Source organism: Carassius carassius, chromosome 42, assembly GCF_963082965.1.
Source record: "Carassius carassius chromosome 42, fCarCar2.1, whole genome shotgun sequence".
Lineage (NCBI taxonomy): Eukaryota > Metazoa > Chordata > Actinopteri > Cypriniformes > Cyprinidae > Carassius > Carassius carassius.
This window is the reverse complement of record NC_081796.1, coordinates 19,841,638-19,913,726: the sequence shown is the minus strand read 5'-3', so window position 1 is coordinate 19,913,726 and position 72,089 is coordinate 19,841,638. Positions and strand designations below refer to the sequence as shown.

Here is a 72,089-nt window from a genome sequence, read left to right as displayed (position 1 = left end):
GGGGCCCCTGCCCAACACCAATGGTCCAGCCAAACTTTGAATTAAACAAGGTATGCAAATATAATGAATCTTAAATATGCAATTCAGCCCACAAAATTGTTATCATTTATTCAACGTCTTGTCTTTCTAAATCCAAATGCTGTTATTTTGTTTGGTTCGGAATGGCGTGAGGGTGAAAAATAATAATGACGGAATTAAAATTTTTGGGTGAAGTGTGCCTTTAATTATGTACAGTGCACTTATATGAGATTTACCTTTCACTCCAAGTACCTTGGAAAGTGGTATGAAATTGAAAAGCTACCAGCATCCTTTGCGAAAGGCAAGTGCATTGAGGCAAACTACATGCTAAGACCTGACAACACTGTCCAAGTTGTCAATGTTCAGACATAGTGAGTAATTCAATCTTTTCAGTTAAATAGAATTAATGTTTTGTCACTATCATTTAATCATAACTAAATTGTGTGTTTATATAAAACAGCAAAGGAAAAATTAGAAAAGCAGAGGGCACAGCGATCATTCAGGACCTGAGGGAGCCAGCAAAGCTTGGACTCAGTTTCTCTTACTGTGAGTCCATGAATGTGCTGTGTTTGTGTGCAAACAACACATTCCTAGAACACCGTAGAATCTTCTCTGCCACTCTTTTTGAAGAGTTCTTTTGTTAATTCACCATCTGCTTGTTTTTTATATATATTCAGTCACTCCCTACACCCCATACTGGGTCCTGTCTACTGACTACAGCAGCATAGCACTTGTTTATTCATGCACTGATGTTCTCCGGCTCTTCCATGTGGACTATGCTTGGATCCTGTCCCGCTCACGCATTCTGCCCCCAGAGGCCATCTATCATGCCAAAGAGACCTTCTCACGTGACAAAATCGATGTGAGCAAAATGATTCCCACAGATCAGCACGGATGCGACGGTCCTATTTAACCAGTAAAAACTGAAATATAGATATATTTTTTGGTGCCTCACTATTACTATTATGATTGAAAAGGGTTTGAATTATCATAAAGCTACTCATATTATATTGTACTCTGTTATAAATGTTTGGTATTTGTCTTTGTTACTCTTAACTAATTTTCTAAAGCAATCTCTGGCTTTGATAATGTGCTATAAAATAATATTCATTATTAGCCTATTATTCATATGACATAAACCATCTGAACCCAGCTGGCACATATTTTGCTCTATATACATATTTTTGCACCTCTTCAAATAAATAAATTAAAGCATTACCGTTTGTTTATGAAGTTTTTGTTTATGGCGTTCTCTGTCATGTCATTCCTGAGTGCTTTTATTCATTGGGTGTGAATAGAGTCCCATCTGTTTTGCATAATTTGAGATGTGCATTGAAATGTCCTCAAAATGTTACACTCTATGCCTTTATGGATACTTCATATTGCTAAAAGTGTTTAGATTTCTATTGGAATATTAATGAATTGAAAAAAACTGAATAAACGTATTTATTTATTATATATTTTTTATTTTATGTTTATAATGGAATGATGCATTAACCAGCTTGATTTGAAATACATTTCATATATGGTCTTGAGGTGGGTTTCGATGATGTAGATCTAGTTTGGGAGGGGACAAATATTTTCTGAACTTGGGGTTCAGTCTGCACAGAACCTGTGACACACAAAATCTTTTTAGCTCTCAGAAACGGACAGACCTCATACAACCACTGCTGCAAAGAAGGTAATGTTATTCATATCCAAAACAATTAGCAATATACATGCATGAACATAATATAGCAAACTATTACCTTTTTTCAGGCTTGTTTATAATGACCACACATTTTAATTAAAGTAATTTTATTTTTAGCAAAAGATGAAGTGGAGTATTGTTTTGGGGGTTTTCTTGCTATGCTTTCTTGCAAATAATCTAAGCGGTAAGCAGTGTACATTACTCACATTACTATGGGCACTTTAGATATTTACTTTAAAAGCTATACATCAAGATTTTCAGAATATGAATATATTTTATGTATTTTATGGTAAATATTTCTGTATTAAAGGATGCTGATGTTTCTCAAATAAATTAACTGGAACATTTGTTTAAAGAAAAACAGTGAAATATCCCATGTTAATATTATAAACATTAAAACCTTGAGCGGTGTTCATCAGGACAAGTGTGCACATAGTTAGGAATAACATTTGTGAAGGAAACTCACACATTTCTTGAATCCCTTGGGATATCCTCAGTTCTCATGTATGAATCAGCTCTTTGTAAGGGAGGATTTCAGATTTCATCCACTCTTCCTCTACTCTCTCTTTCCACAGGTGCCAGATTCATTCCTGAAGGGGGTAAACAGACTATTTACCATTTTGTTTGCTAGTATATATATTAACATTTAAAAATCCTAACTGCACAATGAACCCTTGGTGCTGGTTGTAAAATTATATTCACTATGTTAACTATATTGTTATGTTTGCCCGAGGACACAAAGAGGCACATTTAGACAACTAGATAACTTATGCAGTTACACATCAGCAATTCTGGAATGCAAGAACTCAGCAGGAATACACAAGCTCTATTTTTCTCTCTCACACGTAGTGCCTTATGAACAGCCCCCAGCTCTGCCCTACTGGTCTTATTCCACCTCAGATTTCTGGAACTACGTGGAATACTTCCGCAGCATTGGGGCCTACAACCAGATCAATGAAATGGCCAGAACATTCTTTGCCCATCAGCATCTTGGAGACACGCTGGGTTATGAAGTGGCAGAGCAACATGGACACTAAATTGATGTTATTAGTTCATCACTCATAGTTTAGTTTGTTGCATTAGAAACTAATGATAATTTACTAAATAGAACTAAACACCATTTATAGCCCTACAATAATGAGTGATGTGTTATATGCTTAAATGTATAAAAAGCATACAGGAATAAGTTCATTTTTCATTTTCATTGTATTGTGATTAACAGCTTCAGGGTGAATGGTTGTGATGTATTATACGACTATTGCAGGTGCAAACATAGGAACTGTAAGAAATAAAACAATAAAGTGTCATACTTATGCACATAAATCATTTTATTAGCATCAATGCAAAAAAACGTGAGGACCAGTTCTCCAACCGAGCCAGTGGGACCCGTTTCCCTCCCGGTTACATTTTGACGTAACACCACTAGTGGATGCGAAGCCTAAGCGAATCGCTTCTTTCAAACAGATCATCGTAAAGAACCGGTTCGTAACGGCTTACTACTTTACGTGGTCATAAACATTTAAATAAACCCATATGGCTGTCGAATACTGCTTTATTATTATTAATATTGTTATTATACTCTTTATTTTCGACTCCTTAATTATGAATTAATTCAGAAACACAGCTTGCATTCATGCACTTTTTGGATGAACACGTATTTGAAGTACGATTTATTTATTTTTCTGCGGTTATTAAACTAACTTAAGTTTTCGCCCTTCTGTCAAGTATCCGGTTCGACAGGAAGTCGCGCATTTAAAAAGATCCGACTCAGAAGAACCGTTCTTCCACGAATCGGACATCGTGAATCTACGCGTAACCGGAAACAGAGGGGAAGCACTGAAGTGTTTATTTGGGTGAATGTAACAGTGAGCTGAAAATACACAATTTAAACGTTTGTTTATCGCTGGTTTTTAAGTTCTCGCTCCGAAGTTATGAAGCCAGCAGTTGATGAAATGTTTCCCGAAGGAGCTGGTCCGTACGTGGACCTGGATGAGGTAAGGGTTTAACACGTTTCTGTAACGTTACAGAAAGCGTTAACGTTAAACCATTTGACACTATATATATTGGTGTCAAGTGTGAAATCGCTACAGTGGAATTTTCTGTACAGTGCTTAACGCATTTTTATGCACATATTATCCAATATGTATTTATTCAATAAATGTATTTATATATAAAAACACCAAAATAAAAATATATTTTAGGAGTATATATATATTTTTTCCTAAATCAGTATAACTTTGTTCGCTGAAATAAAGGAATGAGTAATAATCAGTTTTTATAAAAGTCTATGTTAATGAGTATTAATGCTGTAGTGCTGTGTGTTGACAGGCAGGGGGCAGCAGTGGGCTGCTGATGGATCTGGCCGCCAATGAGAAGGCAGTACATTCAGACTTTTTCAATGGTGAGACTCAGAAACTTTATTATTATGATAAAGTACAGTACGATCAATTACGGTCCTTGACCTTTCCAATTGTTTGCCAGTACTATAATTTTTTTAATTAAAAATAATTTTTATGAAAATTCCTAGGAAAGATTTTAAGTTGTATGTACAGATGACATATTTTAGAATACAGCAAACCAAACAAATTCCAATCCTTTTCACGATTTATTTACTTTTCCAAGCCTGGAAATGTCAATTTTTTAAATTCTATGTTGAAATTACGGGAAAAAATAAATTAAGTGATTAATACTTGGATTATTTAAGGTTTTAAATGTTTTTGAAATATTGTTTGTGCTCAACAATTTATTAAGCTGCATTCAAAAATACAGTAAATCCAGTGATTTTGTGAAATATTATTCCTGTTTTAAACAAGGTTGTTATTGATATATATATATATATATATATATATATATATATATATATATATATATATATATATATATTTTTTAAATTTCTTTACTGTAACTTTTTCTTGTGTTCTCTTTTTTAATTTTTTTTAATTTTTTATCTTTTTTTGCTCCAAACGTTTGAATGGAAATGTATCACAGTTTCCACACAAATATGAAGCAGCACAACTGTTTTCAACCTTGATAATAATAAATGCTTCTTGAGCATTAAATCAGCATATAAGAATGATTTCTGAAGGATCATGTCACACTGAATGACTGCTAAAATTGAAAAACATGAATAATCTTAATTATTCCAAACTCTTGACTGTCTATGTGTGTGTGTGTGTGTGTGTGTGTGTGTGTGTGTGTGTGTGTATATATATATATATATATATATATAGTTCTGTGCAAATTATTTATTAATAACATTCTTTCTATTGTTTTGTTGGCAACAGAATATTGCAAAGTTCTTTAGCATGCTTACTCTACAATTTTCTTTATACTTTTCCGCCTTCTAGTGATAGTAAAGATAGTTTGAGCTTGGCACAGGATGACCTAAAAACAGGCAGTTAAAGAGTAAAGGAGGTATGAAGCTGAGCCCATGTAAAGCTCCAGCGCAGCAGGTCTTCCCTCTTTAGAGGCTCTGTATCCATCTGCAGCGCTTGAAGTAGCTGAACACGTGTCACTCAGGGGCATCTTCATCTGGGTGCCCTTTTGAAAGGTTTACTGAAAATTAACCTAGAGACCCCGATTGAGCTCATACCCTCATTTTACTGAGAACAGCATGTCATAGATGAGGTTTTTGTGCTATTTATTATTTAAAAAAGCTCTTCTACATATTCTGGTTTATTAAGCTTAATTGTAAGTAAAAAAACAATAAAAATAATTGTTTTGTGCTATGAATTTTTACGCTTCTCTTTTCTCCACAGATTTTGAAGATCTGTTTGATGACGATGATATTCAGTGACGAAGAGGACAAATAGAATGGATTCCTCCATTGTATAAAATGTTGTACATTAAAGTGTTTTTTCTTTTTTCACTTTAAGAGCGATGTTGCATTGTTAACTCGGTTCAATAATAAACTTTTGTGTAATACAATGTCTTCCTTTTTCCAGATGTTTCCACATTTAAAAAAAAAAACCCCAGACATTCCGAGTCAAAAGTTGGAATAATTGTAAACGATTTTTCCCAAGGCTGAAATCTGTTTCTAGTCCTGATTGTAGGTTTTTGCACATTCCTGAACACCTGTAAGGGTGCATAATTACACATGCAATCCACTGTTAGCGTAAAACACAGATGTTTTATGCTCTGACATTGACATCAGAATATTTTTTTCTCGCAGATATATCTGAACAGACATCATAATCTGTTATAATTCAAGTCAGATAATATAAAAAAGACATACATTAATTCCTAATCTGTATTGCTGTATTTCAAACAGGGTTTTATTTGTGAATGATCACTTGTTATACAATTCTGCGCAGTGGGAATATGGATTGAGCTGGTGCTTTGCAGATGTTCTTATGACATACTTCTCCATAACGGTTTAGCCCTGTTTGCTGCAGTTGACGGTTCAGTGCAATTAGACACAATATCCACTAGATTAGTTTAATCTCTGTTATTCTGAACATATATTTGCCATGTACTCAGCAATGTAAAGACAAGTATAGTAAATTCCCAACTGTTGATGGCTACCCTGAAGTTATTACATAAAACCCACTCTCAAGTCTCGGGTCATCAAAGATGTAGCTAAGTTTTTGTTTCTTAATTTTGGAACAGATTTGGAAAGATTTAGCATTACATCAATTGATCACCAGTGGATCCTCTGCAGTGAATGGGTGCCATCAGAATGAGAGTCTAAACAGCTGATGAAAACATCTAAATTATATTTTTAATTTTCTCACAAAAAAAAAAAACATCTGTAAAAATTTCTAAACCTTCTAAACAGTAAACACAGTCTATAGTTGCAACTGATAGGCTGTCTTGCTGGGCCAGAGAGGCCCAATCATAGAGTCGGAAGCAGCATCTATTCAGCCCTATGGGATGCACCTTTCTTGTTTTTAATTATCAAGGTTGGGTTTAAATTGTGGCCAGGTTTTCAACGGTGGCCCAGTTGGTGTACGGGGTGTGTTGAGACTGTATTTGCCTACACGAGGGGATTGGCTCACCTTCCTCTTCCAGTCGGTCTGCTGTAGAGCTGAACTTCAACTTCACATCATCACATCCTAACACAGGTAAGACAGAGCTCAAACCCCTTTGTATATCCTTACTTTTGTCTGATTATAAAGCAAATGCACATTTCTATATTTCAAAAACCCATATAGTTACTTTTAACAATATGCAGATGTGCCCCAAATGTTACTAAGTTAACTGTTCTAAAACCTTTTTTTTTGCAGTTAAATGATCATAAAATCATTTTTAAATTGTACTACATTTAAGAAAATATTTCGAACTCTTTGTGTTTGAAAAAGTTGCAAGCTGCACAAGCAAAATACTGACATTGACAGGAACATGGCAAGACCGTGTAAAAAGCATAAAATTACATGTTGAATGTATAAATTATATGTTTCTTTGTAAACAGGCATTTGTAGCAGGTAAAAAACAATAATTTGCAGGTAATCAAACACAGAGTGAAGTTTCTTGTCTATTCTTTCTACATGTAAAATTTACAGTTTTTTCTAATTTGATCAATTCCTCAATTGTCAAATATCAGTTCAGATATCGCTAAATTTAGATGGTCAAATATAAAGGAGCTATAGTACACTCTTATATTGATTCTCATCTCATCTTGATAGAAGTTCATCATGTTAAATTATGAATATTAAAACATATATAATTTCTGTAAATAATTTTGTTTATTCAAAGGAATCAGGAAGATTTAAAATGGCTTGTTTAAGAGGATCTTCTGTCTTCCATGTGTTGCTAGCAACATTATTATTACCAGGTGAGACTTGTATATTATTGTTTTTCTTATCTTCTGAGCTAAATTTCCCAAAAGGCCCTGTAAACAAGGGGGTATCAAGTTTCTGAGTGCCAGGTCTTTGATTTTTGCTCTGCAACTGGTAAAATTATTAACAGTTGTCAGCAAAACTCGAGTGCACCAGGTTTCCAGATGTGGCAGCAGTTTACAAGCTGTAAAAAAAGTAAACCTGCTGATACTCTGAAAGAGCAACATTTTCTTTACCTCCCTCATACAAGACACTGAGATCTTCCGTTCAGTCACCTCACATTAAAGCCAATCCGTGATCCACTCATTCCCATTCCACATCTCCTTCACAGAGATAAAATGGAAAAAGTGTCATATATTTTTCTGACACTAGGATTATTAAGTTCACCTGTAGTTACAGAGGATCCATTCCTTTGTAGATTTTATAGCGTTTGCTTGTAGACGAGCACAGTTCTTGCGGCCCCCTGCTGCCAGGAATCAAAGTGCTGATGTGTGCTGTTGGAAGATTAATTTCCTACAATACCCTCTATATTACCACCTTCCCTTTCCCCCAAAACTTGTAAAACTGCATCCTGCTGCTCTCAGCTCATTGGACCTTTACTGTCTGTAAGCATTTTTTACTCTATCTTTGACAAAATGCAACATCTGGTTGAGACTTGAACCCCCTATTTTTTTCTCTCTTTACTCTTCTTCTCAAACAGATTTTCTCTTGGCTGGCCCTGTAACCCGGCATTTAAAAAGAGACAGTAAGTATTGCTTGTTTACCTGTTTTGTAAGCTTCCTTATAGAGTCTCAATTCATGAATCTGTTGTATAGCTACCATATAATCAGAATGTTAGACATGCACAATGAAGTAACACATAGTGTTTCTGCCAGAAGGAAGTGATGAAAGGGCAGGCATTGAAGCAGGTCCAAAACTAATCCGCAACAGGAGAAACATCAGCTGGTACAAGCAGCACTCTGACTTCTGGAGCTGGTACAAATACTTCACTGACAATGGGAACCAAGAGGGAGTGAGTACAGCGTATTATGAACTAAACAGGACAACATAGCACACTATAAGAATTATCTATAAGAATCTATAAGAATTGTTAATTTTAGCAAAGGTTAATCTTAAGGATGAACAATATATCAGTAACACGTTGGCCCATAACTTTAATATCAGGAAATCTCTTGTGGATGATTGAGGTTACATATGTGTTTTGTGTTGGTTGTATAACCCAAGTACTTAATCAAAATAATTTGTCATCACTTTTCAGGTTGCAGAGCTGGATCGTGTCTATCTTGCATACTTACAGAACAAGAATCGTGCTGAGGCAGGTCGTTCCTACAAGCTGTACCTGCAGCACCTAAGCGACATCTACAAATCTTGTGCCGAGTCTGATGACCCAAACTGTGTGGCCTCGTACACCAACAGACCCAAACCTAAAGCTGAAGCACCAGTGCCTGCCCCAGTCAAGGCTTGTGACCCTTACAGAGACCCATATTGCTTGTACTCGAAGGGATACTCATATTACCCATACATGGCTCCGGGCCCAGCTTCTGTCAAAGCACCTGCACCTGCCCCAGTTAAAGCCCCAGCCTACATTCACACCCCTGTGGTGAAAGATCCACATTCCGCTTACTACTACAACTCTCCGTTGGTGCAACCCTTCCTGTCAGCTGAGCAAAGGGCTGAGCTGTTGCGCATCTGTGACGCTGAGGATGTCGAGTGTCTTCAGTACCACCTCCGTGCTGCTTACGGATACAAGCCTGCTGTTGCCCCGGCCCCATCCTATGCCCATCTCAGCTGTGACCCTAAGACCGATCCTCACTGCGTCCCCCATTTGGTCCAGAAGGCACCATCTGGTCTGTACCTGCGTTATCCCCATTGTGACCCTAGAGTTGACCCATACTGTGCTTATGCTGCTGCTCTGGCATCCTCACAAAATCTTGAAGCCCCATCTTCTGGCTTGGAGAGACCCTGCAACCCTCTCTACGATGATAACTGCAACCCTCTGACAGCCACAAGGTTCGGCAGCTTGGCTCCTGAAGATCTGAAGAACAAGCCTGCCTCTGTAGCCAGTGCCATGAGGGAACCTCCAAGCCCTCGTCAACACCCTTATGCCATGTACCGAGATGCATATGCTGGGGCTGACCTGCGAAGACACATGCCTACACAATTCCAGCCTCTAAGGCACCAACTGGAGGAATCTCAACATCCTTTGGGACCTCGTGGGAAGACCAAAGAGGGATATGACTGTTTCATCGGGTATGATGAAGAGTGTTTCCCACTTGGTTCCCAAAACGATCACCGTCCGTCTGTGCACAGACAGGCGTCCTACTCAACCGAAGCCTACGAGCCCCACCTGAATGCCGATGGATCCAGAAATGGAGTAATCGAACCTGATCCTGACTGCGACCCGGAGTACGACAGAAACTGCCGTTTACGCCGCTACGAACCTGAGGTGGCTGAAACCGCCAGTCCATCACCTCAAGAGGAGCCAGCCCAGGAGGAATACCACCGTGAGGAGGTCCCTCAGTATAGAGAAGACTCCTACCCTGCAGCCCCAGGCTACAACCAGCAGCAATACGAGCAATACATGAGCGGACAAGAGGATCCATATGCCGGATTTGGCCCCCAGGAAGCAGGAGCGACTAGTTTTCAGGATGTCCTAAGAGGATACGGTGGTCGGTATCCTGGCCAGGATGACCACCGTGCCTACAATAGAGACTACAGAAAGAAAGAAATACCTGCGACAATGTATGCCAAGAATAGTAGGTCAGGACAGAAGGGTTTTTTTGTAGATAAATATTAAAGGCACACTTGAAGAAAAGGTGCACACATCAGTTTCACAGGATTTCACTTGGTTCGCTCAAAATATATATCGAGAGCTGCTGAAAATGTCCTAGCTCTGGAGTTTGACAGCACTTGTATAGGAAAAAAATATTTGATTCCTATCATTTCTTTCTGATTCTTTTAAACAATGTAACCTGATTGTGTGTTGCAGCATCTCTAGGAGGGATAGTCTACTAGAGGAGCACTTGAAATAGCTCTTTGTATTATTGTGGAGGGAAAATTACACAAAACAAAGTATGTAAAAGGTGAAAAGTGTACTTAAATATACTGTAACTACTCCCATTTGGCTTTTTCTTTGTAAATTCACCTAAAAGTTTCCCTTCAAATGAATATTTAATGATCTTCTGGGACTCTTGCTTATTTGTATTGTTTTTTAAATCGCCAAATTGATGCTTTGCGATTTGTTTGCATATTTGTAAGATGTTTTTCTTTGAATGTTGAAAGCTTTAAAGATCTTGAGCTCTTTTTATTTGCAAATGCATAATTACTATTGACAAACTAGCTGATTTAATAAACAGTTTTTCTACTAATTACAATCAAGTAATATTATTTTGAAAAACTGCTAGTAGAAATTGTTGTTGCCCATATTTTATTGGACTATCACAGACAAGTTAATTATTATGCAATAATTATTATTCCATCCTACTGTCATTCACAGAGCAATGCTATACTAAAACAGATTAATTATCTCTCTGTTCAACACACATAAAATAATCTTCACCAAAGCAGCATAAAAATCCATATTTAATGACAAGCACCCATCATGTACTGCTTTCACAGTTGGTAAACATGATCATTTTTAAAAAAAAAATTGTGTCACTAATGTGGCATAATTTGCATAATGTTTCAGTTAACTGTCTTGGGAGTTTAGAGAGATGTTAAAACTCTCCACAATGAAAATTATGTTTCTTCAAAATCTAGGACACAGTCCAAGTTGTGCACACCGATACCTCGATTAGCCTCAGAACACTTTTAATACACATTAATAAATATAAACACTCAACAGCTGTCATGCTATTTTGGTTCATTAAAAACTATGCCATACAAATGGCGATTAAAAAGATTCTGAAAGATCACAAGTCTCTAATCTAAATAAAATATAGCTATAAGGTAATAGGTCAGCACGTATGCTGGTATATACTGTACCTTGAACATTTATTAAAATATCTGCGAGTATGAAGCCAGTGAAGGTGGAGTCGTTGTTGGTATCTGCATAAATCCCTGCATCAAATATGTCCTCATACAACTGTAGCCAAACCTCCTCTCCAGCAGACAGATTTAAAATCACCCCTTCGGAGGCTTGATCCAGATTTCTGTTGTGGAACTGGCCACAGTCCGGCCATTTTTATACCTAACTACCTTGGTGTCCTTCTCATTGATGGTAAGATGATATGTAAAGTAATAGATCCCAGGGATGGCACAGCAAAACTTTCCAGATATGTCGTTGTAGTGGTGCTGGTCATTGTAGAAGGTTTTAGTGAAGCGGATGGGAGCCCAACAGCCAGGCTGGTTTTACCTTTGAGCCCCATGCTAAAAGCAGAGCGGTAAGTAAAGGAACCCTCTCCTCTTTCTCCTTTCAGACCGGGGTTTCCAGGAAATCCTCTTTTTCTTGCAGGTCCCATGTTCCCTGGTTCACCTGGCTCTTCAGTTCTTTGGGGTCTTGACAAGAATAACTGAATTTATTAAGATTTTTGCCGACAAACCATTTATTTTGTTGACTGAGAAGAATCCATAAATCTAAATTCAAGTTTTATTTATTTATTTATTATTTTTTAAAAGAATGTTTCTTCAGGTTCAGCAGGTCGGTTTGACTAATTTAGTTTTTTAGTTGTTGGGAATACTGGTGATGTTTTTCTTGACAATTAAGGGTCACGGACAGGCCTGCAAAAGTGTTGACATGAGTGGAAAATATTTTTACAATTTCCATAACTGCAATATTTGCAGGTCAAATAGAAACATTTTATGATGCATTTTATGTCCGTTTTTCAATTATCCTCTGAGTGAATTTACACTTATACATTTGTCAGCCGCTCTTTGTTATTTTAAGCAGATTTTTTGTTGTTTATCATAGTGTGAATTTTGATCAGCTGTACTGAATCCAATTAGGGTACATTTAGATATTATTATTAGATATTAAAGTGTGGTTTAAATGTCCAAATGCCTTCATTGGGCACTCAATACTCAATAAAAAAAGTCTGTAAATAAATCACCTGAATCTCCAATATCTCCCTTTTCTCCCTCACGCCCATCACGCCCATCCAGCCCGGGGATGCCATCAGAACCTGGGGTGCCAGGAATACCCCTCATCCAGCGGGTACAAGGTTCCCTGGGGCCCTGTTTGCCATTACTACATAAAGCACAACTATCTGTGCAGTCTTCATTGTAAGAGCCATGTGATCAATCTGTTGTGTAAAAACAAAAAAGCTATTAGAAAAAGACATCAGGAAACAATCATGCTTTGTCCTACCTGGTCATCAATAGTGTGTCATTACAGTCTTTTGTGTGTCACACTATCAGACCGAGATAAGAAATTATGAGTTTTTATTTATTGTTGATGATTCATTGCTGCTGCTGCCTGCTAGTCAGTTTAATGCACACTTTGTGTGAATAGCTATGTTATTATCTGATAACTCTAGAAGCTTTCTGAACATTGTTATAGATATCTGCTTATTTAAGGAAGGTAAATGACTAAATTACTGCCTAGTAACCTAGAAAGACCCATTTAATCAGCGCTCTATTCATACAATTTAACAAAATAGAGCTGCTAGCCTAAGAGCAGGAGGAACTTAAATGTTATCATGGGGCGCCACCTTGTGGCTCATATAATGTAGTATCAAGAGCTCAAAGGGCTCAAGACACATAAAGGCAGAGATGAATAAGATAAAATGGGTAAAAAGAAATGGCCTTTAATTCACAAAACATGATTTACATATATAATATAAATATGTAATATATAAATATAATATTACAAAATATTTCAAATAAATGCTAAATGCCACTTTTCTTCACTATTTCTATTCATTGACATATCCATTTTGAATGGTAGTGTATACATCCCTCTATTATTCATGAGAAAGTTCTCTATAGCAAAAAGAGATTTAATGACCTGGCAGATTACATATTATAACTATATTTAAATGTAATTCTGCTGTTTGAACCACAGTCAAGGCAGGCTGGTTTAAAATCATAATGCTCCCTCATGTTTTGATAGGTTTAGCACAATAGAGCTCAGTGGACATGACAATTTCATCATAATAATGCATACTGTTGTTACATACCTATTACTGCAACATTTCTCCAGGTCTTAATAAGGACTCTCAGAGTTAATTAGACGCTTCATTAAAACATGAAACCATTAGATATGAAGGGAGTTCTCTATTCTCTGCTGTAAAAGGTCAGTGTTCATCTCACACAGCTCCCTATGCCGTACCTGACACTTCACTGGAATAATTGTATTACTTGTACTGATAATAAAATGCCAACATATTTTGGTTAAACAATGTTTTGCTGAAATGTCATGACTATGAATTATCGTCCTCCTATTTCACCTTTGAATCAACACCATCGATCTACTATTGTGTTTGTTTAAGCGGATATCATGTGTGAGCACAATGAACACATTAGGTGTTGTGAGAGCAAAAAAAAGACTGTATTAATTTAGAGTCATACATATGCAGGGGGAATATTAACCCATTAAAGGCTTCTAAATTATGAACATAATCAAAACTTTGCTGAGAAACTTGTGCACAATTTACCAGATGTCTTCTGTCATTTCAATGATAGTTCATACTTTTTCAGTAAGTAAATTTATCTATCTAGAAATGTGTAAAAATGTGAGAATCAAATATGATACATTTGGAGACCATTTATTTGTACATTCCCTATTCAACATTGTATTGCATTACATGGCCAAAAAGTAAGTAAAACGTACTATTTGGTCATATAAAATCAGCAAATGCAACAAATTGCATATTTTTGCTCAGTTTCAAATACTCAGCATAAAACATATACTTAATGAGGGAGGTCCTTTGATTTAACCTTTTTTTGTAGTTAATACATTATCATTTTGTACAAAGGATGAGAAAAGCAAATATTTTCATAATTTATTAATGCAACCAAATACAAAATATGCTGATTTGACATCATTTCCAGTTTTAAATAAAACAACCTTCAACCTTTAAACCTTAATGACTATAAACTTAGCGATATAGTTTTAGAAGAGCATTTCAGAGCCATTTATGCTACAGAAGATTAATTTTGTCAAACAAAGAGAGAGAAACTCGAATGTTCTAGAGCATTAAATGTAAGTTAAGTAACATGCCAAGTAATTAACCTATTTTTCATTACAAGAAAACACTGTATTTAGTTCAGAGACCTAAAGGAGATTCATTATTGAACCAGTCAGCTTCTGCAAGCACAAGTAGCAAGCATCTGCAGGGAAAGTCATCAATGAGATCATTCAGGGCACATGCACATTAATCAGTGTCAAAATGTAAACAAGTATGCATCGGTTACCATGGACACAACTGAGGAATCTGGGTTTCAGTCCTATGGTTCAGAAGGTATTCGAAGAAAAAGCCCTGTGAACAACTTGAATGGTAGAAGGCAAACCAAATAGCCTTATCTTACCACTGCAGAGGTTTCCAATATGCGCAGTTAGAGTCATTTCGTGGCTGCTTGTTTGCAGCTCTAATAGGAAACCTCTGGAATTGGATTATAGAAGTAATAGGGAATAATACCGTGAGGGGTTTATTACTATTATGACAGCTTCGTTCAGGAGCGAAAAATATACAGTTACAGTTGAAAATGGGTTTTCATGACGTCTCGTGTTTCAAAATAAATGGTTTGAAAGCATAACTTTGAATGAAAATCATTGGAGGTAGAAAGTTGTCTGGCTGAAGTTTGAGGAAAAGCTCCTATCCAACTCTCTCTCACTGAAGACAGCTCAGCAAAGATGTTAGCTCAAACAGAGTGCACTACTGGATAAACATTATAGTCAAATGACCCCTCAATCCCCTTTTTCCCCTTATATAAATGGGGATGAAATAATGAAAATTAAGGAAATTCATTTTGTGCCAGTGAACTTAACGTTTGATCAAATAACCTGTTCTGTACATTCATCTTCCATACCGCTAATAAGCTTAACGAAAGCCTCTGTAAACAGTCACCTCTGAACTCTATATCTGAGAGGCTTAGGCACAAGATAAGCTGACCAAATTTCAGAAATGAAAACCAGGCATAGGCTATTACTAGTTCAGCACTTAATATATAATTGAACTTATTTTCCTCCCTGTATATAGTATGTTCTGTCTTTACCATGTGCTAGCAGCTTGACAGACAGCTAACAGCCTCAATGAACTTAATAATTTGTCATTTTTTTTTCTGTTAGGATTGCAACTGCACTGGCTTTTAATGAAGATTTATGGCAGCGCAGCTGATCATTTCTCAAAGTCCAGATATTAAGTTTTTGTGAAAAACATTCAGAAGAAACATCATTCAAACCCTGGAGAGCAGAAGAAAATGAATTCACTATGATTCTCTGCATTGTTCCTTGGTATTTAGGGGATATTTATTACAGTTCGTTAGGTGAGAGGTGTCTTGAGTGCAGGTCTTACTAACACATCAGATGACTACACTGTGATGTGGATGCTGCATTAAAAGCACCGCTGGGTCAATAGATTTTATTGCTGGGATATGAGAGGCCATGGGCAGATCTTCCTTTGGCCTTAAAGCACATGAATCATCATAAAGGAGAGTAACTGGGGAAGGTCTGACTGACAAGCCGGAAAATTATTAGATTTTTTTTTTAAGATGACCCATGAACATTTTCAAATACACTTTTACTTTCCTGTCAAACTGCAACCTCAAAACAAGCCACACACACACACACACACACATAGAGATTTTTTTAAAATGTTTTTTTGCATATACAACATTGGGCTGTGTACAGATGGGACAGGTCCAGACAGTCCATGGCACTCCACTGATACCACAGCAGGCCTTCTAAGCAGACTTCGCTTGATGGATGGCTTTTATTTTGCTGTCAGCCTTTAACTATTTTGGTGTTTATCTTATTATCTTCTTCAGATGAACTGTCATTTATCTAAGCTACCACATTTATAATTTCATTAGATAATGATTTGTAATTACCTTTTTTTAAAGAGCTTCCAGTTAAAATGTTTTTTTTTTTTTGTATTAAATTTAAAATCTTTTATGTTTAGGCATGTTTTTGTAGAATAAATTTACATAAATTAATGTTTATTTCATTCTATATTTAGATTTCAGGTCAACACTAGTGAACATTTACTCCGGAATCCAAAATGAATTATATATTTGAGCCATATTTTTTTGCATTTCAAGAACCTTATGGAAAAAAAGGGGAAATGTGTTCATTTTTCTACCTCAGTTTTATAAAACAAAAAGACGACCTCATAAAGATTCTAGTCTTGTTTGGTTATCATTATGCATGTTTTTAATTGGTTTTAAACCATCTTATCCACATAGACACAATTTGCATTGATTTAGTTGGAAATGACATATCTAGGGATTTGTCTTAATCTCTGATCATTCGAATTTGTCAGAAGTTACATAAAATAGTGAGCAGCTGTAATCTTCATAGTCAGTGGAGATGCCTGAGGTCTGAGAGTGTGTGAGAAAGAGAGAGGAAAGCAGCGTCTCAAGAGACTGCTTCCTCTTTGACAGATGAATCAAGTCCCTGCATCCTCTCCTAGGGCAGTGCACACTCTCTTCAGATGATGCTATCAGACTTTCTTGACCTTTGACACACACTCAGTCCATCTGTCATCCCCCCACCATTCTCCTTTGAACACCCATAAGAGTGCACTTTCTTTTATCTTTTTACTGGAGAAAGCAAGAAGCTTGCTGACTGTAAGGCCCTGTAATGCATTTGTGCATTGTGATGATCTGCCAAACAGCACTTCGTTACAGCTGAAACTCAAGAGCTGCCTTCAGGCGCATAGTTTCACCCATATCCCAGGAGTCCTGTCACTTTAACTATTTTCTTTAGTACTGAGCACCAAGGGAAGGAAGTGTTTAACAATTCTTAATACTGATTGCCTACTACATGATTTTGGCTCAGTTAAAAAGTAAACTTTCAAATGAAATCTTTTGGCAACTGACGACAGATGGGTTTGACGCCAGAAGCCGCTCAGGAATCACAGGCTCAAAGTGAAGCATATGAGTGCGTGACATAAATGCAAAGTATCTTTCATTGGACAACCTCCCTTGATAACGTGAACATCTGTGCGCAATACTGTTAGCTGATTCATCATGATCGGATGATCTCCTAGAGGAAATTAACTGCAGGGTAAATATCATAGAGCAGAATGTCCCTTTAAATCTTCTCTCGATGAAGTTCTGCAGTGGAATTACACATCTTATTAAGACAAAAACAAGAACTGTTGAATATGTACAGCACATCTATAATTATCATTTTATGATTGAAGTATTATACTGGAAATCTAATTTTTCAATAGCTTGCATTTTATGTAAGGCAAGGCAAGGCAAGTTTATTTATATAGCACATTTCGTACACAATGGTAATTCAAAGTGCTTTACATAAAAGAAAGTAAAATAGTAATGAAGAAAAATAATAACAAGAATAAAATAAGCAATTTTAAAACTTTTAAAATTATTAAAACTGTACTTATTTAAAATGAATTTAAAACAGTTAGAAAATGATTTTACGTAAAATTTAATAAAAAAAACAGTGAAAATATATATTGCAATCAGTTCGGACATTGCACAGTGCTCATTCAATGTGTATTGAATTCAATTATATAATCAGTGTTACTGTTAAAAAACACTAGTACAAAATCATTTTTGTATGAAATAAAGCTGAAACAAAATAAATGTAAATATTAGAAGAAAAAACATGAACTTAAAAAAGCTTAAATTTTAGTCATTTTGTGACTTTCTATTTAGCACATTTTTAAGTAATTTTAGTACAACTTAAACTTTAAATATATATATATATATATATATATATATATATATATATATATATATATATATATATATATATATATATATTAGACTTTATAAATAAGCTAAATAAAAATAAACCTGTCAGGGCAACATTTCTAATTTTCATTTAAAAACTAAAATGATTAAACTTATTAAAATATGAAAGTATGAATAAATGTGACTAATGAATAAACCTAAATAACAATTTATTTTTACACTTTTTGCATATGTGACCATAATTTGTAATGGTTCACATACCTTTAACTTTTCTAATAAATAAAATACAGTTAAATGAAATTCAGTTGATTTCAATTATAGTTTTTACCATTCAAATTGCAGTTCTGCGTACTCCCTCAGCAAAATTTAAATGTTAATTTAGGAACTTTAAATTCATTTCTGACTGGAGCACAACCCTGTAGTTACAATGACCACTGCAATGACACAGAATGCTTTATTTGGCACTTCTCACAATATGTTAATCACAGTTGCTGCAATCGTAATCTTGATTATTTTTTCGATTGCTTGTGCAGTCCTACATCTGGCTATTTATCAGGTGAAGTTGCTGGTGTTGCGGGAGCTGACAGGTCTTCCCTAGAGCCATGGCCTGCTGCGCTGCTAGCAGCACTACAGAGATTTACCTTTAAAAATATATAAGCAAGAGAGGATAGAGCTGCTCAGAATGGAAGAGCGTGATCCTCCCTTATCTCCATCTTCATGACCATCCCTACAGCAAGGTCAGTGGCTGATTGTGATGAATGGATAAAGAAGCGATGACAAAAAACTATGCTGTCAAGCTCTTAGCAGATGCTGTGATCTATCTATGCCATCTAGGGGACAGTGGACTGCATATAGGATACTGAAGCTGAGCAAATATTCTGCTTCCCTGAATGCTAAAGAAACTTCCTTTAAAAAAAAAAAAGTATTATGACTTTCTCCTCTAAAGAAGACATGACAGTCTGATCTAGGAAGAAAACACACTTTTTAATAGCATAATACAATTTAAACCCAATTTGTCTGACAGGCTCTGTACTTAAACAAGGATGGCAGCTCAATACATTTTTTTTTAAATAAAATCTATGCAAACACCTCTGTGGATTTACAGAACAATGTTGATTGATGACAATAAAATCCATTATTTATTTCAGAAACAGGGCGTCCAGGTGGACAGGCTCACATCTGCCTCGGTCAAAGCATGTGTTCTCCCTTTGGGCAACGTCTGCCATGTCTGACAGCATATGTGGCAGACACTGCCAGGGCTGATGTGTCACTGATGAAATATAAATAAAGTAGAAGCTCAGAATAGATAGAAGAACAGATTTTACCCAGCTGCCAATTAGCACTGGACACCAGAAGCCTGAGATTGTGAGTGTAACAAATAACGGTCTTTAAAAATGAAAAGCCATAGTTTCATTTGAAAATGAAAATTCCGTCATTATTTACTCAGCCTCATGTTGTTCCAAACACATTATTTCTATTGAAAAACTTGAATAATGTGAAAGTCCAACACCACCAGGACTTTTCAAGGTTTGTATCACTTTGTTTGTTTGCATCTGTTCAAATAGACTTTGCATTAGTGGTGGGGACTTTTCAGTGACTCTTTCTGCAAGTTACATCAATACACCAGTAGGTGGCGACAAGCGACTCACTATTTTTATGAGTGAGTCATATGGAACCAGTCAACCAATTAGTTAAAAAAAGGTTGACTTATTCATCATGAAAAAACATTTATTGAGTGAGTCACTGTATCATTCACTCAAATTATTTGTTTAATTTGTTTAAAAAAGCTGATTCATTCAGGAAGAAACTTGACTTTCTTTGTGATTGAATTATTTAATAATTTACAAAACAAAAACCAAAACAAAACACCACTTGTGTTGCTCCGAGAAGAACAGCGGTTTGCTGCTGCGTTGTTTGAAACTATTTTCATTTGTGGAGAAAAAACAAACATGGGCAATATTGTGTCTAAAATGGAAGTTCTGCAATATTAACTAATCAATATTACACAGTAGTTGCACATCTTGCATTTTGAATGTTGCACATCTTCTGCAGTTGTCATGAACAAGACATGGTGTTCTAAAAATGCAGTGCTTAGTTCAACAAGGTCTCTAGACCTTGCTTTTTTTCACAAAACATAAAAATGTGTTCTGAGTGAAAGGCCCCTATGGCTTACGCACATCTTTTGAAGATCCTTACAATGATAACACACTCTTGCTTGTGTGATATTACTTTAATAGCTCTTGCACTGACCACTTTCACTGTGCCCCCCCCCCCCCCCCGGTATCCATGGTAACTACTGTATAAAATATAGTTATACGGAAAACTTGTTTAAAAAAATACAGTTTTGGAATGACTCCTTTTAAGATCAACTTTCCCTTTAAAAGAATGACCAAAATAGAAGTCCTACTCAAGCAAACCACAGAGAACTGAGTATAGTGGACTCTTCTAGAGATTCTGATTACAGAACAACTATTAGAGCCCAGAGCTCACAGCAGCAGGTGCACAATGCAACTACAGTTTATTGTACTAATCAAGCCCTAATATGTTTTGGGAACAATACCATTTACACCATTAAACAGATGATAGCCAAGGGATGGGGTTTGGGACATATCTGGGCCGAGTAAAATAAAATAAAATGGGCGATAAGTATAAAGGGCATGTGTAATGAATCATACAGGACAGGTAATTCATCCTAACTCCATGTGCTAATGAACACAGGGAGGCCATGCATCCCAGTAGACCTCTCTGCTTTTTATGAGCATTCCCACCACCTTCATCTCTCTCTCTCATTTCCTTCCTTTAATGGGATTTGTGGCTCCCTTTCAGAAAAAGAGCTCCCACGCTGAACCTCATACATGCACATAGACCAGAAATATAGTGATCAATAGAGCAATTCAGCAATTTTCAGTCTGAGAGGATTCTGTGTGTGAGTCTTTTGTCTACTAACTCAATCCAATGAAATCTATTTCCATAGATACCTTGAGTCTTAAACTTGAGTTACAGAAAACTGTAGCATTTTTCTCTAACAACATCTAGAGATTTTGAGAAACTGTAGAAATTGCAGCAGCTGACCAAGCACTCGCTCATACAACCAATGACTGTCAGTGCAGATTTACTGTCACGCTGTTATAAAATATACATGACTTTATAAACTGCTTAAAATACTTTATAAAGGGCAAGGCATGCAAACAAGACACTGACGACTGGTGAAAAAAAAGAGAAAAATGCATTTTGTAAATTGCCAGTGAACAGAATTGAGACCCGGTTATGTCATTTCTTCAGTTAGTGACAGCTGGAATAATGAGGTGTTAGCTTTTCTATTTGGTATGCGTTCTAACCTTTCCCTCGCTCTCCATATTTCTCTCTCTCTCTACCCTGGGGCTGTTTTAGGAAAGTAGACACCACTTCACTTTTTCAGGGTCCATTCCAGTGAAATATTGAGCTGTAGAATGGCTTGCACAGGTATACCTGTTTTTATCACTTTTTAATACGCATATTAGCGATTCCCCAACGAGGACTCGACCGAACTGCATGAGGAATATCTAGGCCCATATAGACAGGACATACACAGTGAGGGGTTGACTGACGAACTCCCTGGCCACCGCTTCACTCTGTGGACTTTCTTCATAAATATTTAGTGCAGGATAGATGGAGAGCAAGGAACTGCAGTCTGGTCATATCGATTACATCTAATTCTTGCAGCTGGGTGAGTTTTTCTGCTTTTTCAGGTTGAAATCATGCAAAATCTGAGATAAGTTGGAGCCCCTAGGGTTAGGTCACATTTCCATGCAAGTATTCATTGAATTATGCAAAGACGAAAAAGAATATCATAGAAAAACCATGATCATGAATAAATCATGAATAATATTAATAAGGGATGGTAATGGGTGCAGGTATAAATGAGAAACGACTGACTGTACCATGAGATTTTCAGCAAAAGCAAATCATTCAGAAAAAAGGATATTGTTTGCTAACAGGAAGCAAGTTTATATTCATATATCATATGAAGGCTGAGCAAATGAATATGGTGATGACCCTGCACACATCAGGATGATGTCTTCAGAGATGCAACATCTAGATTGCATTGTGTTCAAATTATGGATGAAGTTATGAAAATGGCCTCTCTTTCTGATGAACATATTTGAAGATTGTGAATTTTAGATGATGCAAACAGTCACCAAGGTTTCCCAAGAACCCAAACTGTGCTTCTTTATTTCAAATCTTCAAATGATTTTTCCATTGAGATTTGCTCCATTTCTGTTGCCAATATTCATAGAAGGTCTCAGCAGACCACAGAGACAATAAGAGTTTATTAACGGCAGGTACTGACATCCAGAAATAGCCTCCATGCCTCATTTGTACCTATGAAAATCTCATTTACCCCTTTTTCCTTGCATACTGTTTTGCTAATTACTTAATGACTCTAATTAATTATTTTTTTCTCTTCCCACAACCATTCACCCCCTCCTTCCTCAACAGACCCCAGATGTTGGACCACTGAGACTCAGCTGCTGCATTCTCTGCCTGAGAAACTTTTTAATGATGAACCCAGGGGCGGATTCCCCAGATGATCTGCTGCTCACTACACTCATGTTAAACATGAACCCAAGGTCATTTGATAGAGAGATGCGAGAGAGACAAGAGAGAAGAGGAATGAGGGAAAGTTTATACATCCATTAGTTGAGTTGAGTCTTGCTAGAACTTCTCCACTTCACACTTCATCTCCATGCAAAGCCACATTTTTGAAATCTGGTTCACAGACTGCACTTTAGGTATAAATTGCTTACTTGGAGAAGAGAAGGCTGTCTAGACAAAATTTAAAGTGACCAACCACAGTTTTATTTTTATGTGCCATTTAGGAGTTGGATTATCTGAAACAAATTACACTCAAGTGATATAATTAGCCATTTATTACTTAATTTATAATTGTTTATCTTTTATTCATGTTTTTAAAACTGACATTTACGTGTAATTATTATTTCTTTAACTTTACTGCTCTTAATTACCACTGTGTGGTGAAATATGCAATTGAATAAATAAAATTCCTTATTAAATTATTATTATTCCTTATTAAAGTTCTTTATAGTTCTCTTTGCATTCATCTTGAATAACACCCCTGAGAGGCTATTTTCTATGAAATACAGCTTCATCTACTGAAATGGGAAAAGAACGAACCGTCCAGAACTGTTTGTCAAGATTTACGTTTTAGGAACATTACAAATTAAAATGTTACAAAAAAATAATAATAATCTAACAGCAATGTTACAATATTTTTTGCTTCTTCAGCTGAAATGATGCTAAAACATACCTCACCATTTGCCTCTTTTTGTCACTCTCCCCTGCTCTTATTGACTGTGTTCGATCAATTAACACAGAAACAGTAATAAGGGGTGTAAATCCTGCTGAATCTGCAGAAATTGTGCTGAGTTCAGTCTAAGAAGTCCAGTTTGGTCACATCAGGTTATGAGTTATGGTCCCAGCTGACCACGCAGTCTACCAGCTTTATCTGGACTCATTATTACTGGACTGCAGCGGAGGGAAAGGACACAGCAAGCGTTGGTCTTTCTGCGACAGCAGAGCATTAAATCCTTTGCTACAGCCATTCTTACAGTATTACTGCATACGTACAAACAAATATTTGTCACATAATGAGAAAACACATACATGGAAAGCAATTATTATTAACAATTGAGAACAAGCAGTTCTAATGCTGTTTCTTTTAAAAAAGGTGCATAGGAAATTTACTTTTTACATTTGCAAATTTGCAGTAGATACATCTAAAAGAACAGTAACCTGGCATCTTTTAGTGATAAAATCACCCTATTGTGTTCGTTTCTAAAGATATTGGGCCTCACAACCTTTCAGAAAACTTGCTCAAAGGTAACTGGAAAGTGATCGATATGTTGGTTTTTGCCCTCCAGCACCCAAAGGGGGTCATCATCTAAAATCATTGAACAGACTCATCTTTACAGTAACTCTCAACATCTCCCCTCAAACCACTGTCTTCTCACTCAATAAATCATGTGACCACAGGACCAGTGGCAACACTGTATGTATTCAATACACATTATTCTTACAAAAAAACAAATACAGAAAACAGACTGACTGACAGGCTGAATGTATATAAAATAGATTTATCAAAGCAGAGTTATTAATCATGTTCTGCCTTTCCTCTGAGTCAGAAGCACGAACAGCCACACAAAGATGGACACTCAGATTAACAGGAAAGCAGCAGTGCACCCACACCAATGTCACATCTCCACTACCAACACCTGCAATTCAAATCAGGCTGCAGTAAATGATCAAATGCGACATGATACATCATTAAATTTCAGAAAGGTAACACACAAAAATTAACCCGTTGTATCGTGTCAGGGTCAAACTAAGTTTGCACAAGGGAGAATTCCATTTCCTACATAGTGTCCATGTAGCTCAATTGGTAGAGCATTGCAATATCAAGCGCAAGGTTGGAGGTTTGATTCCCTGGGAACAAATGATAGGTAAAAATTGATATCCTGAATGCACTGTAAGTCACTTTGGATAAAAGCGTCTGCTAAATGCATTAAGTTAATTTAATTTAATTTAATTTACATGAAGAGAACCAAACACTGAACACTTCTGTATTCTAATACAGCAGTGATTTGGTATTACACAAAAACCCCCACCAAAATATGCTTGTTGACATTAGGTGAACAAAACTACATGCACCGCTACGTTTTTGGAAACTATTTGAAGGTGTGTATTTTTTAAATGATTTATTTTTGAATTTGAAATCTGATTACAGCAGTTAGGAACTGATTCAGTGATCTGATCGGAGCGAATTAATCAATGAATCAGCCTCTCAAAATAGGGCAAGAACAGTTAAGAATATGATCCTCTGAGTTTTTAGTGCATTGACTCATAATTAATAATAATGTCAGACTGGGCAAAAATACCTTCATATGCTGAGCACATTGGTGGTATCTCCACTAATAATATGTCTGTAGAGTCACCCTCTTCTCTGTTCTTGCCTCAAATGTGCATCGCTTTTGCTGGAGCAATTTACATAATAGTGTTCTGTAAAGGGGCTTTCCCATGAGCAAAGACATATATTTTTGATGTTTACAACCACAGAGGGAAGACTTTGTTTGCAAGAGAATAATCCTTTTGATTATTGAAAGCAGCGACAGGGGAATTGCCACCCCTTCATTGTTTTCCTGGTTTTCTCTACAGCAGAACACATGCCAACAAGCAAACAACAGCCAAGCAATGATGCGAGCATGGCACGGATTCATTATCCCGACAAATCAAACCCATCTGACAGTCAGTAAAGGGCCTTTCACACCGCAGGAACCTTTTCATAGTACCAGAACTAATTGTGGAACTACCCACTTTTGGGCATTTTCGCACCGCCGGAACACTGCCTTTTTTGAGAACCAAATTAGCTTCTACTCTGGAGCAGGGTCTAACCAGCACAAGTGAAGTGAAGTGACATTCAGCCAAGTATGGTGACCCATACCCAGAATTTGTGCTCTGCATTTAACCCATCCGAAATGCACACACACAGAGCAGTGAACACACACACGCACACTGTGAGCACACACCCGGAGCAGTGGGCAGCCATTTATGCTGCGGCGCCCGGGGAGCAGTTGGGGGTTCGATGCCTTGCTCAAAGGCACCTAAGTCGTGGTATTGAAGGTGGAGAGAGAACTGTACATGCACTCCCCCCACCCACAATTCCTGCCGGCCCGGGACTCGAACTCACAACCTTTCGATTGGGAGTCTGACTCTCTAACCATTAGGCCACGACTTCCCTCAACTGGTACTAACCGTGATGTAGGTAGACATTGTTTAGCCATATGCGTTCAAAACGCCCTCACCCACCGTGTAAACATACTGTAAACATTGTGTCAACTTATTTCGCAAGTATGATGAACAGCAATAAATATACGGACGCTGAAGTGCAGGCACTTGTAGCAAATGCAGCACTGCCAGTTGTCATTGGAGATTTTTAATCCTCCTTTCTGTTCTTTCAGTCGCTTTATGTATACATCGACATTCCATGTCCATTATTGTGAAACCCACGAGACACAACAAAAACACAGCTCCGATCTCAGCGTCCTACATCCTCCTGTTGTTAACATTGTTCTTCTTTGTTAACGTTGTTGAACGTCGTGCAAAAATGACATCTTTGTCGACCGACTCAAGTCACATCCTAGTACACACTGTCGGTGCGAATGCAACCTTTTAAATGATACTGGGAAATAGTTTGTGCAAAATCGTCCCAGTACTTTAGTACTGTGCATTTAGTTCTGGAACTAAAGCATCCCGAAAGGCCCTTAAGGCACACAGATTGAGTCAATGTGTGAGCAATAGAGGACCTTGGAGAGGTTCTTCCCCCCTGCTTTTCAGCATTCAGAAGTCTGTTTAATATACCCCAACTTTGAGGACACAAATTGAGCCAAAATAACTCTTCAAAAGCCACAATGTTTCTGCCGGGGTCCCTGAGGGCCAGACGGCCATTTGCAGTGTAAACGCAGCTTGTGAAGGGAGAGCTGCGTGTGAATTGATGAGAGGCCGACAGCGAGATCACGCATTCAGAGAGGCCCTGTAGAAGACTCGTCTCTGGATCTGTGCTAGACAACAGCGTCCTTGAGAGCTGCTTAACAGTCAGCTCCCACCATTACCATTTCCTGCTCCTTGCTTGCTGTCTGTATGAATAAATCATGGGTTTAGACTGGAGTACACATTCACAGATTTTAAATTATCAGACTGTTGCATGGGTTTGATGTGCACCTTTTTCTTCACTGCTTCAATTTTTTCCCCCGCCTGGACATTCATCAGACAGCGTCTACATTCTTTAATCACACAGCAGAGCATTTCACTGTCATTTCTCGTCATGCTTGAATAAAAAACTTTTATTTCCTGCAAATATTTTACATTTCTGATTTGTCTTGGCTGTTGCATGATCACATACCTGATATCATCAGTGTGGTCAATTGAGAAAATGTAATTATTTTATCAGGCGAAGATTTTGTATGAATTCTTAACAATTAGTGTTTTATGGAAAAATCACCCTGTAGCAGATCTATACAGGTGGAGCTGGGGAAGGTGGAGGGTTCCTGCTGCAACTGCTACAGTAAACACAAGCCATGTATTTGAATGTTGAGCAGCAAGCTCATTGGCTTCTGAAGTGAAAAGTGAAAATATTTTTGAAAATATTGTGAAAATATTTTTAAAAGCTAAGTTAACTATTCATAGAATGATTCATCTAGACCACCAAGAGTGACCTTTGACACTGCATGCCTATATGCCGTCTTTTATGTTTTTGTCTATGACAACATACATACAACATCAATTACAGTACCTCTGTATGGAATATTTACCATGATCTTCTGTTGCATTGGACACGTAACTCTTTTTGGAAAAAAGAGCAATAAACTAAGCTGAGAATGATTATGTTCTTGTTTTGAAGAAAATTAAAACAGTAAACTTTTTGATTTAAAAATTCATGCATCAGTGGATTAAATGAGAACTTGTGAGAACAGGAAATTTCACACATCTATAATTCACAATGGCTGAAAACAAAAAACAAAACGATGAAGCATCTCTGAGTGCCAAATGAGATTCCTGCATATACAAAATTAGGGTATGAATATTTAAAATACAATTACAGCTTAGTTATGTAATAAAAGCCTAAATAAAAACTACTAAATCTTTTCTCTGACTCCTGAAAACAAAGTTTGAAAAGTCTTAAAATAGAATTATTTCTATAGATTTTACTTCGAGTATTCATATATTTGTAAAAGGAAACATAAAAAGTAAATTTTATCAAAGTTAAAAAAAATACTATTTATAAAAGATGTTAATATTTAAATTATCATGGTTATGTATAAAAATAAAAAACCTACAGAGACTGAACTATGCTTTTCAATTTAGCTAATATTTCACAAATAAGATTAAGCAGAAAAATCCTTCTGGGGAACAAATTAGCATCACAATGATCTTCAAATTATTTTTCCATTCCCACCCCCTGAATTGACAGATGTATTTTAATCACTGTTTGTGCGATTAATGTAATTGAACCTTTTCATATCCCAGAGCCTAGAATACATTCTCAAACATGACATTTAGGCACTATAAAAGAACAGCTGCTGAGGAGAAATGGTGTGCTAACCCAGTTTGACTCGCAATGTTTCAAACCTTATCAACTGAGGAACCTGAGGTCAGACATAATAGAGCCATTTAGGAGCAGTTTTGACTGCTCATTGGAAAATCTCTGAAGAGGTTGTGCTCTGATGCACAGGAAAGGCATTCGATGACAGAAATCTTACAAGAGCACTGCGCTCTGGGAGACTACTGTGCAAATGGCCTGAAAAAGGGCACCAAAGGGCATTGAAGACATAAGCGTGAAAGTTCAAATCCGGGCAGAGAGCTATTTTTTTGTTTTTATTTGGTTCTATTTTGCTATTTTTTATGTGGGTTTTATTTTTGTGGATAAATATTTAAGCATATACTGTATATAACTCAAAGTCAACACACCACAATGTTTGCTATCATTTTGCTTCAGTGTGGTGTATTTTTGAGAGAAACAAGATACTGAGACATAAATATGAGACATAAATATAGGGTAGGACTTTATTTTATTCATAGGTAATGAATGGATGTGAAAAGAATGGATGCATCCTAAATAAATTGATAAGCAAATAAAAAATAAAACACGCACAAAAAAAGGATGTACAGGATGAAAAGTTATTTATTTAGATTACATTTAACAGTTTTATTGAATTATTAGTGTTTTTTTAAGTGAGAATTAGTGTATGGTAAATAATATGTAAATGGTAAAATAGCGAAAATGTGAAAATATTTAGATGTTTTTTTATATTACATTTAACAGTGTTATTATATTATATTTGTGTTTTTAAGAGAGCATTAGATTATAGCAAATAATATATAAATGTATAAAAAGAAGGAGAGAGCAGTAATAATTATATATATATACACTAGTATTTTTTAATTGTAATGATTTTATTTTATGTAAACAATAATTATTTTAGATACTGTGGTTTCATAGATATTAGTAAATACCGTATTGTGCATACCTAGTGAAAAGTAGTATGAGTGCTGGTTAAAGGAGTTGGCCTGAAAAATAAGATAACATGTTAGTAAACTGAAATGGAATTTTTATATATTAGATTTTTATTTTTAAATTTGATTTACTCATTACATCAAATCCACAGACAACAATGCACTGTTAATAGCATAGTAAGCATTTCCCTCAAACAAAACCTTCCTATACAAAAAAATTATAATAAAAATAAAAAAGATTAATCTTGACTTTATATAGTTATACCAGCGAGATGCATTTTTATAAAATTGTAATAAAAAAATACATCTTTCATTTGGATTACCACAGCAATGTGTGCAGCCTCCAGTGCTTTTGATTGATAGTGAACATAGAATCAGGATAGAATGTTTCCCTACTGTACATCTTGCTTTCATGTGGCATTTGTACTTGGTTAAATGTTCTTTTGTGTGTTTGCATGTTTTTGTATGCTGTGGCACGGTGGAGATAAGCGGTGGGCTGTGATGGGCTTACTGAGCTGCAGGGTGGTAGGATGCCAGTGTGTCACAGAGGATAGTCCAGCAAGTGAGTGCTGCACTATCGCATAGGGCTGGCTGGAGCCAGTCACTGCAGGTCACTGGAGTCTAATATATCACTGAGGGCATCTGGCTCCTGCCGCAGAGAAGCACATCAGCAGATGGCTCTCTCTATGAACTGGCTGTAACAGAGCGAGAGAGAGAGAAAGAGAGAGAGAGAGAGAGAGAGAAGCAAAAATATGGGGGTAGAGAGGTATTGGGTTGGGCATATTTTGTCACAAATACAAAAAAAGACAAAACAGGCAAAAATTTATATGACAATGATATCCATAAACTGCAGAACAAGCTCAGATTAATAATATTATCTGGAATCAGAGAAATACTTTTTTGAGTTTTTGAATGCATTTTCATTCATTCATTAAATTGATATCTAATTAATATAGATGTAAATAAATCCTAATTAACAATTATAATTAACAAGACCAAAAAAAAAAAAAAAAAACAATGTAAAAAAATTCGTGAATTTCTGTAGTTGATTGTCATTATATAATGAATTACTCATTAATACTGCAAAACGTGAAATACCTCAAATAATGGTTAAAAAATTGTATTTTTAATAAATATACTTTCAGCCCACTGTATTTAATGCTTTTATGTTTGCCTCAATGTAATATATAATTTATTTCTTACTAAAAATACAAGTCTAAAGGCCTGTTCACACCAATAATGATGACTATAAAGAGGACTATATTACTATATATATATATATACTATAAGGGTCCACAACAACTGAGAAGTTCTGTTAAAGAAGGTTCTGTTTATTATAAGCATGCACTGCAGTTTTGTCGTCTGCCGCTTTAATGCTTAAGCTCTTTAAATCAAGGTGGATACTGCTGTTGTTGTTTCTAAGCTGACAAACATCATTCTGAAAGTGATTCCAGCTATATTGTTCCTCTGTGTCTTTATTTTTATTACTGTTGTAAGGAGTTTGTCTATTCTTATATAATTAGAATGATTAGTAAAACTTTATTATGATTTTTGGTATGAACTGGCTGTTCAATGTCGTTCCAAACCTTGTATGAGTTGCTTTCTTACGTTGAACATAAAAGATTAGAAAAATTATAGAAACAAAATACTATGGAAGTCAATGGGCACAACCAACTGTTTGATTACCAGCAATCTTCAAAATATCATCTTTTATGTTCAGCATAAGGAAAAACAACTCATACAGGTTTGGAATGACATGAAGGTAAGTAAATGATGACAGAATTTAAATTTTTTTGGTTAACTATTCCTTTAACTCTAACCGATCCCAATTTAGAATTTTAGGGTAGCATATGAAATAGCCAATTCAATTTTAGAGGACCCTGCATTAGAGGAACTCTCTGTACAGAAAGGTTCCTCATATCCATTTAAGTGAATAAGTGACATGCTTTTCCCCATGATAAACAGGCAGATCGCTCACAGATGTCATTGTGACACTAACACTGACAAAATGATTATGGCCAGGACTGAGGGCTTTGGCGATAGTTCACAGTAAGTGAGTCTTTTACTAATCAGAAGGATAAATGTGTATTAATGAACATTCATCTGTCTCTGTGGGAAATTGATTTTGATGGGTTACAAGGTGTGATGTTTTTATTCTATTTAGCAGACACATGCTGCTCTGTGTTTTGTTCTGTGATTATCTAATATATATTGTGTTAGTTTGGTTAACTGTATTAAAAATATATCGACAAAAACACAAGGTGAGTTCACATGACATCACAGCATGTATACTTTATCTTTATAAAATGTTTAATGCATTTAAAGCAGTTGCAAGGTCAGACCAAATGCACTTACCCTTCAAAAATCAATATTATCTGATGTAACTGACGTCAAACCTGCTATAATGCATCTCGACCAGAAGTATCAAAGAAATTCTGCAAAATGAGAGAAAACTTAAAAGAAACAAACGTCTACATAAGCTAGATATTATTTACAATATATTTTAATTATAATACTTAACATATTTTATAATGCATATTATGTTATATAACACATAAATATTATTACTCACTATCTCTCTTTATATATATAATATGTATATACAGTATACACACACACACACACACACACACATATATATATATATATATATATATATATAAAAGCACATACTTCATAAATCCACATTATTCATAAATCACCCAGCCACACATCCACCAGTGTGCACATACTTCCACACACAGAGGCCAAGGTAAGTGTAAAATTGTGTGACCGTTATGAGATGTGAAGTTCAAAATAAGTGATAGGACTGTCAGCAATCAATTTTACAGTGTGAAGACTGGAGACACAACTCAACAAAAGTTTTACTGACTGACTGACTGACATCCTCCTGACATCAACACCACATATATACACACATTTTTCTAAACATTCCCTGCATATATATATATAACTTATCTGCAAACTTATCTGGAAATATTCAGTATACATACCTGGAAAGGACACTACTCACATTGACACTAAGTTTTTTAAAACCCTGATATTAATTCTGCATATTTCTTCTAATGCACCTGCTGCATCTGATGGCCCTACTTTTCCAAGGTGTGAGTACTATTTCTGTCTTCCAGCATTTCTCTCACCCTCACCAGCTCTCCACTACCCTAACTATTGATTAATCCCGCTCAGAGAGGGATTTATCACACTATGGTGTGACTTTCCCATTTTCAAGTCTCAAATCAGAACCCAGTACATCACACTGTTATGACGCAAACTAAAAAAGCAGAAATCGGTCACAAAGATGGATAAGGTCGAAGCTTTACCCTTTGCACTTTGGTCTGAAAGAATAGAAGAATAGAATTTACAATCAAACTAAAACAGTAACTTCTATAAAAGCCACATACATATTTTATATCCAGATATTTTTTATTATTATCATTAACATATGTAACATTTAGAGAAAAAAATTGCTTTGGTAATACATAATACAGACGAATGCTAGCACACACAAACACACAAACAAATGCACAAATAAATTAGTGACCATCTGACAAACAGTTCAGTGCTTTAAAACGTGCAAACACAACACAACTACAAAACAAAAGCTCTGATTTGGAGATCATTATGATGTATTAGATTCATTTTGGGTATGTCAGAAAAAGAAATCATAAAGAAATCAGTAATTGTAATCTTATTTAGAATTTACAAAGCGAGTTGGAATAAAAAAAGCTTAAATCTTACAACTGGACTGTAACAAATTTTAATTGCTGTCCAAAAATTGCATGATTTTTCATTTTTACACATTTCAAAGTGCTGTTATCTTCCATTTCCATTTGTATCCTGACACAATATCTACATCATTGACTGCATTCTCACTTAATGTACAGAGGTTTTGCACATTGTCAGCTGTGCACTACAATGCCAACTCATAAAAATGGGTCACATACCACTTCATATAGAGACGGCCCCATAAAAATACTCACTTATGTTGACACAAATCACACAAAAAAATTATTATACAAAATAAACACTTTAATTGTAATCAGATTTTCAGATAATTGTCAGTTTGTTTCACAAATCTAACCCTTGCAAAAAATACTTACAGATATATGGCTCTAATACAAATACTTGTGTTCATGTAATGTTCAGTTATAGAATTCTCCTTTATATGAGCCATAAAGTGGTAATTTAATTTGTGAGAATTTTATTTAAAAAAATAAATAAATTAGTAAAATATATTATTCAAAGGTTTGGGGTCTTCATTTTTTTTGAATGTTTTTTTTAAAGGCTTGTGCTTACCAAGGCTGCAACTATGTAATAATAATAATAATAATAACTGTAAAAACAGTAATATTGTGAAATAGTTTTTTACAAAATTTTTTATATTTTTATATATTTTAAAATGCAATTTATTCTTGTGGTGGCAAAGTCTTCAGTGTCACATGATCTTTCAGAAATCAATCTAACATGATGATTTGATGTTCAAGAAACAGTTATTTTTATTATTAATGTTGAAAACAGTTGGGCTGCTTAATATTTATGTGGAAACCATCCTAAAGTTTCCGGATTTTTTGATGAGTAGAATGTTCCAAAGAACATTATTTATTTGAAATTCTACGGTTCAAAAAAAAAAAAAAAAAAACTTACTGTCCCCAAACTTTTGATTAGCAATATAAAACTAGCTTTTTTGACTATGAATTATTATTACTTTATTTTTGTTTACCTTAACAAGATGGTAATAAATAAATGCACAAAAATATAAATTAAAATTGATCAACAAAAATATAAAACAAAACACGTACAGTAAAAAAGGATTTTGATAAGTCATAAAATAGCTACTTTCAAATTCTCTTCAAAGTCTCAGCTACAGTATATGTGATTTACCAGGATGTTATAATATAAATTTTGTTGTTTGATTATAAATGTTGCTGCATTAGTAAACACAGATCAGCTGGTAAAAACAGTCACAGCCCCACTCGGGACCCAGGGCCAATCACAGTATTCAAGTCTTTAGGAGTCAACATTCTGCTCATCGCTGAGAAGCCTGGCCTTTTGATGGCAAACTAATTTAAATATTGATTACAAAACACCAGAACCAAAACAAAATGAACCAAAAACAAACTTACAAACACTATAAATTAATAAATTGAAATGAATTCCATTGTCGTCAGATTCTGCTCCAGGTTTTAGCTTCAAGGCATCATTGCTGTCTGATATGTAATAGTTTCTGAAAGCTTTTTAGAAATTAATTATTATTCTCTCTGTGTGTAAACAGTACGATAAAGAGATTTTATGGGATGGGTGCCTGCAGCCAATTTCGCATTACATGCCAAGAAAATTGTGTATTTCCAATGAACAATTTGCTTATTTAAACTTGGAAATACATTGGCGAGGCTATGGAGAGCTATTCTCAGAAGTTCTCATATGCTAAGCAGTTTTAAGCAACATCTGTTACAATACAAGGAAAGCTAAAAAAAGAACTTCAGATCTTGCATTTAAATACTTGTTAAGATTTCATGTAGACTATTGCATTTTAATCATTAAAGGGGTCATATGATACATTTCACATTTTCCCTGAGTTCAATTAATGTTGTTAGTCAAGGTTTCTTACTGCTCAAATATGTTTTATGTCCTCAAACATTTTAAGGATTTTCATAAAACAAGTCTTGCTGAAATGAACTGCACAAACTCACTGATGTGATCAGGGTCACACTGTATTATAAAAATGAAGTTAAACCACAGCTAAGCACAATGTTTGGTGGATATTCTTCATATATTACTCTCCTGTTAGAGATACCTCAAGGGCCGAATTACTTGACAATGAAAATGAATTATTGAAGTGGATATGTGAATGTGCAAAATGTATTGGGGTTTTATGTTCAACAGATTCTCTTTTAAGATTGAGGAGCAAGTTATCACACTTCTGTATTTCAAACATCAAGGAAAACAATATAACCCTTTTAAATTTGAGCAATATATATCCCATAAAGGAATAGTTCACCCAAAAAAGAACATTTGATGTAAATGGACTCAGGCCATCCAAGATGTAGATGAGTTTCTATCTTCATCATAATAATCCACAAGTAATCCACATGACTCCAGTCCATCAATTAACGTCTACAAAAGTTTTGTGATTGTAAGAAACAAGGCTATAATTAAGCTGTTTAGCCAGAAGCAATGATTTGAAGTTAAAAGCATCTCAATGATGGATTTGGTTATTACAGATACGCAGGTTTCTACTTCATAAGACATTAATTGATGGAATCATGTGGATTTCTGTAACATTTTTATCAGCTCTCATTCTGACGGCACCCATTCACTGCAGAGGAGCCAATGCTGAGCAAGTGATGTAAAGCTAAATTTCTCTGAATCTGTTCTGATGAAGAAACAGTGAATTTTTAGCTAATTTAAATTTTTGGGTAAAACCATTCCTTTAACAAACAGGTCCTCATGTGCTTAGATTACTTGTACATGTCCACACGATGAACAGAATTATTAAGAAGAGTAACAAAAGTATCATTTTAAACAATCTGAGTTACACTGGTTGTTCAAACCTGTAAGAAACTGGTAGCAAAAGTGTTCTTGTCAAAGTAAAATATTGAGGAAAAAAACTTTTCAAAGAGAGCTACTATGTAGGCGCCAATAGCCTCGTGGTTAGTGTGTGACATATAGCGCAACTGTGCTCACAGCGACCCAAGTTCGAATTCCGCCTTGAGGTCCTTTGCTGATCCCGCTTCCCTCTCTCCAATACTTTACTGTCATCTCTCCATTGTACCCCATAAATATAACAAAAAAAAAAAAAGAGAGAGACCATTCACCAAAATCTGAGAGCACATCCTGGACTCATAAGAAACATAAGCTAAATTAATAGTTAGATCCATACGCATGTTTCAAACTTGTTCTGGGGTGTCATTCCTTTCTCCAGCGGTCCACTTTCAATATCCATTACTATTTTATTTCCCCCAGAAAGGTCATGCATGCAACATCACATAATCATCAGTGAGGGGCATGTCCTAGTTCCACATTGCTCTGCAAGATACGCCCACTTTCTTTTTACGCAATCGATGACCTCTATAACCTCTAATTCCACTGTATTAATGTTGGTTTGGCCTGAGCATAGGAGCTCAATCATTGTAATAGGCCACAAGAGAGACAACAGGTCTATTGGTGCCCTGGCCCGCAGCAGGAGATGGTTTCTCACCCACTGAGGAGCTTTTCTGCCCACCGCTGTTAGGAGCAAAGATAGTAGGATGGCCAGCTGAGGCCACCGCGAAGGTCACATTCTGGCCATTGGCACGTCGCACTGTCCTGAGAGTTTTGGTGACTTTGGAGGAGATTTTAAAGCTGGAGCCTCTCACTGGGGTGGTGCACATTACGAGCGCATGGAAACATCTGCAAAACTGACACATAAAGACAGATTGAGAAAACTGGGATAAGATTTCTAAAGCTTAAAGCATAGCTGACGTAAAAATGAACATTCTGTTATAATTTACTCACCCTTACGTCATACCAAACCTCTATGACTTTCTTTCTTCTGTGGGAACACAAAAGACGTGGAACTCATGATTTTAAAGGCAAAAAGGCTGAAATTTTCTTCAAAAATGTTCTTTAGTGCTGCACAGAAGTCGGTCAGACATTCAGGTTTGGAATGACATGTGGTTCCTCTTTAAAAGTAAGGCAAGTCAAGCTAAAATTGATTTCACAGCACAACTTAATAATTGTGGGTCAAGAAAGTGGGTTAAGAAAATGAACCTATTTAAAAGGGGAAAACATTATTATTTTTTACCTCATTGGGGGATATTTTTAATCTTTCAAAAATTCATTTTTATATGTCATGTCATTTTGCATCTCATGTAAATGGATCTTGATTTAAGAATGTTAAGATATTTGTACTGGGAAAAAAGACAGAAATACTGGGTGAGAACATACTTTTCTGCAATATCTTAATATTTATAGTCACATTTAGCAGATTAGAGCTGGCCAATAATATAATTTACATTTTGTGACAATACAAGCAACCAAGCAATTACAATTTGTGATATAAATTTCCCTACATATACATAGAAATACTGGTAACACTTTACAGTAAGGTTCAATAGTTTATATTAGTTAACTACTTTAGTTAACATTAACTAAGCATTAACTATTTCCTCTATTAATCTTAGCTAAAGTTAATTTCAGCATTTACTAATGCATTATTAAAATCAAAAAGTTGTGCTTGTTAATAGAATATAAAACTAATGGAGTCTTATTGTAAATGTTACCGAAATACTTAATATAAGGGGCTGGACATTAATGTAGTTCCATTTTACGACAAAGTAAATTCTGTATTTAAACAAAAACAACCTTGATCAATCCTCTTGCATTATCAGCACATGTTTTCCTGGTTAACACAGTAAAGCTCCTTTGACACAATCTATATTGTATAATGCACTATTTAAATAAAGGTAGATTGGCAAAGTATATTGGTATACTGTACATTAGTATTAATATAAAGCATGTTGCTATTTGTAAGTGTACTCTATGTATGCGTAAAAAACATGAATATTATTGAAAGAGATGCACATTATCAAAGACAAGAAAGTAAAAGCCTTAAAGTTCACTCAATCCCACAAATAATTTCTCCCTTTCTCTGCTGGATTTGCAACTGTACAAACAGAATAATAAAACATCAGCCCAACGTGGGAATCATCAGCTGATGCTCTGTCCCTAATATTGACAGGCTTGTTTGCAAATTGAAAGCTCAACATGCACAAAATTCATTAACTGAGGCAGGACCTCTCAACAGGAGCATAGGCAGTGATTATCTGAGAGTGATGGAGAAGCTTGTTTGAAGGTGCCAATCGCTCACTGAGCATCTGTGTTTATACCTCTACATTCCCCAGCATGCGATCACAAGCTTGCAGGATTTGACCATCAGGTCACCACAGATGAAAGCAAAGCGGGCCGATTTAAGCTGAGAAAAACAAATCAACACACAGGAGACACTCAGAAAAAGAAAAAAGAATCCAAAGGCATGCTGTCACAGTTTTGTTGCGTTCATCTTGTCTGTGACCTAGTTTCTCCTCGTGTCTTGATTTGATTTGTTTCACCTGCTCTTCATGAATTAAAGGGGTCATATGATGCAATTTAAATTTGTCTATTCTCTTTGGACTGTTACAAGCTCTTGGTGCATAAAGAAGATACTGAACTCTTCATCATCTTCTTTGCCTTGAGGTTTATTACACACTGTAATGTGAGAAAAGACTGGACAATAATTTTTGGTTGGATTTTTTTGTTTGTTTTTTTTGCCTTATGGACAAACCTGCCATTCTTCTAATCCTGCTGAAGAAGGGGGAACCCTCCCTTGAGGACCATACACAGGACTTTTTAGACCTCACTTGACACTCTTGTTACCCAAAAGACTGCCCTGTCACATTATATCACATGGGACTTAACAACACTTTGAAGGCTAGATTGTCCAAGGAAGGTCCTCAAGGGAGCTTTGCAGATTATTATTATTTTTCTACTGTGGATTGCTCGTCTGCTCATACTGCTGGAATCCTTCGTTTCTTCAGTTCAGCCTGAGCTGAACCTGCCTGCCACCTCATCTCATTCCAGCCAAGCACTCAATCCCAGCTCTACTGCTGTCCGTTACCCCCTCAGCATACCCTGAGCTTACTCTCGCCTTTGCGGGTCTACATCCGGGATTCAAACCACAACCTCAGTCCTCCGACCCATCAGCTCTGCCTTGGCTCCTAGCTCCCTCGTCTCCAACATGGCTCCTTTTCCTTTGCCTCATCATTCCGTCCCTTTGGTTCTGTCAGGCCCCTCCTTCCCCCTGGCTCCGCCTTCATTCTCAGTCACTCCAGCTCCACCGTGGCCTTCCAGAACCACTTCTCCACCTTGGTTGCCAGAGCCTATTGCTCCATCTTGCCCTTTCGTATCCTCAGTGCCGAACCAGACTCCTTGTCTGCTTGGCTCTGTCTAGGTCACCATTGCTGGCATCCTCACAGGAGCTGGCTTCTTCCTCTATCCTTGCCTCCCTGGTCCTGCCTGCTCCATCTTTCATCTTCTTCGCCATCTCCTCTCATCGTTTTGTCTTTGGTCACTTTGCCTACTCCTGTCTTTCACTATAGACTCTTTGTAGGCACGAAGATGTGCCTTTCCAGGGGGGGGGGCGATCTGTCATCTGTGACCTAGTTTCTCCTCATGTGTCTTGATTTGATTTGTTTCATTTGCCCTTCATCAATTAAGCCCTTACCTGCTGTGTATTTATTCTGCCTTCTTGTCTCTGTCTGATGTCTGGTCTTGTCAGTTTGTGCTAGTTTGTATGTGTAGATTTTCCCCTGTTAATAGTACTATATGCAAAGCAAATTTATTTATATAGCACATTTCATACACAATGGTAATTCAAAGTGCTTTGCATAAAATGAAGTAAAATAATCATAAAAAAAATAACAAAAATAAAACAGGGAACTTAAAAACATTTAAAATTATTTAGAAATTGATTTAAAATGAATTTAAAAAGTTAAAAATGGAAAATGATTATACATAAACTATAGTGGAAACAGTTCAGACGTAGCACAGTGCTCATTCAATAAATGCACAGCTAAACAGGTGAGTTTTGAGTCTGCATATAAAAGTGGCTAATGTTTTAGCACATCTGATCTCTTCTGGAACCTGATTCCAACTGCCGGCGGCATAATAACTAAAAGAAGATTCCCCTTGTTTTGTGTGAACCCTTGGTATTTCTAACTGACTTGATCCTAGTGGTCTGTTAGGTTTGTATTCAGTGTGCATATATGCAATGTATTTCAGTTCTAGGTCATTGAGTAATTTATAAACAAGTACAAGTACTTTAAAATCAATCCTAAATGTAACTGGAAGCCAGTGTAAGCACCTGAGGACTGGTGTGATATGCTCAGATTTTCTGGTTCTAGTCAGAATCCTGGCAGCAGCGTTCTGGATGAGCTGCAGCTGTCTAATGGTCTTTTTGGGAAGGCCGGTGAGGAGCCCATTACAATAGTCCACCCTGATGGTGATGAAGGCATGAACAAGTTTCTCAGAGTCTTGACTGAAAACAAAACATCCAATTCTTGCAATGTTTTTGAGATGATAGTATGCTGATTTAGTTACTGATTTGGCATGACTACTGAAACTAAGGTCTGATCCAGAATCACAATCGTATAATTAAAAAGACATCTTCTTCATAGTCTTTTCTGCCTTTTGGGTTATCACCGTAGTGTGACAAATGCACTGTTGTCCAAAGTAAGTGCTATGTTCTTGCACTGTACTTTTCATTATAGATAAAAATTATTGTAATTAATCATAACTGTCTGCGATGGTCTTAGAGGAGTTAAACACATTTTCTGAGAGAAGGTGTTTTGTCTGTGTGTGAGAGATTTAGCACATCCTCACACAACAATTTTCACCATGAAATTTTGACAAATTCAGTCTATACACTTTGAAAGTTTTATGAATACTAAAATACAGAAGTGCAAGGGTTAGTCATTAAAGTTCAGAAACTCAATTTCTGTAACAGGAACACTTATTTTTAACTTTAACGATAACAAAGCAATATGTTTTGTTCCAAGCAAACCCATTTGCAGCAGACTGAAATAAGGAAATGTTTTTGTGGCCTCGGCTCTATACAACCATCAGATTGTCACATTTATGTTCAGTTAGTTTGCTTTCTTGGGCTTTCAGATTGTTTTCAGTAGTCTTAGTCTCCCACCAGTCATCAGTTATCATGGACAGTTATTCCTCCTCATTTGTTTGGCCACTGTTTACATTAATGTGTGTTACTTTAGCCTTTTTGGATTTCTCTCGTGTGGATTATAATTACATTCTGTGTTGGAATGCTATTCATCGTCTTTGTGCCGTCTTCTATGACACAGATAGCAACAAGATTTCATGCAAGTGTTGAATAAATGAATGGCTAGTCATGAATTGTTCCCTCAGAAAGACAGTGTAACTAATCCCCGCTTCAAAATCCTCCGTTTCAGGAACAGTGGCTAAAATCACATTGAAAAACGCATTTGAAAATTTCAATTCAATCTGGAAACAAACAAAGTTTAGGGCTTTTGACAAACACAGAAAAATGATGACATAAAATCAACAAGGAAGATGTAATTGTCTACTATTTCTAGGCCATTAACATACATATATATACTCACATACACACACACAGTAAACGCATCATTTTATAAACCTGTTCCTGATTTATCCGTGCAGACTTCAGTCCACAAACAATCCACAAATCACAGAGTAAGATTTCACCCCTTGAGAAAACGTAGTATACTTAGTATATGTCCATTTTCACTGTATACTTATAGTCTACTACATTTCCTCAGAAGATGCCAAACACTGCAGAACCATCAAGTTTTGTAAACTCAGTTTCTTTGAATATTATATACCAGAAACACTGCTGTATTAAAACATAAGTGCTTTTTTGATACTTGATTATCATTGCCTTTGAATTTGAGGGAAAACTAGAGACAGACAGAGACAGATAGACGACTGGAGGGGTTTAGATTGGGGCCAAGGGTTCACAGTTAATGTTAGACTTTCCCCAAGCCAATCGACTCCAGTCAGCCTGTTAATGGCCATTCTGTGTTCTGCTAGCACTGATGGGACGCAATCATGCATGACCATGACATTCACTGATAGTCCTCACAAAAGCTCTCCATGCCTCTACCACAAATCTGCTAGTCCTGACAAATATCTCCTTAATGTTTGTACTGACAGAGTTGACCTGCAATGTAATCAATCTGTCTGAATCTGAAAATTGCTTACATTGCTGTCAGCCATTGCAGGTGTGTGCCATGCAAGTTTTTTTTTCTTGTACAGCAGACAGGTGAGAAATGTGATGCGTCTAAGGTGGGAGGAATGAGTCTATAAATGGATTCAGATCCACACACTCATTACAGGGGCTGACAGGAGGTCTAGTGAACCCTGCAGAGATGACGAAGATGGCACAGAAGGTGGCTGTGCATCTGGACATGCCGTAAGACAGTTAACACAACAATCTGCCTTGGTGTTTCATCCAATCAGATTTAGCACATGTGGCTCATTGATTTAACATGGCCACTAACTGAATTTACTAGGATTAGATCAGATTATTTTTGATGATTAGTATGTGTAATTCATTCATGGGTAAATCAGTGCTCCTGATTAAAAGCAAATTAAGCTCTATTGCCAGTATTTGTGGCAATTACAATAAAAATATGTTTGAATCGTCCCATAGTTACAATAAGGCAACTGCAATTAAAGTACATAGGGCCAGGCAGTAAATATTAAAATATGCAATGTTTATATCCACAAGTATGGCCACAAAGCTTATTAGACACTTGTAAAATATGTTATATTAAACGTTAACATAGAATTTAACTTAAATTTCATGTCACAAGAAAAGCTGCTGATATTACATTGGTGAATAATTAGTTCATCTCCCACAAAAATTATTTGGACAGCTTTACAGATCAAATAATACAATTTTTATGGATGATAATGAATTGACAGAAATGCAAGCTGCAAAATGTGAAAGTTAAAGCTTTTGGAAGATGCCATCATTTACTTTAATTGTCAGCGCCTTACCTTAACCACATTATTTTATTTTTCATTCGCATTTTTTTTTTATTAATTAAATTAAGAAAGATGATTTAATTTTCTATATTATGTAACAAATGCTGTTGGTGTAGCTTTAAAAAAGTTTACCCAAAAACAAACCTTCTGGCATAATTTACTCACCCTTTTTTTTGTGATATTTTGAAAAATGTTGGTAACTAAACAATTTCTACACATTGTTTGATTACCAATATTTTCCTTCCAATAGCTTCCTTCATGTTGCACAGAAGAAATAAAGGTATACAGGTTTGGAAGCAGATAAGGACAAGCAAATATTGACAGAATTTAAATTTTTTGAGTGAACTGTTTTTTTTTTTCTACTTATAGCCGAAACACAGAAAACTCCTTTAAGGATGCAAGTCAAGAAAAGAGCACAGATTCTGTGCGGGCCTGAAATAACTCTTACACATGTGATTTACATGTTCACCATGATGAGAACATCTGAAATCTCCATGTGGGAAAATGCAAATTATCTTTGCAATCTCCTATAAGTCTGAACTTGGCGTGAGCAGTCAGGGTTTAGAGAATCATTTCCACCTCTGCCAGATAATAAGCAATAATTTCAGTGTAACTCATGCTGGATCTATGAATGTTCTGTTGGCCGGGTGCAGTCCGGATCTGAGAGGAGTGCTGGATAGCACACTTTTGAGCAGATGATGGTGTGGAATGGAGATGATTAACTCACTGCGGGGTATTGAAAAGCTTTGGAGAGCAGGATAGAACTTCCTCGCCAATTATGTTACACCTGTGAATAACTGATCCCACTGCTTGGATGAACTGCCTGTATCTCTGGAAAGCTCTTAATTAAGCTGCCACATTTGTTGGTCTCAATGTTTTTTTTTTTACACAGTGTGAATAATAATGACTATTTGCAGTCACTTTTCACATGGCAAGAAAATAAATAAATAAATATAATAAATAAAAATATAATAATAATCGTATTGTAATTTACTTGTATATTTTGTCTTGTTTTGCTGTAAAAAAAACCCATCACATTTCCTAAAAAAAGTATATATATATATATATAAACTGACAATTTGGTATGAAAAATAAACTAATAAATGACAATTATATTAATATATTAATAAGTATGTATTGTTTTAAGAATGCTTTAAGAATGTTTTTACTGGAAACCAAGGAAAACATTTTGAAAATGTTGTTGTGGTGCAATTTGCATGTGCTTGTGACTCTTAAAGCCAATTAACAATGGAGCAATGGAGCAATGGAGGTTTTCAGCAAAATAATGCTTCCCCTAAGTACACATTGTCCTCTTAATAAGGGAGAAAATGTGAAATGTGCCAGAAAATTCCTTTACGTCCCAGAAAAGAGAAAGAGGAAGCAGTAAATGTAATTACCACACAGCATGACAGCTCCTGAACCCATTCGGTATAATAGTACTGTTATTTACTCACGAGTTCAGGAACTTCGCAGCTCTCTCGCACTCCAAAACTCACTCTTTTTTTCGGTATGCTTCCATTTTCTGACGTCTTTTAATCTCCACCGGTCATATTGACACATGCCGAGTAGATACTTGAATCTGTACAGCACTTTAAGTCTTCAACTCGCCTCAACTCACAGTTTCCATGGTTACGGGCTGGGAGGAATTGAAGACTGAAAATGACATACAGGTGACTGGCGTCTCCTCCGACAGGCAAAACTAGTTTTTCCAAGTCTTCATCTCCGGTCTTATCCCAAGCAATTGTTTGGAGCAAATGCTTAAACCCTTACAGAAGAGGAGTGCACAGATATTACAAACCCAAACACATGTAAACAAGTTCAGAAATTATAATAAAATGTGCATCTTGTATCAGCTTGATCATGTAAGAAGTGCTTCTTTGAAAGAAAAGTTTACTTGCAAACTTTCTACTTTTGTCGAACAAACTCTCACACTCTTGAACTCTTGAATAAAAACAAAGCATTATTTTTTTTTCACTTAAATGGTTTGTGCATTCTTCCAAAAACTTGAACATAATTGCATGCATAACTATTTGATTGTTTTGTCCATCCATAACCTAAAATGAAAGCTGGAATACAAATCAGCCATCAAAGGATGGATTTGAAAAGCCTAGGCTTTACTAAAGAATGCACACTGTAAAAACAGATCTTTAAATAAAGTAAATAATGCAGAAAAAACCCACCAATAATTTACTTGATTATTGTAGTGTTTTTTTTTCAGTTTCAGGAAAATAAGTAATGCATCTCAAAGCAGCATTTCTGTTATAGGTTATTTGGATTAATGCATTTTTAGCTCACTAAGGATTAAAAAAAAAGTTTTGTGATTCAGTCCCATTTTCTTTTTAATACTGAACAATTTAAAACCATATGAAGTAAAAAGTGTACACGAAACACATTTCAAGCTGATAATTGATAGTTCATCCAAAAATTAAACATGTCGTCATTTACTCCTTATATCCTTATGTCTGTCCAAACCTTATTATTTTAACAGGGTATGAGAGGAAAAAGATGAGCAGATAGAGAGAGGTTATAGCAGAATATAATTCAAAACTCAGATTCAAAACTAGTAAAAGAAAAAGTCAAATCCTTTTTCATTTCCCGTTCCCAACAAAACACTGAACCATTTAACTTGATTTTAATATTACATATTAATGAAATGTTAAAATGGTAATTTAATAACATGTTATGTAGATTATATCCTTGTATGTTTTCAATATATAAAAGGTTATAATTTTATCTATAATAGCTTGACTAGATGAACTGAGTGGCCTTGACAGAATCTTACAAACCCTTATTTAACTTAAGCTACCTAGACATTCAAACAATTTTTCCTTTTCATTTGCTTCAGCCCACATTTTGGACCAAAATGAATTCTCAGCTTAACACAGTCTCTATATTTCACATTCAGAGGAGGTTTGGATGGTTTTTGCCAGTGTATGGCCATGCTTAAATTGAGTTTACATACACTAGCTAACAAAATAGCAACTAAACAGCAATTTTTCTAATGTGACTACTTTTCTTAGTTATTTTTACAACCACTCGTGATTCTATAGGTAATTTTTAGCTTAACACAAAAAATGTTTATCAAAAAAGTATGTGCTTTCTTACAATAACATTCATCCCTTTTTTAAGTGTGATTAAAGCATTCAAATGTGTAAAAGTATGTGCTGCATTTGCATGCAAATAATCTAAAGCAAATATCACTTGTAATGTAATATTCATATCATAGCCATCCACTAGGTTGACCATACGTCATCTTTTTCCCGGACATGTCAAGACCGGGATATCTAAATTGCCTAATATGTACCGATATTGGCTTCTGTTTTTCCTAATGTGTTTCCACTTCCTGGAAATAATGACTGAAAGGTAGTTTGACAAATAGCATGTAGACATTGTACTAATTAACCAATCATGTCGAGGAGTTGGGTTCTACAGAGAATGGTCAAAACTATGTGAACATATAATATTTGAGCACTAAAGAGGGCATGTCAATAGGAAATCAAATCCAAAGCCTGGACATTTTAGGCAATCTGGAAATCGCGGCCTGGACATATCTGGGAAAAAGTAGATGTATAGTCACCCTATGTTCACTGAAGTTCCAACAAGCATAGTATCTTTGCACATTGACTGATAAGCAATTAATACCATTTTTCTGTAACCCACCTGTTTGTTCATGAAGATGTAGATGACAGGGTTTAAGACAGTGCTGCTCTTGGCTAACAGAGAAGGAACGATGCTGGCTGCTGGTGTGACCAAGCCGGGATGCCCGAACGTGGCAAGCAGGGCCATGATCCCATAGGGCAGCCAGCACAGCAGGTAACACACCACCATGGTGACCACCATGAAGAGAACACGCTGCTCCCGCTTACGACTCACCGCTGTATTGATCCTGCTCATCTTTGCCATTGTGATGAAGGAAGAGGAAAAGGAGGGGAAAGAGAAATAAGTGATGTGAGAAACATGGCATCACACTGTGCAGCTGCGTCAATGCTTCTTTAGCCAAAGTATTAAAACTGTACATGCAGACATTCACAGATTAAATGCCTCAATTAATGTTTAGCGTAGCTTAGCTGGGCAGAAATAGATATAGCCATGAAAGCGATCACTTTGGTCTGTAATAGACCCTTAAACACAACAATGGGTGAACAAAAGGCCCATTACACGTTGTAGAATTGCCTACAGAGCATGATGCACCATTTTCTGTGTTGTAGCACTTTGTCTGGCTACTAAGTGCTCTTTTGTTGAAGGCGCCCAAGAGCTGACAGTTGCTACTTTGCTTGAACTTCAGTCCCTGAAGTTTGGTGCAGTGGTGCTTTGCAGTGTCATTTCCTCTCAGACCCCAATGTAGATGCAGAATAAAAAATCATTTTCCTTATCATTACCCCCCATCCCCCTTTAAAAAGAGCTTAAAACTCTTATTCAGCAAGGACACAACAAATTTATCAGAAGTGACAAAATATTTCTATTTTAAATAAATGCTATTATTTTGAACTTACTGGTCACAAATTCTTCTTCAGTTTCCACATTAAAAACATCTTAAAAGTCTTACAGACCCCAAACTTTTGAACAGTAATGTATATAAAATATATGTCTATCATTAATTTTTGTGATCTTCAAACAACAGTGCTCCTTTGAGCTGGTTAATGTTATGCACTACATTAATAACCATCATGCAACTCAAATTAAAAATTTCTCCTAGAAGGTTTATTTTTTCTTTACTGGAAAACAAGGCAAAAATACTCAAATCACATTGTTCCTGCATTCATGTCCAGATTAAAAAAATAACGTCAACATCACTGATGTCAATACGGCACTGGTTCTCACATGACTGCCGTTTTCAAGACATTACCAGAAAGAGTCAGTGTCTGTTCTTTGTTGTCACACCTAAGTAAGTGACTATACTGTACAAGTAAAATTAATGAATGGGGATGGAAAAAGACAAAAAAAGTATGCAATGGGAGGTAATCACATTAAAATTGGAAGAATTCACCTCTACTTTAAGCCACATTTCCTCACATATAACTTAATGATCAGAGTCATACAGTGCATTGAACTACATCCTATACTTTAAATCACAACATGAACACATGGGCCTGTACTTCTGAAATGTAATGGCTGAAACCCTGCACCCAGAGCAACATAATTGTGCTTTGACTAAGAGCTAATTAAGAGCAATGGAGTGTAACATGTCTGGTCGTTTCCTCACAAGACACCCTCGTTTCCGCCCTCCACCTTGAGCAGAGGCCGCAACTTGACAAATTATTCCTTAGCAGAATGTCAGATCAATGTCAAGTTGCTAAATGGCTCCCCATTGAATTGTGCCACAGTTCTCTGGGTCTTTTTTTAGTGGTCACATTAAAAATTAGTCCTATATGCAGAGAAGGGCAACACTCAGGGGTGCATGCTGTGAATAACACAGCCTGTAAGGTGTGAAGGGCTGTGGGGGTGTAAAGTCATCACCAGAGCCCACAGCCAGCGGCACATCTGTGGAAACACAATTAAGAGTGAGGAGAAGACATGACTGGTGGATGAAAAAAAGGCAGTTTGTACCCCAGAAGACATCCACAACTTCCATCCAATTGAAGATTGATTGACAGGTGGAAACTTCATGGTCACATTAAACACAGGATACCGTGACTGAAGACGGACAACATTAGATGTGTACCACAATAGGAGACAGTGTGTGTAGGTGTGTGTCCACTTTCCATAATCCTCAAATGAATTCCAGTAATTACAGCACAACTTGTGATGAAACTTTATTGCTGGGGAATAGCAATTATAAGCAGTTATTTTACAAAATGCTAAATGGATTAAACAAATACACTGTGAAATAGGGAAAATTAGGACAGAAAATAAGCTTTGGGAACATTATAATAATCACACTAAGTGTGAAAGCATAGGCTCAGTCAACGTTCAAAACCTTATTAGCATAAATAGACAAGTTTTCCCTTCTGGGAGACTAGATTGAATAGATTAAAAACTAAAAAACACCTAAATCTGATGACATACAGAGCTGTCAAACTTCTAAAATGTGCCTGGAGAGTCACAAACTGCAAGATTCCACATTGGTTGCATCATTAGAGCAGGCAAGTACATGTAAATCCAGGCATGCATTACACATTTAAACCCAATGTTGTGGTAATGAGACTCTCCCCTCTGGGTGCATGTGTGAGCCCTGGAGTCAGAAGATGGCAAACCCAGCAGCATGGAGTGCTGTGAAGGAGATGATATTGCACATGGCAGCTCCTGTGGCTGTCAGAGAGTCTTTGGTCAGGGAGGATCCCTCGGTTATGTGGGTAGGTGGACATGAAACATGTGGCTATAAGATTCTGAATGCCGTGTGGCTGCAATCACAGCTGAGACCTTTAAATTTAACTTGGTTTCTGGAGATCTCTCTCCAGTCTTCTCTGATCTTAGAAAAACAACAATCTCCATTAGAAAAATACACTTCTGTCAGCAGTCAGGGGAACATGGATAAATCTTTCAGTTCTCCGGTGAACCTGATATTCTGCTAATCTGGTGTAGGGTTATATTTTAAAGACTTAAGCAAGATGGTGACAGTCCTTAAAAGTTTTATCTACACGGCTGAGTCTTTAGCATCCCTGTAAAGAGTTGTGATCATCAGTTTGTAGTCAGTTTTGAATGTGATGAAATGGTGATAAAAATGTTCCGGAAAATGGTAAGAAATGTATTTCTATCAAGTTGTGAACAGCATGCAAAAAACTAATAAAACACAACCAGGGAAGTATGATTTCTCAAACAAAAGAGCCAGTTCTTTTTACTGAAGCAAAAACATTCAGTGAGACCTGATTTCTGAAACAAATGATTATAATGAGCTGCTTTTTTTTTTTGATAAATTGTTTAAAAATAAAAAAAGTTCCCAATTTAGATAAGTCTGTAAGACTGTCCTGTATAATGTACATTATTGGCAAAGAGAAAAATCCTGAAAATTTCAGAAAGGTTTCTAAACAATCCCGGAAAGTTTCAAACATTTCTGGAAAGTTTAGAACATTTTCTGCCTTTTTTTTTTTTTGGCATTTTTGCCTTTATTATGAAGATAGGACAATATTCAGACAGGATGCGAAGAGGGAGAAAGAGAGGGGGACAAGACCGGAAAAGGTCTGTGAGCTGGGACTTGAACTTGGGACAACCAAAGCACAACGGCATTGTACGTCGATGTGCTGCCCACTTGGTGACTTGCACTGACATTTTTGTAACCCTAATCAACACTGAGCCTTATAAATGGTAATGAATTCTGTCCACACATATACAATATATATTCATTTCATACAAGAAGCCATGACTTGCTACCAGTATAAGATACAATAGCTAAACATTTTAGAAAGAAAATCTGAATGTTTGCATGAAGTTCATGCACAGTTTGTTATCATCAGATCATTTCTCTGAGCATGCTATTGTTGGCAAATTACAGTAACTGTCACCTCATATCAATTATGGAAACAGATGCATCTGTTTGATGACAGAAAGGCCACTCCTCCTCAGACTTGACTCACACACAAGGTTGCCAGATTGATGACACCAACAAGAACAAGCACACTTGACGATGAATGATATGAAATCTACTGTGTTTTCCGCCAACTGGCAACACGGAGTGCTGAAATACAATTAGGTAAACTGGCAGTGGGCGGGTTTCACAAACCAAAACAGAGACCAGTGTTGCTAACTGGGCAACTTTAACACTGCTGCTGTAGTTTGTTTTTCATATCCACGGGTTTAAGCGACCCCAATAACGTGATATTTAGCCCCTAAAATGCTAATTTTACCAGGGTAACCCCACCAAAACATGTATTTTACCCCACCTGAATGCGATTTTTACTGGGGCAATCCCACTCGAAACATGAGTAGCAATTGGGCGGGTTTTGTTGTGAAAACCTGGCAACTCTGACAGAGACTGACATTCCAGACCAGAACGCACATTTTCAAGGGAGTATATCTGACTGTAGCATTGTTTTTCAGATAAACAAGTAGGTTAACTTAGAATGTTTATTAAATATCTGCAAACATATTATGGTATTTTCATGCTTTAGTAGACAAAAACTTACATATAGCACCTTTAATCACTTTCAAATATTAAAGACATTGCCATAGCTGGCAGCCATATCACCCTGGAGCCCAAGACCGGTTTCCCACTGAAGCTAAGCAGGGTTGAGCCTGGTCAGTACCTGGATGGGAGACCTCCTGAGAAAACTAGGTTGCTGCTGGAAGAGGTGCTAGTGAGGCCGGCAGGGGGTGCTCACCCTGTGGTCTGTGTGGGTCCTAGCGCCCCAGTGTAGCGATGGGGACACTATACTACTGTCAACAAGGACTGTCCTTCGGGTGAGATGTTAAAACGAGGTCCTGACTCTATGTGGTCATTAAAAATCCCAGGATGTCTTTCGAAAAGAGTAGAGGTGTGACCTTGGCATCCTGTCTAAATTTGACCATTGGCCTCTGACCATCATGGCCTCCTAACAATCCCCATATCTGCTGATTGGCTTAATCACTCTCTCCTCTCCACCAGTAAGCTGGTGTGTGGTGGGCGTTCTGGCGCACTATGGCTGCCGTCACATCATCCAGGTGGATGGTACACACTGGTGGTGGATGAGGAGATACCCCCTGACTATGTAAAGCACTTTGAGTGCCTAGAAAAGTGCTATATAAATGTAAGGAATTATTATTATTATTATTATGCCATTTCAAATATTTTCCTGTGCACAGGACCCTCTTTAAGAACCTACCCTCTACATTTTACATAATTAATAAGACTAGAGAAGTGCAAGTACCAAAGTTTTTTTTTTTTTAAGAAAAACGACAAAAATGACAAACTTTAGGAAACACTGGTTTCTCTGGATCAGTAAAACAGTAAATAAATAAATAGGGGAAAAAATTCTATATTAAAAAAATTATACATTTAAAAAAATAAATAAAATATTGTAAATAAATAATACATAAGTAAATAAGTAATACAATTAATAAGGTTGAAATAATCTTAATATAAATCTAAATAAATTGAATATTTCATTACTAAAACGAAAGAAAGAAAACATCCATTAATAAATCAATCACCAATCAATTCATCCATCCATCCATCCATCCATCAATCAACCAGTAGCAGGATTTGCAATGTGTTCTCAGACTTCAGATAAAGTAAAGTAATAGGAGTAACAGAATTTAAAATAGCTGCCAGTAAAATCCATGTCTCTTTCTCTCTCTCACACGCACATAAGTGATAGACAATAAGTAAGTAGAGAAAGATAGCTGATAGTTGAAAGATGGGCGGCTGGACTGACAGATGGAACAGTGAGTCAGAAGCACACAGCAAAGTCTAAAACAGACTTAAAGAAAGTGTCGGCCAGAGAGAGAGAAAAAAGGAGATGGTAAAGTATATGGATGAGGAGTTAGGGTTGAGTGACAGAAAAGAGAAGGAGAGATAAAACTTCATTCTAGTCCAACCCATTTCAGTAAAATAGGCCCCGAATGTCTCCTGATTGATTTGAGGCATAACCTGATCTGTCGTCGCCTACACTAAACAAATACAGTGGACTAGATCATTATATCTTCTGTCTGACAGTTGAGCAGAACGGTTGTGAATATAGCTGCTAAAAAGTTCCCAGGATAGTTTGTTGCTCTATGCCTTCCTTTCTTTATGGCTCCCAGTCTCTCTCTATTCTTTAAGCAGCTACAGTTGCTTGTACAGCATGCATAAATCAGTGCCTTTAAGTAAACAGTCCTGCAAAATTAATTCATCGCATTCATGTATGCACTCTATTCTCTGTAAACCAGCAATGAGGGTGTGTTGAGTAATACAAACACTCCTTCCTCCACTAATCTCATTTTCTGTGTGTAATTATATCCCTCTATTTGTCATAAGATGTTAATGAAAATTTGTGTCCACTAATTATAGACTAAGAAACCCAATCAAATGCAAATTATATAAATTACTCAAGGAAACAGTCTGTGCAGGAGTTATATTTAGAGAGAGATCAACACCATTTTAAATAAATAAGTCGCATTATGTCATTTTTATTTGAACTGTGCAAGCGGCTACAAATTTCATATTTTATGTGAAGTTTGAGCAGAAAGAACAGCACATGTCAACATTTTGACATTTTAGTGAATCAGTTTATTCAGATTTCAATTAATTTAGATATATTTTCATTTTTTTTAATAGTGTTTATTATTTTCAAATGTAATACCGTTACCTTATGAGATCCTTTTCAAAAACTATGATGTCACATTTCTAGAACATTGTAAATCTAGCAAAATTTTTCATAATTTTTAGTTAAAAAAAAAAAATATATATATTTATAACACTTAACTTTGTGTTATACAACATTGACATAGAATTTCAGAAAACTAGTTAATGCTATGAGTGTTTCTAATATAACGGCTGAGGGAGTGACAGCGAATTTTACATGCTTCTCTTCTGACCACCAAAATCTCTTGCCCCAACCCCCACACACACTTTTGGAAAGTCATAGAAATGCTTTTAGAGTTTTTCTTTTGCTATTGGTTCAAATCGGAATGCAAAAATATATTTGTTGTAATTTCCATTCACCATTATAGAAGTTTACAACAACTTCCGCTTCTAAGAACTCTAAAAAGTATTGTCTTGTGGTATAAAAATACTGTTGTGATTGTACAAATAAATGCTAGAACACTGATCCACTCCATAAAATTCTATATAGGCCATTCGCCAGGACTTATTATAGGACTAAGGATTCATTCCACCTGTCCACCTTAAAAAATGCTGTAAAATTCCCACAACAACAGCAAAAACGGCTCTAAATAGCACAAGATACAATATGACAACGCAGCACATTTTAAGAACTGCCTCATAACTTTCTCTTTCAGGAGTGCAGAGTAGCATTTCAGCAGTAGCTGTAATAAGGACATGTGACAACAGAGTTTTGCTGAATTTTCTGACATCCTGAGGGCTGTCTGTTCTGTCTGAAATGAGGGGATGAGGAAAGACCGGGAAAGAGAGGGTTAGCTAAGAGCAGGGGTGTCCAATCCTGCTCCTGGAGAGCTAATGTCCTTCAGAGGTTAGCTTCAATCTGCCTCAACTCACTTGCCTGGAAGTTTTCAGTAATCCTGAAAAACTTGATTATTTGGTTTAGATTCATTAGGAATGGAGCTAAACTCAGTGGGAAATTGGCCCTCCAGGAGCAGAATTAGACACCCCTGGTCAAGATCTACCAACTAGTGCTGTAAGTATTAAGCTGTCATTGGTCTTTGAAGTTCATGTCTTCCATATTTAGGGTATGAAAACAGCTTTCACAACATCTGGCCACTTAACCTGGAATAGCAATTCTCCAAAAAGACTTGAACATCACTGTCAATGTCATTTGAAGGCTCCTAATTAAGTTATAATCATAAATTGAGTAAATGATTGACAGAATTTTCATTTTTGGGTGAATGATCCCTTTCAAGATATGCCGTTTGAAAAGTAAAGGCTGAAATACACTGCACAAATTTTGCACAGATATTTGCCTCTATGTACAGTCTGGGCGAGTCAACGCTAGTTCCAGAAAGTCAGAGCAGTCTGCAGATTTTGGCAGCACTTTGATTTTTTACCTTCAGACTTTTATATCGTCCAGAAATCTAACATGTAATATTTTTTTAGCTGATGTTTAAAACAAATTGCATGTTTCTTCTGAGTTTGTTGTCTGCGATTCTCAGTTATTTAGTGAATGATGCCTAGTTTTTTTTCTATAACCATTTACAAAGTCAGCAAGCGTATGATGCCCAGTGTTTTAAAATCTGTTCCTATTTTTAAAGTCATCTAGTATATTCCGGCCTTTAGAAAGAACTTATAGCAAGTAGTAAACTCTAACAAAAACCATCCTAGCCAATTTCCCTAAAACTCCAGCCTTTAATCCAAACCAATTGCATTAAATCAAAATGCTTCATCTGCAAAATTTCTTCCTTGAAACCTCACTTGAGGTCAACACTTTTCAGAGTTGGCAACATGACTTGCAGCAGATATAAACTTCGTTTCTCTCTCTCGTTCCGTCTAACCAGCTGATCTCTGTGCAAACGGATGGTTCTGTCTCAAAGGATGGTGGAAACTACTGTGGCAAATCCTTTGGGTTTTTCACCCCACGTTTCCCCAGTGTGCTCCGTTCCACCAACAGTTTGAGTTTACAGAAACAGACAGGCCGTGTCTGAGCAAATGAGGCTGGTGTTTGGGAAGGCCGTGGATCCCCTGCTGGGTGACATTTTGGATGGGTTAGTCAACTACTGAGTGGAGTGACAGGAGCTGGGAGGATAACTGTATGTGCCCTATGCACTGTAAATATGCAACTGTTAAACCTTCATTCAAATTTATATAACACTGTGACACTTTTGGGGGACGAAGGCACAAAGCCTACCTAATGCACCCTAGCATGTGTCAGCGAGAGCTTGAGCGCTGGTTTGCAGTCTTATTGATCACAAACATGTGAATCATTATCTAATTGACTGCTTTTGATGTATGCAAAATAAAAAGAGGCTTCAGCTTAATCGAGGAACTGGTTACTATGTAATATAACATCATGTGGCATTTTTATCACCCCTTTAAGATTTAGCAGAGTGGATGGTAAATATATCTGGCACCTGTCCCCCCAGGACTCCACTGCACCGAACAGTCAGAGTTGCATCTCGTATAAACACACAGGGTGCTAATTGTCTAAAATACTCAAAGCTTATCAGCATTCCGCCTCTGCGCCCGTGGTTCAGTACCAGTGAAGAGGAGTTACAATCACTCTAATACAATGGAGACAACGCTTCAGTTATCTGATCTCACGCTACGATTGGCCTACGATTGGCGATTGGTTTGCATTAAATGACATCCAAATAAATTGAAGGCAGCAGATTAGGAAAAATGCCTTTGATCAAATTATTTTATCATATTCAGGACACCATTATGCAAATTATTTTCTGTGAGGTATTATGCCACTCTCTAAGAAACCATACGAATCGTATGAAGTGTAAAGCAACAATGGCAATAAAGTTTCTAATGATTGTTTAAATAACCTGAATGGTCGTAAATTGTTTAATGTAATGTATATGTGAGCTCAAAAATGCAAAGTTTGAGATATCTTGAACACTTAAGCACTCAAAGGGGTAGTGCTTGTTCCAAACCTGCATTAAAGTCTGCCAATTCTGAGCCGGTCTGTTTTGACATCACAGCAATGCTCACATCTGAATGTTAATATGTCATTGGTGTGGAAGTTTATGGAGGATTTATTTGGTCAGATTATAAACTAAAAGTCTAAAACTAAAAGCCTTAAACCAAATCTTAAAATCTAAATTTGAAACTTAAAGTCCAAGTCGAAAATTAATTTGGTATTTAGGATTGGGCATTTGGTATTTAGGATTGGGCATTTGGTATTTAGGATAGGGCATTTTGTATTTAGGATTGGGCATTTTCTATATAGGGTTGGGCATTTGGTTATTTAGCCATTTTGGATTTAGGATTGGGCATTTGGGGATTTAGGATTGGGAATTTGGGTATTTAGGATTTGGCATTTAATCATTTAGCCATTTAGGATTGAGGATTGGGGATTTGGGGATTTAGGATTGGGCATTTGAGGATTGAGGAGTGTATGCAAATTAGGAGGCGTGGCCCAAATACTGGAGGCTGGGTTTGAAATGGCTGGGGCGCAGAGGCACCTTATGGACAGCAGAGGGAGCTCCCAGTGCTAAGGAGCACACTGTAATGAAAGTAATGTAATTGTAATGTGTTACGAATTAACAAAGGTCTCTACTCAAAGAGAACAGAAGAAACATTCATAACAAATAACAGGGATCCAAATAAGATCCCTGGAGTCCCCGCTCTCACTCCCAAAGCTTCAAAACACCAAAGATACTTTAAAGTATAAAGAGTAAATTTATTAAACATAAGGTAGAAAAGAGCATATACATTTCAGGAGGGGGAAAAGCCAAAATAAATAACAAAACAAAGCTAACTATATTAAAGATTCTAACCTAGAATTCAGATAATAAACAAAATATACAAAAGCTTACCTCCCTACTATGCTCCAAATGATTAGGGTTTAAGATAAATATTAAAGTTCCACATAACAAATCAACTTAGAAAAGTAAAGTAATGATTTACAACAGTTGTCTCATTCCACAGTCAGCATGTACACCGTATGTTACAGCATAGACACAAGTCTCTCAATCAAGGAAGCCATGAGAGCGGGGAGCTCCAGATCCATGCTTCAAGTGGCTTTAAGTAGCAGCAATCACTCCCGTCCCCAATCAGGTCACTCATTATCAGCTCCACCTGCGAGTCATGATAGTAAGAGGGTAACAAGAAAGAGAAACGCACCAAAAGGAACACTAGACCAACACAACACATTCCCACGTAACAAATGTAATTCTGTTTCTGTAATGAAACAGAGCGAGTGAGCGGCTTGAGCGAGGACTGTGTGGTAACTTCAACTTAATGACAGCTTTGTAACATTTGTGGTCTCAAACACAAAGTCACCAGTGAAAGGAGGGCTATCGGTCTGACGACGAGAAAGCAGCAGACAGTGCAGCAGGTAAGATGCTAACATTAGCTACTAGTTATATAAGCTGAAATTGCTAACATGCTTTAGTAGGGCCCTTACGAAAATTAACCATGGTTTTACTACAAATAAAACCAAAAGACCATGGTTACTATAGTTAATCCATGGTAACCACAAATTAACCATGGTTTTGCTAAATTAACCATAGTTTAACCATGGTATTTGTAGTAAATCTGTGGTTATACAAATGGTAGTCAACCCGCCAAAAAACCATGGGTTACTACAGTTTTACTATAATAAAACCATGGTTATTTTTCGTAAGGGGGTATTATATTGGGACATGCTGTTTTGTTTTTTTAAACTGCGGTTAACCCCTCTGACATTAGTAGATACACTCCTTTCACATTGCCACTAGATGGTCTTGTTTCTGTTTTTTTTTTTTTTTTTTTTTGTGAGAGAAAAGAAATTAGGCTTGTTCGACTTGAACCGGCGCTGCACACTGCAAGACTGATCGGTTTATTAAAATCAAAGTACTCATTAGCGATTCAAAAGCATAAGGAGCGTCTACTCTCTTTGATGTCATATGTGTGTGTATGTATATACTCAGACCGGCCCGTCTGGCACCAACAACCATGCCATGTTCAAAATTGCTTAAATCACCTTTTTTTCCCATTCTGACATTCAGGAGACTGTCTTGACCAGGACCACACCCCTAAATGCATTGAAGTAACTGCCATGTGATTAGTTGATTAGATAATTGCATTAATGAGAAATTGAACAGGTGTTCCTAATAATCCTTTAGGTGAGTGTATACATATACATATATATATATATATATATATATATACGACATATGACATCAAATAAAGTAAATGCTCCTTATGCTTTTGAATCGCTTTCGCAGTACTTTGATGTCATAAACCGATCAGTCTTGCAGTGTGCAGAGCTGGTTCAAGTCAAACAAGACTAATTTCTTTTCTCTCACAATCTTTATAAAATATATATAGGCTATATAGTAAAAAAAAAAAAAAAAAAAATCAGAAACAAGACCATCTAGTGCCAATGTGAAAGGAGTGTATCTACTAATGTCAGAGGGGTTAACCGCAGTTTAAAAAAACAAAACAGCATGTCCCAATATAATAATACCCTACTAAAGCATGTTAGCTATTTCAGCTTATATAACTCGTAGCTAATGTTAGCATCTTACCTGCTGCACTGTCTGCTGCTTTCTCGTCGTCAGACCGATAGCCCTCCTTTCACTGGTGACTTTGTGTTTGAGGCCACAAATGTTACAAAGCTGTCATTAAGTTGAAGTTATTACACAGTCCTCGCTCAAGCCGCTCACTCGCTCTGTTTCATTACAGAAACAGAATTACATTACAATTACATTACTTTCATTACAGTGTGCTCCTTAGCACTGGGAGCTCCCTCTGCTGTCCATAAGGTGCCTCTGCGCCCCAGCCATTTCAAACCCAGCCTCCAGTATTTGGGCCACGCCTCCTAATTTGCATACACTCCTCAATCCTCAAATGCCCAATCCTAAATCCCCAAATCCCCAATCCTCAATCCTAAATGGCTAAATGATTAAATGCCCAATCCTAAATACCCAAATTCCCAATCCTAAATCCTAAATGGCTAAATGACCAAATGCCCAACCCTAAATAGAAAATGCCCAATCCTAAATACAAAATGTCTTATCCTAAATACCAAATGCCCAATCCTAAATACCAAATTAATTTTCGACTTGGACTTTAAGTTTCAAATTTAGATTTTTAGATTTGGTTTAAGGCTTTTAGTTTTAGACTTTTAGTTTATAATCTGACCAAATAAATCCTCCATAGAAGTTCAACACTCTGAGTGAAAATGACAAAGTTTGCAATCTGTAATATGTGTAGGGCCAAAGTAAACCGTGGGGTCACCACAGGGTTTGATTAACTATTGTCGAGGACAAGTAGATTTTTTAAAGGGGCGAGTGAGAGAATTTTACTTGCCCAACTGGACAAGAAGCCTGATTTAAATGCGAGGAGATTATCTTTACAAAATTAGGTGAGCATATGCACCTGATTCTAAAGAAGCATGTAAACTTTTATGGAGATGGCCCATATTAGATAATTACACTACAAAAGCTATTACACTACAAAAGGTAAAAAATAAATAAAAAAAATCATGACAAATGACTTGAAAGTGCAAAAAGTGGTCTTTTTCCTCTCTGATGGATGTTTACAGGAATGATTACTCTTTTTTTAATCAGTAGCTCAAGCGTGAAGTGCTGAAACCCTGTTGTTTTTTTTAAAAGGCCCTTTTCATTACATCTGTTTTGTTATATAGCAATTCATTTTCAGTTCATTTCTTATTTCTACCTCTTTTCAGTCACAAAGCACTTTATGTTGAGAGTTGTTTAAATGAGAGAACATCTGTAACTTAGTCCAGATTTGGGGAATTGTAATGTTCAATAATTTATTGTATTATGTACATTTTTTTTTTTTGCATTGAAAATTTTTGTTGGCATTTACTGTCAGTTATAGAGCTGCAAAAATCTGTAATGGTAGGTCACACTAGTTAAAAATAAAAATAGTTAAAATAAAACTAATCAGAAATGGGAAAATTGCAATCAGTGCATCTCATATATATATATGTGGTTAAAGAGACTGCAAGGTCATAAGCCCTGTGAGGTGTCTTTACTAAAGGTTAATTTTCGTTTCTCTGCCTTTGTGAGATCGTAACCCATTAATTGAAAATGATTTCCACTCAGGGTAAGAAGACCTCCCTTTGTTCCTGCTTCTATCAACACAAGCCCAGGCTCAAAGTTATCTGCTTACACAAGCATGGATCTGTCAGAGAAGCAGGGTATTTGATTTGATTTGATTTGAGGGTTAGATCACACCGTTGATGTCTAGCGCTAAGTCTTGACCTATATACAGTACCGTGATAAAGTATAACCACAACATCACATTCAGTTCATTGTGGATCTACAGATGACCTTCAGACCAAAATGAGATTCAGCAGGCCTTTTTCACAGGAAAAAAAAACCTTTATAAAGAGAGTGCTTATGTTAATGCAATGACAATGAATTGCTGCTGAATGAAGTGAAATGAAAAGGTGAATCTGCCAGTTCTAAAAAAAGCCTCAATGGCCCATTTTAGGCAGGGCTAATTTACATAAACATGAATGTTTTAATTTACGAACTCTCTCTGAACATCACAGTCTATTAAAAGTACTGAAACATCTATTTCATACATTGTAGTCTGTTCAGACACAGAGAAGATTGAGCTTGCGAGATGATTTCTCATTCATTGTTGCTATTGAAACTAATTCGGTTGCAATTCAAAGTTATTTGTTGTGTCAAGTGTTGTGAGGATTTAATGTAAGCAACTGATGGCCTCTGTTTGCTCACCCATACTGCAAGTGGTGGGAGGAAGGAAAGGAATTGTAGGAGCTTTGAGAGCATTTGTGTTTTGTTTACTCCAGAAGATTGGGCCACTCTGGGGACATCAAATAAAAACTACTTCTCCATTGAAATGTTGTTTTCTTCTCATCTCCATGCAAATTTTGACACAATTTGCTCCATTCCCAACATAATACGGTGCTTAATCTGCATGCAAAATGTTTTGTACAAAACACTGAGTACAATTTTTAATTGTTGCTGACTGCAGATGCTGATCACCTGACAGCACAGGACATCTCTGGAGCAAGCGTTCAAAAAAGAATTAACCTAGCTTCCTCTGGTAAAGTGGAAATGATAGAGAAACACAGACAAACTGCCGTGAGCCGATCTATTCAAACTGTTTTTAATTTGAACCACACGTAGAGAGGACTGCAGAGTGGTTTTGTTAATTAATGGTGCAAAAAGGTCATTGTGAATAATGATTTGTGAATATTAAGCTAATTGAAGTTGAATTTGAAGTCCAGGTAATTGTTTCTCTTGTGGCCGGTTGCATAAATAATTTGCTGTATTTTCTGTTACAATAACAAGCTGCAATGTAACAAGAAGGAGTCAAGGACAGTTTTTTCCTCGATAGCATGGAGAACATGTTATTCCTGCTATACTGTATTGCACACATTTCATGGTGCCTTGATCTACGCTTCTGTTGCTTCTAGATGGGGGAAATTCACTATGAAAATGTTATATTTTTTGTAAATTAGGCATAATATTTAATAAGCACAATGTATATAATAAAATAATAATATTTATGGAATAATATTGTAATGATCAAGACTCCATAATCATCGGGAAGAAGGAGGCTGGAACCGGCGGACAAGCAAATGAAACTTTAATAATCAAAATAAACACAAAACAGCACATCAGCCCCTCGCGGACGACTGATGCGCACAAATAAAAACCAAAACATAAAATAAAGCCCAGGCCTGGTCCTCTCTCATCCTTCACTGTCGTCGCTCCTGTTTTATATCCTTCCATCTCCTCCGTGGGACTCGAGACCAGTGGGTCGAACAGGTGTAGCTCATCTCCAATCACTCCACCGGCCTCGCTCTGTTCCCACATCCCTCGGCCCCGCCCCACTCATCACATACCCCTATCGCCCCTCGCAGGCCGGGGGGTACCCACGAGACTGCGCTCTACTCCCCCCCCCCTCCCTTCGGGGGGACCGCTCATGGGGACCTGCGGGAACCTGGGGGTAGGACAGACGAGGCGAGAGAAAAGGAGATGGAAGGAGGAGCGACAGAGACAAGAGAAGGGAGAGAGGAAAAAAAAAAAAAAAATATCCAGTTCCCAGACGCACTGCCACTTGGCCCTCCACCAGCTGGGTGATCTCCTCCGCGGTGCCTGGCGGAGGCACTGGAATGCCCTCGGCGGACGGCGACGGCTCCTCCGGTTTTGGGCAGCCGGCAGGAGTCCCCCCGTTCCCTGCTCCTCCGGATGCCTTCACGGAGGCAGCAGGCTCCGGCCCCCTGGCGAACGGCGCAGACTCCTCCGCTCCCTCACGGACGGCAGCTGCCCCTCCACATCACGGGCGGCCGGCAGCGAGCTCGCCCGTCCCCGGCAACTCACTCCAGCCCACCGCCTCGAGCATCCATGGCGGCACACTCCCTCGCCTGCTCGATGGCACCGCGGATTCACCACAGCGGCGAGGGATCTTCAGCAGCGCGTTCCTCCTTCTCCCGGGCTTCAGCACCACTATAATGATCTAGACTCCATAATCATCGGGAAGAAGGAGGCGGGAACCGGCGGACAAGCAAATGAAACTTTAATAATCAAAATAAACACAAAACAGCGCATCAGCCCCTCGCGGACGACTGATGCGCACAAATAAAAACCAAAACATAAAATAAAGCCCAGGCCTGGTCCTCTCTGTCCTTCACTGTCGTCGCTCCTGTTTTATATCCTTCCATCTCCTACGTGGGACTCAAGACCGGTGGGTCGAACAGGTGTCGTTCATGTCCAATCTCTCCACCGGCCTTGCTCTGTTCCCACGTCTCTCAGCCCCGCCCCACTCGTCACAAATATACTATGGAAGTAAATGCTGCCATCAACGGTTTGGTTACCAATATTCTACACAAGATCTTCTTTTGGGTTCAACAAAAAAAAAAACTCTTAATTCATCATTTATTTCATTTATTGTGCAACCAGTACTCAAGAAATGCATCCAAAGCCAAGTAAACCAGGTATATGGTCTGTAATATGAGACATAAAGCTTCTCTGAAATCAATATCTCATCAGCTGTAGTAGACAGTAGTGGTTGTGACACCTACCTGTGTGATAACCTGAAGGAGTCTGCCATAGCTGTAGACAATCACCATAAAAGGGAGAATAAGGCAGAAGATAAATAGACAGATGATGTAAGACACGTTGTTGGCTGTCCTGGCGGCCCAGTTGACGCTGCAGGTGGTGCCAGGGCCCTCCGGACCATAGCAGCTCCATCCAAACAGTGGTGGAAGAGTCCAAATAATGGAATATATCCAGGCAAAGGCAATACCCATGGCCACCTTTCTGTAATTGCTAGAGTCGGCTTGCGTAGCCCCCATCATGGTGCAGTAGCGCTCGTATGAGAGCACCGCCAGGGAGATTAGAGACACGACGCCTGTACAAACAAAGAGAGATACAAAGACAGCACAACGTGCTGCTATTAGTAATAGCTGCTTTCTGGGTTGCTTACAGATCCTTATTACCTTTGTAATAAAGGTTTGTTTACGTTGAGTAAAAGGCCAAATCTGCAGTTTTATGGGATGTACTGCAAAAGTGCAAAAGTGTTCCTGTGGCATTGTGTTAGCAGCGCAAAAGGTTGTGGGTTCGATTCCCAGGAAACACACATACTGGCAAAAAAAAATGTGTAGCTTGAATGCACTGTAAGTCGCTTTGGATAAAAGCATCTGATTAATGTATACATGTAAATATACATCATGCTCAGGACTGTGGGTTTACCTTGCTTAAAATCAAGGGGAAAAAATAGAATTTGATACACTTTGACAATGTAAAAAAATATTTTTCTAAGTTGTAAATTAATTTTTTTAATTCAAAACTGTTAATTGGGTTTATTTGCAGTTATTTGTGAAATTCACCAGCAGTTTCTGAGGGAAAATTGTTTCAAATTAAATCCTACACCAAATGTTTATTCATTAATATGTGCCATTAGTAAGGACCTGATTTTATACACTTTGAAAATGTTTTTCAAAGTTGTAAATAAAGATTACTGAAGCATTTTTACAAGAAAGTCTTTATACTTTAAAATGTCATGTTTAATTTATTTTATTAATTTAATTTATTATTATTATTATTTTATTTTTTTTCTAAAATCCTGTCAAACGTGCACAAACTACTAGCTACTACTAAATATTGTAGAAACATAATTTTCTGTAAAGTTGCTTTGTAACGATTTGTATTGTAAAAAGGGCTATACAAATAAACTTGAATTGAATTGAATTGAATTTAATGTGCTACTTGCTGTTTCTTTGTAATTGTGACATTTAGCTATTTCTGAGTGAATTTTTTTTAAAGGAATAGTTCACCCAAAAATGAAAATATGCCGAAAATGTACTCACCCTCATGCCATCCAAGATGTAGATGAGTTTTTTCCTTCATCTGAACAGATTTGGAGAAATTTAGCATTACATCACTTGCTCACCAATTGATCCTCTGCAGTGAATGGGTGCCGTGAGAATGAGAATAAACTATTCCTTTAAATTAATCCCACAACAATTATTTTCAATCTACTATTACAAATCATCTAATCCAGTTCCTCTTCAGAAAACCTGTTTAAGGGTGTTTACATATTAAAAGTAGTTTTTACAGTTGAACTCCATTCAATACTGCCGAAAGTTTCATTATTGATTATTGAAGTATAAGCTTGGTTTCTTATAACAGCACATTTACACCCTTACTTGGCATTATTTTGCAATATATTTTGGCATGGTTTTACTAATACACAATCCCTTGTGCTTTGAGAGACCTTGCAGTCAAACACAGCTGCCTTCAGTTTCAGGGTGTGGTATTTTAAGATTCCGCTGAGTTTATTTGGTTTTGCCAAATGCAAAAGGACACAAAAAATCACATTACCAGATGCACCAACAGTTTCTGCATGTGTATTGTGTAGTCCACCATTAAGGATGTTTGCCAATCAGTTCTCATAAGACTGTAAATCTCTGTCTTTGAATAGTTGAAAATAACGACGCTCCCTTATTTAATAATTAACTAAAAATGCAGACACATTGGGCTTTGAGCAGTGAAATAGGGACTGTGCGACACTACAAACCAGACTGGGTTTAAGTTAATGTTTTTAAATTAAGCTAAAAGGCCAATCTGTGACTCCTCAGGTTTTTTTTTCTTTTTCTTTTGTTTCGGCTATATAAATTTGCAGATCAGAGCTCCCAAAACTTTAAGCAAAGAAAGACCAAATGGATGTGCTTGCATTTTCCATCTCCCAAAATCCTGCCATCCTGGCAATCACATCTTTCTATGCCTGATGTGAGTGTGTAGCTTATGTAAAATCGGCAATGAAAATGTGTACCATGTCTGGATGAAGTTACATCTCAGTGAGCCTGACAATGTAGCTGTTCTGTATCATTCACAGCTGGTTCAAAGAATAAAGGCTTACAATTTTTTGTCTTGTAAATATCAGCATTGTTAGCACTTTATCAGTGTAATTTATTTGAGGGAGATAGCAGTAATCAGTGAAACAAGTGTATAGTCCACAGCCTACAATTACCGTCATAATGGCTTTATACATTGTGAATGAGTAAAGAAGCAACTTATATCATATACAGTACATGGCGGTTCCTGATGACAGCTAAACAGGAAAGCAAGTAATGTGCCTTTTGAAAGGAATGACATGTAGTTGCCATCCGTCTTTCACAGACTGGAACCAATTACAGAGGTTTCTCCATAAAAGCAATCTTAGTTCTCCTGTAAGCATGGATTTATTGAACCAATGGTGATTCATATAGCTTTGTTCAGCAAGGGACCCCGACCAGTAGTTCAGGTTTTTACCATTACAATGCATCAACAACATTTTTTATTTACCAACTAGGTCATACATAAAGAGTTCTAAAGCACTGATGTTAAAATCTGTTGTCATATAATCACAAAGACCCATTTGATCTTAACGGCTGCTGGCACCAGAAAAGTAACACCTGTTAATTAACAACAGAACAGCTATTCTACTCATTTGAAACACTACATCTGGACTGTACACTACACTCTGCCCCATTACAGAGTGTACGTTATGGGTCAAGTACAGGACAGCACATATCTTATTTCCCTGCACAGCTCTCCTTGCCTTCAGGTCGAGTGATAAACCCTAATCAGGAGAGGAATACACCTCTGCGCTGGTGTGCTTATTTAACACCTTTCCAATTAGGCAGACGTATGGGTCTTTTTAACTTTACACTGTAAAAAAAAAGTTTTCATTATCCTTGTTTCCAATAATTTGTCATTTTTATTTATTTAATGAGTTTTCATTAAATAGTTAGTTACACCTTAATTTTTGTCATCAGTAAATACATTCATAGTGACTTAAAAAGTGCAATGAACTTATTTCTGTAGGCAGTAACTTTGGCAAGTTTTAAATTTGATTGGATTGGACTTTTTGTGAACATTTGAGCATCTCTCTCTCTCTCTCTCTGGTCTGTAGTCAGCAATGAATACATTAATTTTACTATGGCACATTTCAAGAAACACAACACATGTTTCACAATCTAAAACATATCCAGGACAAGGAGTTTAAAATGTCAACAAGACAACATCTATCAAACTGATTGCCGTCTGGGCAGGGGGTGTTAAATACTGCCTTCATATAATGTGTAAACAAAGCCTATGTTGGATTAGTCAGCTGTGAGGTTTATAGTTCATGTGAACTGTACAGTGCATTTTTGGATATTGTGCTAGCAAAACCCGACCTGCATCGTTTGTGGCAACTTTTATTTAGGGGGTTAACAACGTATACTGCAAAGCTTTCAAAATTAAATGATAAATCTAACTGTGCAAACAACTCATGTCATGGTAACAACAACTCATGGTACTCATGTCGGTTGTTCAAACGTGCTTAATTCTGAAGTCAATTAAGTTCATGTCTAGTTAGTATGATAAAATATTAAAAATATATTTTATCTGTTATTTTTTTGATTATAGTTATCTCTCTTTTTATATCAATGTTTTATGTCACTGATATCTGTTCACTTTGAAAGACAAACGTTTTGATGACGGCGTTATAACAGGTCCGACGAGCTGCAAGTAGCAGAACGCAGAACGTTAAGAAAACAAACGGCATCTGTCTTATTACACATCTAACTCTCAAACAACATTTGAACCGGTAAAAACGTTTTTACATTGTGGCTGCGCATGCGAGGTGCGATTCAAAAGTGCCAATACAGGTGCCTTCGAAGCCTACTTCAATCGTTTAACGACACTGCTGTTAACATACAGACTTACCCAGGAATGAATTGATGAAGCCATACCACACGCATCCCGCGCGTCCGATGAGCCACCGGCCCTGCGTGCTGGCGGCGAAGCTGAACGGGGTGCCGAGGACGCACACCAGCAGATCACTCACTGAGATGCTCATCAGAAGATAGTTCATGGGCGACCGCAGCATTTTGTAGCGACAGAACAGGATGAGAACGAGCGTGTTGTTGAGAAACCCGAAAGTTCCTATGAATCCAAGGCACACGGCGACCACCAAGTGTCCGGTCGGACTCAGATTGTGTTCTGAGTGACTCTCATCCAAGTGCGCGCTGCTCCCGTCATCTCCTCCAGAGCACCACGCGCAACTCAGACTCACGTTGGACTCAATCATTGCACCATTAATTATGGTTTATGGTTTAATCAGTTTGGTTTTGAAACGAGAGTCTGTGCTTTGTAAAGTCAATGTTATCCATCCGGTTTGTAGAGTTTTCTAACCCATTATTTTAGTGGGACTGGAGTTTACCAAACGCTAAACGCAGAAATACATGATTGCCTCATATATTCTAGAACAGGTTTCAAGATGTGGTCAAGCCAATTATGCCCCTCCTCGGGATGAATGGGAGTTTTTATTACCCCCCGCCTAGCTGACGTCTACGTTTCAAACTACCGTTCTTCGTGTGCCAACAGCATTCTCTCCTAGTTCGTTTTTCACCCTTAAAATGATTCCTTGTTAATTCATCAAAATGCAGATATGCCAATTAAGGGTTAAATCTATCAGTAGATACTGGAATCTATACACAAAAAGTAGAAATGTAGAAATCAGGAGGTAGCTATTTATTACTTCTTGTAATCTTAAAATACTAAATGAAGTCAGGCTAATATTTATAACTTGAATACCGGAGTTTTTTTACACCATGGAAACTAGTCCACTTTCCAAAATTCTAGACAATAAATAAATACATAAATAATGTCAGGCCAGAGTCTGTTGAAAAATACACTGCAATGGTTGACTCATTGTCTCTCCTCTTATATTATATACTGTTGTCAGTTAAACTAATTTTGGCTGTACAAAAGTAAACAAATATAAATAAATAAATATAATATAAATATATAATATAATATAATATAAAATATAAATATGTGCATCCTAACTGGAGACCAAAAAAAAAAAAAACGAGATAAATAAAAAACCCTCTTGCAGTAAGTTTAGACCTGAAAAATATTTATAAGTCCATAATTTTTCAGCCATTTTCTAGTAAAGATATATGAAACACCTGAAATTCTGGCAATCAAAGATGTTCTCACAATAATAGTCTAGAGATATTAAAGTTATTGATTTTAATTAAACAAGTACTCAAAATAGCAATACTCATTCATCCAACTTTAGTAGAACCATCACAATCTTTTAAAAATTTGACTAAAAACGATTTGGTCAATGAGGATTAAGGAATAGACTATTTATCTCCTCACATGGATTGTTTTTGACAGGTGAGAGGTCAGGAAAGCAATTTTCTCCCATATTTATCTATCTTTCTCCACAAGGGGCATCAGAGAATTGCTCCACGATCAATTCTATTGATGTGGGACTTAATTGTGTCTTGTAGCACTTATGAGGGCCAAAATTCATCAGGAATGTTTTCAAGAAAAGTGGAAGAACATCTAAGTGGACTGTGCTACACAAAAGAGGTACATTCCCTGTATCCTGCTTTAATTAATGGTGTCTGATACATCAAGAATCCCTTTGAAGCTCTAAATTGAATCCTAAAAAAGGATTTAAGCAAAGTCAGGTTTCTGGCCATAATGCCATTGTGAAATTCCAGATCTCTAGCTCCTCTGGTGGAAGATAAAAGAATGTTTGATTAAGAGAATTGTTCAGGGCTCAAAATGGCCCATGAGCAGCACAGAGGGGGTGCTGCTTTTTCCCTGCTTTCCTTTGTATGGTTTCCTGAGGGAAGAATAACTTGTGGTGTACAGCATTTCATAGTGCTGATCAGCAAAAGTTTGATTTTCGTCAAGCCCATGACTTCTCTTATTAACTACATCCAACCGTCTAAAATCAGTGTTGGTTTAATTTTCATCCGAACCTGGACTCTTATTGTACATTTTTTTGTTATATAATTATGGGGTCAGTTTATGGGCTTCTTAATTCAAAAGATATTTTATTTTATACCGTTCAAACTGTTTTTTGCGAGGATACATTAAATTGATCAAAAGGGAAAGTAACAATTTTTACATATATATAAGCAGCACATCTGTTTTCAACATTGATAACAGGAAATATTACTTGAGCATCAAATCAGCATATCAGAATGATAGGAAATCAGAAAACAGTTATTTAAAATTTTTAAACTGTAATAATTTTTCACAAAATCCTACTGACTACAGTTTTTTGAAAGGTAGTGAAAAGGTTGTAAAACTCATTTTCAAAACACATTCCAGCCTTACCTCTAACATGCCACTGAACATCAGCCTTATCAGCTGAAAGAGGGTTTGACTGAACCAGTGACACTGGGGTAAAAAGCAGTGGAATTACTCAGTGATTATATGGATATGATTTCATCATTTGTCCCTTCCACAATATCCTAGTCAAAATTTTTTTTCCATAATACTGGGATGGCAACACCATTACAAAACAAATCCATCCCTCCAGTGGGCTATCAGCTAGGAGGCTGCAGTTTATTGAATTTGCTCTGTGTGCGGTGCGGCGTTCAAGGTCGTAATTATGAAGTCTGATTAGTTCATATGAGTGGACATGAGTGAGGTGAAGAGTCCTCAGGATAGAGTGGGATTTGCTTTGGTCCTGTAGTCTTGATTAGCTTATTCTCTTACACATTAACCACACACATGAACATAGTGTACATTCATTCAAGCACAAATCACATCCACATGAGCCTGATAATGAGAGTGATACAAGTATGAGAAAACAAAAAAACATCCAAGCACCTACAGACAGGAATGGACTGGAAATGGAACTTGCTAGAAATGCACAACGTATTGGTATCATTGGTTATTTTCCAATATTACAGATTTTTTAATTTATTTAATTATTTTATAAATTTAGTTGTAAATTTTTTTTAAATTTGATTACATTTGTGATCATCTAATGCTCACTTAATGTTAATCTTTAAAAACTAATTTAGCAAAACTGTTAAAGTGTTAAGTGTTCAAGTGTTCCTGTAGCTCAATTGGTAGAGTGTTGTGCTATCAAGTGCAAGGTTGGGGGTTCAATTCCCCGGGAACACATTGGTAAAAATTGATAGCCTGAATGCACTGTAAGTTGCTTTGGATAAAAGCGTCTGCTAAATGCATAAATTTAATTTAAATGTAATTCTGTAATCTACAAATGAACATCAATTTTCACAATGCACATATTATTGTGCCACATGAATTCACTTGCAGCATTTAAAATGGTTCTTTTAAGTTTGTGTTCTATTTATAACTTATTTAGACAGAATAGCATGGAGTTTTAATATCTGATATTTTCGGTTATCAGCCATAACATGAAAATAATTATACTGTGATGTTCACTATGAACCTCCAATTCATTAAATCCTGAAAAAAATCACAATTTCCACAAAACTATTAAGCAACTGTTTTCAACACTTATGAGAAATGTTTCTTGTGCACCAATTCAGCATATCAGAAGGATCATGTGACACTGTTAAATGTAAACTGTAATCTACAATTCAGTATCCATTTTCATACTGCATATTGTAATGTTGTGATAACTGAATTCAATAGGATTTGAAACAGCTGATTTAAGCTTGATTTATGTATAATTTATATTGTTCAAAATAGCATAGAATTTTTATATCAGCTATTTTTCAGTACATTTGACATGTTTTTCAGTGCTATCAAAGTGACTCCTGACTGGTAAAGCTTGTCCACAACCTTGAGAAGACTAAGGATGTTGCTGCCAAAGGTCAATGAGAAGCCTAAACATCATCTTTCTAAACTATGTTTCAGTATGCCAATCATCCCATGGGTCTTTGCAACAAACCAACAAGCCACGTCTCCATTTTTTAAGTGCATTGTATGTGTGAATAGCGACTGTCGCAACAGATTTCCATCAACACTGCTTTATATCTCAAGATGGTCTCTTTCAGTAGTCCCTCAGTGAATTGTGACAGGGTTTCAAAGTACACTGAAATGTCCCTTTGCATGCACAGGCTCAGAATAACAGGGTAGAAAAAGGGCCACGAGAAAGGAGAGAAAGAGAAGATGGAAATCAGCTGAAGAGATTACCCATAAGAAACCCAACAGTAGTAGATGGGATTTAGTTAAGTTAGGGTTTCAACTAGATACTGTACCAAGCAAAAAATGTTTTTGACAGTGTTGACATGAGAACACCAGAGGCTTATCATTGATTGCACAACAGCCCAGAGCAATAAAAAAGTTGCTCTCAAAATCAGAGAGAGCAAATTAACAATGTTTTTTTTTACAGTCAATAAGCAAAACTAACCGTTCAAGTCAAAGAAGAACAGTATTCCCTCCTCACACTGCCTGGTTTTCACCAAAATCTTTCACTTTTTCATCACGCCAGAACTGTTCTGTCTAATGTGATATGAAATCCATCTCATGTGCTATCAGCTGGGAGCCTGCTGTATATTGAGTTTCCTCAGCGTGGAGTGTGTCGGCCAAAGTCATAATAATGAGGTCTGATTAGGTCATATGGGTGGACATGAGAAAGGTGAAGAGGCCTTACAATCAGAGAGGGATTTGTTTTATATATCTTGATTATCTTCTTCCATCTCTCATTATCCTGAACACATGTACAGATGACACATAAGCATCATGCCAGCTTT

At 36.7% G+C, this 72,089-nt stretch overlaps 5 protein-coding genes and 1 pseudogene across 8 annotated transcripts in view; 4 read left to right on the top strand and 2 right to left on the bottom strand.

Moving 5' to 3' along the window:
• LOC132123936 (apolipoprotein D-like) overlaps positions 1–1,236 on the top strand; it is a 1,981-nt gene extending 745 nt beyond the window's left edge. For both annotated transcript variants that reach the window (XM_059534615.1, XM_059534614.1), the window contains exons 2-5: positions 1–50; positions 268–389; positions 479–564; positions 696–1,236. The exon at positions 1–50 is cut by the window's left edge. In XM_059534615.1, the coding sequence (XP_059390598.1) occupies positions 1–50; positions 268–389; positions 479–564; positions 696–931 (494 nt within the window). In that variant the 3' untranslated portion in view covers positions 932–1,236. The remainder of the gene's footprint in view (positions 51–267; positions 390–478; positions 565–695) is intronic.
• Positions 1,237–1,538: 302 nt separating this feature from the next.
• On the top strand, positions 1,539–3,015 carry LOC132124139 (otospiralin-like). The gene is made up of 4 exons (XM_059534992.1): positions 1,539–1,699; positions 1,826–1,892; positions 2,284–2,307; positions 2,558–3,015. Exons 2-4 carry the CDS (start codon positions 1,832–1,834, stop codon positions 2,743–2,745), a joined length of 273 nt encoding a protein of 90 aa, XP_059390975.1. The 5' UTR covers positions 1,539–1,699; positions 1,826–1,831; the 3' UTR covers positions 2,746–3,015.
• A 481-nt stretch (positions 3,016–3,496) lies between these two features.
• On the top strand, positions 3,497–5,628 carry LOC132123859 (COP9 signalosome complex subunit 9). Its single transcript, XM_059534554.1, has 3 exons — positions 3,497–3,702; positions 4,037–4,109; positions 5,467–5,628. Exons 1-3 carry the CDS (start codon positions 3,640–3,642, stop codon positions 5,502–5,504), a joined length of 174 nt encoding a protein of 57 aa, XP_059390537.1. The 5' UTR covers positions 3,497–3,639; the 3' UTR covers positions 5,505–5,628.
• Positions 5,629–6,640: 1,012 nt separating this feature from the next.
• Positions 6,641–10,773, top strand: LOC132124201 (uncharacterized). 3 transcript variants are annotated; one of them, XM_059535108.1, is made up of 6 exons: positions 6,641–6,771; positions 7,119–7,152; positions 7,403–7,481; positions 8,186–8,230; positions 8,364–8,497; positions 8,744–10,773. In XM_059535108.1, the coding sequence occupies exons 3-6, from the start codon at positions 7,421–7,423 to the stop codon at positions 10,280–10,282; spliced, it is 1,779 nt and encodes a 592-aa protein (XP_059391091.1). In that variant the 5' UTR covers positions 6,641–6,771; positions 7,119–7,152; positions 7,403–7,420; the 3' UTR covers positions 10,283–10,773. The 3 variants fall into 3 exon arrangements, with proteins under 3 accessions (XP_059391091.1, XP_059391090.1, XP_059391089.1); XM_059535106.1 differs by having other exon boundaries at positions 6,642–6,771; positions 8,361–8,497; XM_059535107.1 differs by lacking the exon at positions 7,119–7,152 and having other exon boundaries at positions 8,361–8,497.
• A 633-nt stretch (positions 10,774–11,406) lies between these two features.
• On the bottom strand, positions 11,407–12,798 carry LOC132123929 (adiponectin-like; annotated as a pseudogene).
• A 22,982-nt stretch (positions 12,799–35,780) lies between these two features.
• Positions 35,781–67,690, bottom strand: LOC132124174 (parapinopsin-like). The gene is made up of 4 exons (XM_059535060.1): positions 67,312–67,690; positions 63,141–63,469; positions 46,597–46,830; positions 35,781–36,770 (listed from the first exon to the last, which is right to left on the bottom strand). The coding sequence occupies exons 1-4, from the start codon at positions 67,673–67,675 to the stop codon at positions 36,495–36,497; spliced, it is 1,203 nt and encodes a 400-aa protein (XP_059391043.1). The 5' UTR covers positions 67,676–67,690; the 3' UTR covers positions 35,781–36,494.
• Between the last annotated feature and the right edge of the window lie 4,399 nt (positions 67,691–72,089).

What these genes read in the sequence shown, in the direction of transcription:
- LOC132124139 (XM_059534992.1), top strand. Translation starts at nt 1,832, where the DNA reads ATGAAGTGGAGTATTGTTTTGGGGGTTTTCTTGCTATGCTTTCTTGCA. An exon ending in TCTTGCAAATAATCTAAGCG is followed by an intron (nt 1,893 to 2,283) that starts GTAAGCAGTGTA and finishes CTCTTTCCACAG; the next exon opens with GTGCCAGATTCATTCCTGAA. An exon ending in CAGATTCATTCCTGAAGGGG is followed by an intron (nt 2,308 to 2,557) that starts GTAAACAGACTA and finishes TCTCACACGTAG; the next exon opens with TGCCTTATGAACAGCCCCCA.
- LOC132123859 (XM_059534554.1), top strand. Translation starts at nt 3,640, where the DNA reads ATGAAGCCAGCAGTTGATGAAATGTTTCCCGAAGGAGCTGGTCCGTAC. An exon ending in CGTACGTGGACCTGGATGAG is followed by an intron (nt 3,703 to 4,036) that starts GTAAGGGTTTAA and finishes GTGTGTTGACAG; the next exon opens with GCAGGGGGCAGCAGTGGGCT. An exon ending in ACATTCAGACTTTTTCAATG is followed by an intron (nt 4,110 to 5,466) that starts GTGAGACTCAGA and finishes TTTTCTCCACAG; the next exon opens with ATTTTGAAGATCTGTTTGAT.
- LOC132124201 (XM_059535107.1), top strand. Translation starts at nt 7,421, where the DNA reads ATGGCTTGTTTAAGAGGATCTTCTGTCTTCCATGTGTTGCTAGCAACA. An exon ending in CCGGCATTTAAAAAGAGACA is followed by an intron (nt 8,231 to 8,360) that starts GTAAGTATTGCT and finishes TGTTTCTGCCAG; the next exon opens with AAGGAAGTGATGAAAGGGCA. An exon ending in ACAATGGGAACCAAGAGGGA is followed by an intron (nt 8,498 to 8,743) that starts GTGAGTACAGCG and finishes ATCACTTTTCAG; the next exon opens with GTTGCAGAGCTGGATCGTGT.
- LOC132124174 (XM_059535060.1), bottom strand. Translation starts at nt 67,675, where the DNA reads ATGATTGAGTCCAACGTGAGTCTGAGTTGCGCGTGGTGCTCTGGAGGA. An exon ending in CTTCATCAATTCATTCCTGG is followed by an intron (nt 63,470 to 67,311) that starts GTAAGTCTGTAT and finishes TTGTTTGTACAG; the next exon opens with GCGTCGTGTCTCTAATCTCC. An exon ending in ACATCTTCATGAACAAACAG is followed by an intron (nt 36,771 to 46,596) that starts GTGGGTTACAGA and finishes TTTATGTGTCAG; the next exon opens with TTTTGCAGATGTTTCCATGC.